Source organism: Pleurodeles waltl, chromosome 4_2 (assembly GCF_031143425.1).
Source record: "Pleurodeles waltl isolate 20211129_DDA chromosome 4_2, aPleWal1.hap1.20221129, whole genome shotgun sequence".
Taxonomy (NCBI): Eukaryota; Metazoa; Chordata; class Amphibia; order Caudata; family Salamandridae; genus Pleurodeles; species Pleurodeles waltl.
Genome location: NC_090443.1, coordinates 872,673,877 through 872,745,965, shown reverse-complemented (window position 1 = coordinate 872,745,965; position 72,089 = coordinate 872,673,877).

Sequence of the window (72,089 nt, the reverse complement as noted above, 5' to 3'; positions counted from 1 at the left end):
AAGCCTTGACTTAGAGTTTTGCGGAGGGGGTTTCTCCATCACTAACACAACAGATATCAAGTCCGCCATATTGCAATTCTATTATATCCAATGGAGTTTGTAATACAGTGTACAGGATATGCATTGTGTTTGTTGTTAGAAATGGGGTCTTTGGTTGGCAGTCAGGTTACCCCCTGTCCAAGCAAGGACCCTCACTCTAGTCAGGGTAAGTCACACACAATCCAAATTATCCTGTGTCCACCCTCTGGTAGCTTGGCACTGAGGAGTCAGGCTTAACTTAGAAGGCAATGTGCAAAGTATTTGTGCAATAAATCATGCAATAACACAGAGCAAACACCACACAAATACACCACACTGGTTTAGAAAAATCTAGAATATTTATCTGAGTAGATTAAGGTCAAAACAATCAAGATTTTATAATACAAGTTGGAATATCACTTTTTGTAATGATAAGATGAGGTTTAAGTTCTTAAAAGCAACAATGGTCTCTTGCAAACACAAAGTACCTGGTTTGCATCTACATTATCCACACGGGACCGCAGAGGAGGAGATGCAGAGAAAACGGGGAGATGTGCATCAGTTTCTCCGGAAGCACACAAATGATGTGTCAATGTTTTTCCATGCAGCAAGGTCTTTGTGTCGATTTCTGGCACACAGGCTTGGATCCTCTTCGGGTTGCGAGGTATGTGGGTGCCTCAGGGTTGATGCAGAGAAATCCTGGGCATGCAGGATGAAGTCAAAGGAGCTGCGTCGATCCGGTGGACGATGCAGGGAACTTTCTGTTGCACGGCAGGCACTGCGTCGATTCCTCTTGCAGGAAGTCTGGCTTTGTCGTTCCAGCCAAACGATGCATCGATCCGGTGGGCCGTGCGTCGACGTTCTGGTCGCAATGCTGGCGCTGCATCAATCTCCACTCAGGGAGCCAGGCTACGTCGTTATGGTTCGGCGATGTAGTGATTTTCTCACCGCAGGGCAGGCTGGGCGTCATTTCTGTCAGGCTGTGCGTCGATTTTCATCGCACCAGGAGTTCTTTGTAGAGATGAAGTCTTTTTGGCCCTGAGACTTCAGGAAACAGGAGGCGAGCTCAATCAAAGCCCTTGGAGAGCACTTCTCAGCAGAGCAAGAGGGCAGCAAGGCAGCAGGGCAACAGCAAGGTGGCAGTCCTTTACAGAAAAGCAGTGAGGTGAGTCCTTTGGGCAGCCAGGCAGCTTCTCTTAGCAGGTTACAGGCTCTAATTCAGAGTTTCTTTCCCAGGAGATATTTTGTCAAGAAGTGTCTGGGTTGGTAGGGTCAGGGACCCAGTTTATATACCCAAGTGTGCCTTTGAAGTGGGGGGGACTTCAAAGAGTGGCTTAGAAGTTCACAAGGTCCCCTTTCAGTTCCATCCTGTCTGCCAGGGTCCCAGTAGGGGGTTTGGCAGTCCATTGTGTGAGAGCAGGCCACTGCCCTTTGACATTTAAGTGTCAGGCCCTCCACCCTCCCAGCTCAGGAAGACCCATTCAGTATGCAGATGTGTGCAGGTGTGACTGAGCATCCTGTGTTTGGGGTTGTCTGAGTGAAATCCACAAGGGAGCTGTCAACTAACCCAGCCAGGCGTGGATTGTAAGGTACCAAAGGATTTAAGTGCAGAGAAATGCTCACTTTCTAAAAGTGGCATTTGTAAAATAGTAATATCAAATCCAACTTCACCAGTCAGCAGGATTTTGTATTGCCATTCTGGCCATACTAAATATGACCTTGTTACTCCTTTCAGATCAGAGTCTACCACTCAAACAATATATGAGGGTAGCCATAATGCTAGCCTATGAAAGGAGCAGGCCTCACAGCACTGTAAAATGAATTTAGGAGTTTTACACTACCAGGACATATAATCTACACAGGTTCATGTCCTGCCTTTTACCTACATAGCACCCTGCCCTATGGGTTACCTAGGGCCTACCTTTAGGGGTGACCTATATGTAAAAAATGGGAGTTTAAGACTTGGCAAGAACTTTTAAATGCCAAGTCGAATTGGCAGTACAACTGCACACACAGGCCTTGCAATGGCAGGCCTGAGACATGGTTAAGGGGCTACTTATATGGGTGGCACAATCAGTGCTGCAGGCCCACTAGTAGTATTTAATCTACAGGCCTGGGCATATGTAGTGCACTTTACTGGAGACTTACAAGCTAATTAAATAAGCCAATTGGGTATGAGCCAATGTCACCATGTTTTAAGGGAGAGAGCATATGCACTTTAGCATTGGTTAGCAGTAGTAAAGCGCGCAGAGTCCTGAAACCAGCAAACAGTGTCAAAAAGTGGAGGGAGGCAGGCAAAAAGTTGAGGGTAACCACCCTAAGGCTGTCAGGTCTAACATTTGTGATGAACTAAACCATCCACCAAACTCTAAATCAGGCCCATAGTCTTAACATTCTTTTGAGAAATTGGGTTGTTGGTTGACTGTGGTGTGGTCCCTGGTCAAACAACAGCCACAGTCCCTTGCAGGGTGAACCACAAAAAGTTACGCATTTAACTCATGCTTAACCCTTGCGTGGCAGTTTGAGGGTCAAGACTGATTTGCATATGGCCGGGTCCACACTAGGGTGGCGTGGTGGGCAAAAAAACAATGGATTAAACCCAGATCTTTGTGACTGGGGTGAATGTTTGCACTGTTCAGCATTCCATCCATCATCTGTTCAGTTTGCTTTTGCCGCCCTAAGTGTGAAGGTTAGGCCCAGACGTGTGTCCCTGGCTCACTATACCACTGGATTCAAGCTAGCCTGGCTGTTGAAGGGTGATACCCTGAAACTGGTCCTTGGATGCTTGTTTCTGGTCCAGGGAAGACCTGGCCTGGCAGTTCGGGCTGGACTGTTTCCGTGGAGAACATGGCAAGACTGATATGCATAAGGCTGGATCCAAACTGGGGTGGCGTGATGGGCAAAAAAACAATTGATTAAACCCAGATCTTTGTGACTGGGGGGTGAATGTTTGCATTGTTCAGCATTCCGTCCATCATCTGTTCATTTTGCTTTTGTCACCCTAAGTGGGAAGGGTATGCCCAGATGTGGGTCCCATGCTCACTATGCCACTGGATTCAAGCTAGCCTTGTTGATGAGGGCTGATATCCCGAAACCGGTCCCAGGATTCTTGTTTCCGGTCCAGAGAGAACCTGGCCTGGCAGTTTGGGCTGGACTGTTCCCATGGAGAACAAGATAAAGACTGATTTGCATATGGCTGGGTCCAAACTGGGGTGTCGTGGTGAGCAAAATAATTAATGGACTAAACCCAGTTCTCTGACTGGAGTTGATTGTATGTTTGGGTCCACATTCCATCTCTCATTTGTGTTTGTTTACTTTCTAAAAGTGCCATTACTAATATAGAAATGTTAAATCCAACTTTAACAGTAAGCAGGATTTTTCACTCCCATTCCAACCATACCAAACACGACTTGCCACTCCTTTCAGATCAGAATTTACCACTTTAAAGGATATAAGGGAATTTCCAATGCCGGTTTCACAATAGTGAAAAACGACTTTGGGAGTTTATTACTACCAGAACATGTAAACATCGCAAGTACATGTCTTGCCTTTTACTTTTATAGCCCCCTGTCCTATTGGCTACCTAGGGAATTACCTTGAAGGTTACGTATATGTAATAAAAGGGGAGTTTAAGGCTTGGCAAGTAGTTTTAAATGCCAAGTCGAAGTGGCAGTGAGACTGCACACACAGGCCTTGAATGGCAGGCCTGAGACATGGTTAAGGGGCTACTTATGTGAGTGGCACAATCAGTTCTGCAGGACCACAAGTAACATTTAATATACAGTCCTTGGGAACATTTAGTGTCATTTATTGGGACGTAAAGGTAAATTAAATATGCCAGTTGGGTAGTGTAGGAAGTTGGCTCTGTATATACTATCTCAAAGTGAGAGATAGTGCGCACAGAGTCCAAGGGTTCCCCTTAGAGGTTGATAGTGGCAAAATTAGATAATACTAATGCTCTATTTTGTGGTAGTGTGGTCGAGCAGTAGGCTTAACAGAGGTTAGTGTTAAGCATTTGTTGTACACACACAGGCAATAAATGAGAAACACACCCAAAGACTTAACTCCAGGCCAATAGTTTTTATATAGAAAAACATATTTTCTTAATTTATTTTAGGACCACAAGATTCAAGATTTGAGTAAGTCCATAAAATGTAAGGTACTTCACACAGGTAAGTATAGAGCTTTGATTTAAAACAGTAGTACGCACAGGTTAGGTTAAAATGGCAATAAGCTATTTTAAAAGTGGACACTGCAAAAATCAACAGTTCCTGGGGGAGGTAAGTTTGGTTAGCTTAGGTAAGTAAAGCACTTACACAGTCAGTCTTGTGGCATAGGCAGCCCACCGTTAGGGGTTCAAGGCAACCCCAAGTCACCTCACCAGCCTCACAGGGCCGGTCAGGTGCAGAGGTCAAAGGAGGGCCCAAAACACATAGGCGCCTATGAAGAACAGGGGTGCTCCGGTTCCAGTCTGCTAGCAGGTAAGTACCTGCGTCCTCGGGGAGCAGACCAGGGGGGTTTGTAGAGCACTCAGGGGGGACACAAACAAGCACACAAAACACACGCTCAGCGGCACAGGGGCGGCCTGGTGCAGTGTGCAAAGTAGGCATCGGATTTTCTATTGAAAGCAACGTAGGGACCCAGGGGTCACTTAGGCAATGCAGGCAGGGCATAGGGGGGCTTCTTGGGCCAGCCACTGACTGTGCTAGGAAGAGGGCTGCCTGCTGGTCACTCCTGTACTGGAAGGTGGTTCCTCTCGGTCCTGGGGACTGCAGGTGCAGTGCTTAGTCCGTCCGTCGGGTTCCTTGTTACCAGGCAGTTGCGGTCAAGGGGAGCCTCTGGATCCTCTCTGCAGGCGTCGCTATGGGGGTGAAGAGGGGTCACCTCAGGTTACCCACATCGTTGTAGTCGCCTGGGAGTCCTCTCTGCTGTGTTAGTTCTCTGGAGCTCGAGTCGGGAGCGTTGGGGGCAGTGTGTGAAATGTCAAGCTTCCGGCGGGAAGAGAGAGTTCTTTGAAAGTTTCTTTAAAGTTGTAAAGTTGTAAAGTTTTTGAACAGTGCCAATGTTCTCAGGAGTTTCTTGGTCCTTCGGATTCAGGGCAGTCCTCTGAGTCCTCAGAGGTCGCTGGTCCCTGTCAGATGCGTCACTGTGCAGGTTCTTTGAGTCTGGAGACAGGCCGGTAGGCCTGGGGCCAAGTCAGTTGTCATCTCCGTCGTATCTGCAGGGCTTTCAGGTCAGCAGTCCTTCTTGTTGTTGTAGGTTTCAGGAATCTGATTTCCTGGGTTCAGGGTCGCCCCTAAATACTAACTTTAGGGGTGTGTTTAGGTCTGGGGGGCAGTAGCCAATGGCCACTGTCCTGGAGTGTGGCTACACCCTCTTTGTGCCTCCTCTCTGAGAGGAGGGGGCACATCCCTATTCCTATTGGGGGAATCATCCAAACTCAAGATGGAGGATTTCTAAAGGCAGGGGTCACCTTAGCTTAGGGCACCTTAGGGGATGTCCTGACTGGTGGGTGACTCCTCCTTGTTTTTCTCATTATCTCCTCCAGCCTTACCGCCAAAGGTGGGTTCAGTGGCCAGAGGGGCGGGAATCTCCACTAGCTGGGATGCCCTGGGGTGCTGTAACAAAAGGCATGAGCCTTTGAGGCTCACCGCCAGGTGTTACATTTCCTGCAGGGGGAGGTGAGAAGCACCTCCACCCAGTACAGGCTTTGTTCCTGGCCACAGAGTGACAAAGGCACTCACCCCATGTGGCCAGAAACTCGTCTGGTTGTGGCAGGCTGGCAGAAAATGGTCAGCCTAGCACTAGGAGTCAGACTGGTATTCAAGGGGCATCTCTAAGATGCCCTCTGGGTCTATTTTACAATAACATCCACACTGGCATCAGTGTGCATTTATTGTGCTGAGAAGTTTGATACCAAACTTCCCAGATTTCAGTGTAGCCACTATGGAACTGTGGAGTTCGTAATTGACAGACCCCCAGACCATATACTCTTTATGGCTACCCTGCCCTTACAATGTCTAAGGTTTTGCTCAGACGCTGTAGGGGCATAGTGCTCATGCACTTATGCCCTCACCTGTGGTATAGTGCCCCCTGTCTTAGGGCTGTAAGGCCTGCTAGAGGGGTGACTTACCTATACCACAGGCAGTGAGAGGTGGGCATGGCACACTGAGGGGAGTGCCATGTCGACTTAGTCATTTTCTCCCCACCAGCACACACAAGCTGTGAGGCAGTGTGCATGTGCTGTGTGAGGGGTCCCCAGGGTGGCATAAGACATTCTGCAGCCCTTAGAGACCTTCCCTGGCAACAGGGCCCTTGGTACCAGTGGTACCATTTACCAGGGACTTATCTGTGTGCCAGGGCTGTGCCAATTGTGGGAACAAAGGTACAGTTTAAGGAAAGAACACTGGTGCTGGGGCCTGGTTAGCAGGGTCCCAGCACACTTTCAATCATAACTGGCATCAACAAAAGGCAAAAAGTCATTGGGTAACCATGCCAAGGAAAGCATTTCCTTACAGGTAGAAGCCAATGTTAACATGTTTAGGGAAGCGTCCACAAGCACTATAGCATTTGTCAGCAGTAGTAAAGTACACAGAGTCCTAAAACCAGAAACAATGAGATCAGAAAAATGGAGGGAGGCAGGCAAAAAGTTGAGTGAAGACCACCCCAAGGCTGTCAGGTAACAATTAACACCTACTACAACACCCGGAGGACCAGAACCATCTATCCATACTATATACCCGGTGGAATATCTGTTTTTGTTAGCATGGCTTATCAATAAAAGTCAAAATATGTAAATCAGAAAAGTCTCCTAAGCCATATTTCTGCCCATCCCTCCTACAGTTTCATTTTGCATTACGACCTAGAAGAAATTTCAGCATTTTTCTTTGAGAAAATGAGAACGTCCTGTCCTTTAGTGGACATTCAATTTTTGTTTTTACTTTCTGACTTCCAGACTTTCACAAGAACCAATCCACTTTGTGTATCTGACCCGGGATCCATAGTGGTTGGCTTGAAATTGTAACTTGGTCCTAGCCTACCACTTCCTTGGACTATCATTGGAGCTTAATGCTTTTTGATGCTATTTTTACTCAAAATTTTAAAAGCTCATATCTCCATTTCCCATAATTATATTTTTGACGTTTTGTTGTCATTTTGTTTATTAGATTTTCCTCAATTTTTCAAAATCAGTTTGGGATTTTTATTGCTTGGTGTTTTGACTTTATCACTATTTTGGTAATGCATAAATACCTTACACATTGCCCTACAATAAACCGATCTGCTCTGTGCCATTCCTACAAGGAGTTTGATCTCAGGTTAATTTGAGGCTTCATTTTGACAGAAGGATAACTATTACTTGAGCTGGGCAGTCGCCCGCCACAACTAATAATCTACTTTTTTCAAGTCCTTATTTAAAGTGTAATGTGTGGTATCCTTTGCACTCACCCATTTACCACTGCTTTGTGCTCAATGTTCTGAGATGTTTAATTATGAGCTTCTGGCTAGACCTCCACAAACAATAGTCAGCACATGTCTCCATTGTGCCTTAATGCCAATGGGACTCTTGCTGCAAACATCCTTTACACTTGCACCACATAAGGTGCCCTTCAGTTTATCTCCAGAATCAGTCATCCAGTTTGAATGGAAATCTGTTCTTGGCAGGGTCTTAATAATATAAACATTAACAGGTACTAACCCTTAATTATTGTCCACTCACTCAGTGAACCTTTTATGTTGCGCCATCAGTAGTCCTAAAATGCCTTCAGAAGATGTTGAACACAGGGAAAACATGAGTGCACCCATTTCTCTGTCCGTTTACTTCTGAATCCTTTCCTTTTGTCTGTACAATGTCACACTACTATCAGCCTATTTTGGTTAACATGCACATCAAGAACTGAAATTGTGTCAGGACCATAGTGGCATAATCCCTTCATTATGGGCCAGATGTATCAAGCCTTTTTGCATTCGCCATGGTGGTAACCATGTGCAAATTTTAAAAATGCATTAAAAATGAATTTTTAAAATTGACATGTAACGCAAGCATGCCCCTTTGGCATTTGTGCGCCTTACATGTCCCAAAAAACGTTTTGGGGTGCAGCAGAGGGGGCCTTAGGCCCCCAGCACCCTGGGGTTTTGCATTTCCAAAATTGCAAATTCCAGTTAGGAATTCGCTATTTGGGAAATGCAAAACAATCGCAAATATGGGCCTACAAGCCCATAGGTGCGAATATGGGCTGCATCGCTATTTGCAATTCGGTAATAGCATTTGCGATTTTTAAGAAATCACTATTACCGAATCGCAAATATGATACATAGCATTTTGCGAATCAGAAATAGCAATTTCTTAAAATTTGCTATTACCGATTCGCAAAAGGCTTTTTTGTTACATCTGGCCCTATGTTCCTTATCCTTGAAAGAGGTTAAAAATGTCTTTATTTCTGTTCCCTCAGTTTGGTATCTGTCAACTTGTTTTTGCATCAGTACAATGATTTTTAATTCTTCGTCAGAACACAATCATGCCTATCATTCATTATGCTGCTCACTTTCTAGCATCCATATGTTAGAAATGGGATCTTTGGTTGGCAGTCAGGTTGCCCCCTGTCCAAGCAAGGACCCTCACTCTAGTCAGGGTAAAAGAGAATCACCCTCAGCTAACCCCCGCTCACCCCCTTGGTAGCTTGGCACGAGCAGTAGGCTTAACTTCAGAGTGCTAGGTGTAAAGTATTTGTACCAACACACACCGTAACTTAGTGAAAACACTACTGTTAGACTTTTCATCCTTGGTGTGGTCTCCCTTAACTGTATGCCTCTGATTCCCAGGTTGTTGATGTGTGCTGGACTCTGTTTTTGCTGTTTTTGTTACTCTGAGCACTTTACCACTGCTAACCAGTGCTAAAGTGCAAGTGCTCCTTTACAAAATGTGAATGTAATTGGTTCATCCATGATTGGCATATTTTATTTACTAGTAAGCCCCTAGTAGAGTGCACTAGAGGTGCCTAGGGCCTGTAAACCAAATGCTACTAGTGGGCCTGCAGCACTGGTTGTGCCACCCTCATTATTAGCTCTGCAATCATGTCTCAGAACTGCCATTGCAGTGTCTGTGTGTGCAGTTTTAAACTGTACCCTGACTAGAGTGAGGGTCCTTGCTTGGACAGGGGGTAACCTGACTGCCAACCAAAGACCCCATTTCTAACATTGGTGATCAGCAGATGGGATTGGACTTGTATTTGTACTTGACACACAGTGATTAAGTGTACACTACTGTTTTGAGTTCAGACCACTACGTGACCACATATTATTTGACTTGTGATTTTTGCTTTTCTCTTTGGGACTTCTTTTTGTTCTACTTCTTGCTGATTGACTTTAAAAAAAAAAAAATTGTTTGGGAACTTGTTTTTCTGCCTCACCATGTCTCAATCTTGAGATGCATCAGCTGGAGTTGCCTTTGACATAGAGAAAGTGGAGAGCTACACAGAAGCTCAGTTGAAGCAATTCTGCAAGGACTTTGCCTGTCCCATTAAGAGCTCATCCAAGAAGGAGGAGCTGCAAAAGGCGCTGAGGGCCTGGGGGACAGCCAAACAAGCTGAGTAGCACACAGATGTTGAGCAGAAAGGGGAGGAAGAGGTGCAAGTCACTCACAATGATGTAGTGGGTGGGCCTGGTCTGTCTAGGGAGAAAGTCTCTAAGGCAGGTAGCAGTGTGTCCTCCAAGGGTCTGACACCTGAAGAGTTACAGGACAGGCAGGCAGAAAGAGAGTACTATTTGGAGCTGAAGAAGCTCAGTCTAGAGATGGAAGAGAGAAGGATGGCCATTGAGGAAAGGAAGATACTGCTGGCTCATGAGCTTAGCTTGAAGGAGTTAGATCATAGGAGCCACAGTAGAGTGCAGCCTGAAAGAAGGGTACACATCCCAAAAGACCTGGTGAAGGATTTCAAGAGGGAGGATGACAACTATTTGTGGTTCATGGAGAATGAGTCTGCTCTCCACATTAATCTGGTCCCTGAAGCTCATTGGGGGGGCGGGTCTGTGGAAACACTTTGAGGTAGAGGGGAGGAATGCACTGACAGCCTTAGGAGATGCTCAGAATCTCACCTACACTATCCTGAAGGATGCCCTACTCACAAGGTATGGTCTCACCCCTGAACAGTATAAGGATACGTTTAGGTCCTATAAGAAGAAAGAATCCCAAACATGGTTGGAATGTGTTGATTCTTATTGCAGGTCACTGGATGGTTGGATGAAGGGCAGTAAGGTAAATATGGATGATGGGCTTTACAATCTGTTTGGTTGGGAGCACTTGTACAGTTTATGTTTTCTAGAGCTGTGCCAGCACCTGATTGACAGCAAGCTGACTGATCCCAGGAAGCTTGCGCAGGAAGCGGAGGCTGGGAGAGCACCAGGGTCCAAAAGCGGTATGGGGAGACCACGCCAAGGGTGGGCAGGGTCCCTCTCAGAAGAAAGGGGGGTAAGGGTAAACAGGGGAGTTCTCTAAAGGGCCCCAAACTGATTCCCAGAGTAAGGATTCCCATCCCCCCCAGTGAGAAGAAGCCCTGGGTCTCCAAGGGGAATCCAGTGGCATGTGGACCCCCATGTAAGTGCTATGCATGTGACCAGGTGGGTCATGTGAGGGGGGACCCCAAATGCCCTAAAAGTACACCAACACCCACTGGTGCACCGTCCCAGGGTTTGGCCAGTGTAGCGCTTGGGGAGGAGTTGGTTCCAGGTGGGTGGGAGCCAGCTGATATGACCCCTGTCTCACTAGGGGACAGTGAGATGGTCCAGAGAACCCTCGTGCCTGAGAACACTAAGAAGTACAGGCAGTGAGTGACCATCAATGGACAGAGGGTGGAGGCTCTGAGAGACACAGGAGCCAGTGTGACTACAGTGAGGAGTCAGCTGGTATCTGAAGAGCAGATTGATCCCCGGATACTTCACCAAGTAGTTGCAGTGGACAACTCAGAGCACCTTTGCAGAGTGGCCCAGGTTCCCTATGAATGGGGGGGGGTGGGTCTCAGGTTCCTTGAAGGTAGCTGTGAGTCCAACCATGCCTGTGGATTGTTTGCTAGACAATGACCTGGAGGATTCCCCTTGGAAGGAGGTGGAACACAGTCTCACTTGGATATGTTGGGTCTGCCTGGGTGGGTATGTGTATCCACCCGGTCAATGGCAGCCTGTCAGGTCCCTCGAGCCTGAAACAGTGGCACAGGGTACCGCCAAGAAGAGGAAGAGCAGGGGGCGTGGGAAACTGGCCCAGAAGTTCCCACAGTCTGGGAGGAGCCGGAGCCTGAGGGTGACACCCCAGACCCTACAGGGGAACAGGTGGCTGAACTGGGGGAGGTCCCTGAGCTGTTGCAGTGGCAGCAGGAAGGGGGACCCACCAGGGAGGCATTCTGTGAAGCATAGAAAACCTGCCCTACTCTAGAGGGACTGCGGTGGCAGGCTGCAGCCCAGGAGGCTGGCGAAGAGCCAGGTACTCACCTGATCTATTGGGAGGAGGGCCTCCTGTATAGTGAGCCTAAGGTTCCTGAGCCTGCGTCAGCTCGTATGCTGGTGGTACCCCAGTGCTTCAGGGCCATCCTACTGGAGTTGGCTCATGAAGAACCTTTGGCAGGTTATCTGGGGCAGGACAAGACCTATAGTAGGCTTGTCTCCCACTTCTATTGGCCCCAGATGAGCAAGCATTCTGCTGCACACTGTAGGTCTTGCCCAACTTGCCAGGCAAGAGTGGGGGGAAATGTAAGGCTCCCCTCCAACCTATACCTGTGGTTAGTACTCCCTTTGAGAGGGTAGGTATTGACATTTTGGGGCCTCTGGACCCCAAGAAAGCCTTGGGCAACAGGTTCATCCTGGTCTTGGTGGACCATGCCACCCGGTACCCAGAAGCCATTCCTCTAGGGTCAGTCACTTCCCCTGTGGTGGGTCGTGCACTGATGTTTTTTTTTACCTGCATGGGGTTCCCCAAGGAAGTGGTATCTGATGCAGGTACCAACTTCATATCCACGTATATGAAGTCTCTGGAAGGTGTGTGGGGTAACCTACAAGTTCTCCACACCTTACCACCCCAAAAGTAATGGTCTGGTTGAGAGATTCAACCGCACCTTGAAAGGAATGATTCAGGGCTTGTCAGAGCCCTTGAGGCGGAAGTGGGATGTCCTCTTGCCATGCCTTCTGTTTGCTTACAGGGAAGTGCCTCAAAAGGGACTTGGGTTTAGTCCCTTTGAACTCATCTATGGCCAGCCTTTGAGGGTACCCTTGAGTGTGGTGAAGGAGGCTTTGGAGAAAGCTCCTAGTAAACACCCCCCCAGGATGAATTTAGCTACATGCTGGCTTTGAGAAACCAGACTGCCCGCTTCAGGAGTCTCGCACAGGAGAACCTAGAAGCAAGCCAGGAGGATATGGAACAGTGGAATGACCGGAATGCCACTCGGGTCGAGTTTCAACCTGGTCAGAAAGTGTAGGTGAAGGCACCAGTGGAGAATAGCGTGCTCCATGATAAGTAGACTGAGCCATTTGAGGTGGTGGAGCGCAAGAGTGAAGTCACCTACCTGGTGGACTTGCAGTCTCCAAGGAACGCTTTAAGGGTCCTGCATGTCAACCGCCTCAAGCCGAACTTTGAGCGGACTCAACTGTCCATGCTCCTTGCGACAGATGATGGGGTGGAGGAGGAGAGTGAGCCTCTTCCTGACCTCCTGTCTGCAGGAGAAAAAGATGTGTCTGTGGAGGGAGTAATCCTCTCCCCCTCCCTGACTGAGGAGCAGCAGAGTGACTGTTGCCACGTGTTGGGACAGTTTGCCTCACTGTTTTCCCTGATCCCAGGAGTCACACACTTGTGCACACATGATGTGGACACTGGGGACAGTACACCCATTAAACAAAAAGTTTACCGGGCGACTGACAGGGTCAGGGCTTGCATTAAGGATGAAGTATCCAAAATGTCAACCCTAGGGGTTATTGAGCACTCCAGCAGTCCTTTGGCCAGTCCAGTGGTATTGGTCCCAAAGGCTGCTGCACCTGGGGCCAGTCCAGAACTCAGGTTCTGTGTGGACTACCGGGGACTCAATGCGGTCAGCAAGACTGACGCACACCCCATCCCCCGAGGGGATGAGCTCATTGTCTGGTTTGGAGCTGCCCAGTGCCTCAGTACGTTTGACTGAACATCTGGGTACTGGCAGATTGCCTTAACTGAGGGGTGCAAGGAGAGTTCAGCATTTTCTACCCCAGATGGACACTTTCAATTTAAAGTCATGCCATTCTGGATGAACCAGGTGTTGGCTGGGCTGGTTGAGTTCAGTGCCGCCTACCTGGATGACATTGCTCTGTTTAGTTCCACACGGGAGGAACACCTGCAACACCTCTGGAGGGTGTTAGAGGACCTGCAGAAGGCAGGCCTCACTATTAAGGCAAGCAAGTGCCAAATAGGGCAGGGATCTGTGGTGTACTTGGGACACTAGGTAGGGAGTGGCCAGGTGGCACCCATACAGCCAAATATTGATACCATTCTGGCTTGGGAGCCTCCCAAGACCCAAACTGAAGTGAGAGCCTTCTTAGGTCTCACAGGATACTACGGGAGGTTTGTCAAGGGGTATGGCTGCACCTTTCTCTAGACAGTGACACAAAGGGAGCTGGGGTGTATCCTGCATATCCCGATGAGCCAACTGTGCTAGGAGGGAGGGGAGGGGTGGTCACTCCCACCTGAAAGGGATGTGCCTGCCCTCACACAATGCAGTCTCCAACCCCCTGGTGTGTGTCTGGGGTCTGGCCCTGGCAAGGCAGGATTTCACAAACAAGAGAGACTTTCTTTGAAGTAAGCCTACTTCAAAGGACAAAATGGACATAAGAAGGGCACCCAAAACCACAGACTTTAGAACACTTCTGGAAACCAAGAGGAACTTCTGCCTGGAGAAGAGCTGAAGAGCTGAGGAAGAAGAGCATCCCTACCTGTGACTGTGCTTTGTGGATCTATCCTGCAGTTGCTGCTTCTGCCTGTGCTAGAGGACAAAGACTGGACTTTCTGTTGCCTTCCTTCTTGTGAAGATCTCCAAGGGATTGATTTAGAGCTTACCTCCTGTTATTTGACGTCTCAGGGACAGCAAAGACTTCTTTCTGCCAGCACCTGGAGACTCTAGAGAGACTCCTACCCTGCCAAGTGGGGCCCATCCAGTTCCTGGGACCCTGAAAGGAGAAGCTGGCATCCCAAAAGTGAGAAGTCCACGCACAGAACGCCGTGCGGTGAAAACATTGATGCAACTCCCATCTGCGGCTGAAAAATCGATGCGCCACCAGCTTCGCGGCGATGCTCGCTAGCAACGCGACCCGAAGATCGATGCCTGGGGCTGGAGAAATGACGCACAGCATCACTGATGAAGGATGGTGAGATCTCAACCCGAGCTGCGTGGTTTTCGGATCATCGTGTGACTGGATTTCCGATGCAAACGATGCTGGGCGTGTAAAAACTACGCACGGCCTGCCCGGACCCGAGAGTGCTGACCGGATCGACGCATCGCTCTCCTGCGGAGAGAAGAAACAACACACTCTGACCCGACTAAAGGAGAAACAATGCAAGGTCTCACTCGTGAGTGATATTGACGCATCGCAAGCCCTTTTTGACGCACACTCGCCCGTACGGGGTTATTTTTGACACACCCAAGGTACATTTTCACGCTAACAGTGTTAGTGTATGTTTAAAATTACATGAAGACTCTTTTTGCATTTTTAGTGATAACTTGATGTGTGTATTGTGGATTTTTGTAATTTTGGTCTTGTTTTATTTAGATAAATATTTCCGATTTTTCTAAACCGGTGTTGTGTCATTTTGTAGTGTTTTCCTTAAGTTACTGTGTGTGTTGGTACAAATACTTTACACCTAGCACACTGAAGTTAAGCCTACTGCTCGTGCCAAGCTACCAAGGGGGTAAGCAGGGGTTAGCTGAGGGTGATTCTCTGTTACCCTGACTAGAGAAACGATGCAAGATCTCACTCGTGAGTGAAATCGATGCATTGCAAGCCCTTTTTGACGTACACTCGCCCATGCAGGATTATTTTTGACGCACCCAAGGTACATTTACACGTTTTAGTGTGTGTTTTAGACTACATAAAGACTCTTTTTGCTTTTTAATTGATAACTTGCCTTGTGTATTGTGGATTTCTTTTGTTTTGGTCTTGTTTTATTTAGATAAATATTTCCGATTTTTCTAAACCTGTGTTGTGTCATTTTGTAGTGATTACATTGAATTACTGCGAGTGTTGGTACAAATACTTTACACCTAGCACTCTGAAGTTAAGCCTACTGCTCAGCCAAGCTACCAAGGGGGTAAGCAGGGGTTAGCTGAGGGTGATTCTCTTTTACCCTGACTAGAGTGAGGGTCCTTGCTTGGACATGGGGTAACCTGACAGCCAACCAAAGACCCCATTTCTAACAACTACAAAATAACACAACACAGGTTTAGAAAAATAGAAAATATTTATCTAAACAAAACAAGACCAAAACGACAAAAACCCACAATACACAAGTCAAGTTATCAGTTAAAAACCAAAATGAGTATTCATGTAATTTTAAACACAACGCTAACACCGTCAGCGTGAAAATGTACCTTGGGTGTGTCAAAAATAACCCTGTGCGGGCAAGTGTGTGTCAAAAGGGCTTGCGATGTGTCAATATCACTATTTGCCCACTGTTCAATCCTGGGCAGTGCAAAGCCACAGTCTCCCAAGTCTATACAGTAGGTGGTTTGCCCACCGTTCAATCCTGGGGAGTGCAAAGCCACAGTCTCTCAAGTCTCTACAGTGGGTGGTTCGCCCACCTTTCAATCCTGGGGAGTGCAAAGCCACAGTCTCTCAAGTCTCTACAGTGGGTGGTTTGCCCACTGTTCAATCCTGGGGAGTGCAAAGCCACAGTCTCTCAAGTCTCTACAGTAGGTGGGTTGCCCACTGTTCAATCCTGGGGAGTGCAAAGCCACAGTCTCTCAAGTGGATAACAGTCTCCACTGATTCTGGAGGGGGCTTTGTGCCCAGAGTGCTTCATCCTGCCAAGGACTGAGGTAGTGGATGTAAATCTCCACTGGTTCTGGAGGGAGCTTTCTGCCCAGAGTGCTTCATCCTGCCTAGCACAGAGGTAGTGGATGCCTTTCTCCACTGGTTCTGGAGGGGGCTTTGTGCCCAGAGTGCTTCATCCTGCCAAGGACAGAGGTAGTGGATGCCTTTCTCCACTGGTTCTGGAGGGGGCTTTGTGCCCAGAGTGCATCATCCTGCCAAGGACTGAGGTAGTGGATGTAAATCTCCACTGGTTCTGGAGGGGGTTTTGTGCCAGAGTGCTTCATCCTGCTCGTGGCGGACACAGTAGCGTCAGTGCCCTTGGCGCTCATGGGCCAGTGGTGCTTGTGGCAGCGGTGTCCTTGGCAGCGGTGCTTGTGGTGGCGGTGTCCTGTTCAGCGGTGCTTGTGGCGGCGGTGTCCTGTTCAGCGGTGCTTGTGGCGGTGGTGTCCTGTTCAGCGGTGCTTGTGGTGGTGGTGTCGTGTTCAGCGGTGCTTGTTGCGGCGGGGTCCTTGGCAACGACTCAGCTGCTGGCGGTCCTGTCTGGCCTAGCGGGGCTGGTGCTGGCGGTCCTTTATGCCCCAGCGGGGCAGGTGCTGGTGGTCCTTTCTGGCCCAGCGGGGCTGGCGGTCCTTTCTGGCCCAGCGGGGCTGGTGGTCCTTTCTGACCCAGCGGGGCTGGGGCTGGCGGTCCTTTCTGGCCCAGCAGGGCTGGTGCTGGCGGTCCTTTATGACCAGCGGGGCTGGTGCTGGCGGTCCTGTCTGGCCCAGCGGGGCTGGTGCTGGCGGTCCTGTCTGGCCCAGCGGGGCTGGTGCTGGCGGTTCTTTCTGGCCCAGCGGGGCTGATGGTGGTGGCCTCCTGGACATCGGGGAATATGGCGGTGGCCTCCTGGGCAGCGGGGCTGATGGCCGTGGCCTCCTGGGCAGCGGGGATGATGACGGTGGCCTCCTGGGCAGCGGGGATGATGGCGGTGGCCTCCTGGGCAGCGGGCGGTGGCCTCCTGGGCAGCTGGGATGATGGCGGTTGCCTCCTGGGCAGCGGGGCTGATGGTGGTCTTCTCCGCCGTGCTGCTCTTCCCAGACTTGCTGAGTTTCCTGTGCCCCTTCCCCACCTTGGAAGGTGTCGCAGCTGACTCCACACTCCCACCTGTACCCCTGGGAGCGGCTTTGGTGGCTGAAGTCTTCCCCCTCTCCCGCCAGGCACTGGCCAACTTTTGATGCTTGACAGGTGGGGGGACTGTCCGTGCTGTGGCTCCTTGCCTCACTGGCTGCCCTGCTGCCTGGTGCACTCCAGAATCCGGTGACTACTGGCACCACTGGTCAAGGAGATGTTGTGGCTGAGGTGCTAGGTTGGGACCTGGAGAGTCGGGCCCTGGGAGACTGACGGGGTGGGGGAGGTGAGGGAAAGAGGTCAAGGGTGGACAGGAAAGGTTTCTTGGGAACACTGGGACGGGTAGCTGGAGGAGGTTTGGGAGTGGAGGAAGAGGTTGTGGTTGTAGGAAGTGTACGTTTGGTGACTTTGGGTGAAGGTGCATGCACTGGAGGCTGTTGTGAGGTGGATGGCTGTTGGGTGGGTGTGTGCCTGCGTTTGTGTATCTTGGGAGGTGGTGTCACAGACACACTGGGAGAGGACACAGGGGACATGTGAATGGTAGTGGGGGTGGTGACTGCACGTGAGCGGGGTGTGGTGGTGTGTGTGCTGGTGATGGAAGTAGTGGCTGTAGATGTAGTGCATGCAGGTGTGAGTGGAGACCAGACTGGGAGGGAGGAGGGAGACGAGGAGGAGGGGGACACAGTGGAGGCAGTGGATGTTGGTGTGTCTGCATGTGTGTGATGCTTGCGTGAGTGCCTGTGGGATGTGTGGTGCTTATCTTTGCCAGAGCTTCCCTTGTGTGTTGACGTGTGTGCATGCTGGTCTGATGGTGTGCTTGGGGTAGGCTGAGGTACAGGGGTGTGGGTCTGGGTGGAGGAAGTTGGAGAGGGGAGGCTAGAGACAGGGACAATAGCTGCCATCAGTGCTGAGGCCAGAGTCTGAAAAGCTTGCTGAAGGGCTGCCTGACCAGAATGAATGCCCTCCAGGAAGGCATTTGTTTGTTGCAACTGCCTCTCTTCACCCTGGATGGCATTCAAAATGGTAGACTGCCCAACAGTGAGTGACCTGAGGAGGTCAATGGCCTCCTCACTGAGGGCAGCAGGGGTGACTGGGGCAGGGCCTGAGGTGCCTGGGGCGAAGGTGATGCCCACCCTCCTGGGTGAGCGGGCATGGGGCAAAGGCTGAGGGGCTGCTGGGAGGGCGGTGCTGGTAGGGAGGGTGGCGGCTGTACCTGTAGATGCGGGGGGCACAGATGTGGCTGCCACCACAAGGGAGCTCCAATCAGAGGACGAGTCCATATCACTGGTCTCAGCTCCTGTCCCTGCCGTGGAGCTCCCCTCGCCCTCTGTCCCACTGGTGAATTCCAAGTCCGTAGTCTCGCCCTCCAGGGCCATGTGGGATGCAGCTCCCTCCTGCTCCGGTGCCACTGCTCCTCAGCCTGATGATGCTAATGCACACAAGAACAGGGAGACCACCAAAAGGGGGAGGATGACTGAAGAAAGACATGTTGAGTGCATGCATTACCGCTACCGTTGGCTGACACGACAGACACAGAAGCCCCCTGCACTACGCCGCGCATTTGGGGTCCACTGTTCAATCCCTGGGACATGGCCTACAAGGCTATGGCCAACATCTGCACACATGAATGTCACAGGAGCCTGACTAGGTGTAGCTGGCACTGTATACAGGTGGGGTGGCACAGGGTCTGCCAGAAGAAGGGGACCTAACTAGCACACTCGCCCTGGCCTAGGGAAACCCACAGCCCACCTCCCCCACCCAGACACCTCCACTGCGCGCTGAATCAGCTGAATGAGAATGTACTCACCCCCTTGTGGCTGCTGTGATGCCCTCAAGCGCCCATCCAACTCCGGGTACGCCACCGCCAGGATCCTGAACATCAGGGGGGTCATGGTGTAACGGGCACCCCTCCCACGTTGGGAGGCCATCCCCAGCTGGGCCTCCGCCGTCTTCTTGCTCCAGCGGCGAATGTCCTCCCATCTCTTACGGCAGTGGGTGCTCCATATGTGATAGACCCCCAGGGTCCGGACGTCCTTGGCGATGGCACGCCAAACATCCTTCTTCTGGTGGGCGCTGACCTACAGGATTTGTACAGGGGAAAAAGAAAAGTTATTACCAACTGCACTGTCAAAGACATTGGCCCCCATCCCTACCCTTGCCATGTGGCATATGCACTCACCGTCGTTTCATGCGCTCCTCAATCTCCCCCCCCTATCTTTCATCCACTCCAATCCACACAGGCATAGCCCATACAGCATGCTTCCAGTGTACTTACCTGTTTGTCTGGAGGAGAACCCCATCCACGAGTTTCTCCAACTCCTCCGATGTGAAGGCAGGGGCCCTTTCCCCAGACGCACAAGCCATTGTCTCTTCCAGACTGAGGTCACAGCAGCACTTGCAGTGTAGGTCCTCTCCTGTCGCAGATCAGGTATCGAATGATTGAACAGATAGAAAATGGCGGTCACGTCCGCGGCGGTGCGTACCGTCACCGCCGGCGTACATCGTCATTGGCTCCTGGGACCGATAGGGTCCAATGTTAACCAATGCAGAATTGCGCCACGGTCTTCGACCGCCTACCGCGACGGTGTACAACGCCAGCGCAGTTACCTCACATCCTATTGTCCCACTTTACAGGTCAGACAGCCGCCATTTCAGGGGCCCACGTGGCTTAATTTTTTACTGCGTCACACATACCTAGGCCTTGCTTCAACACTCATACATTCAAATTTCGGATTATGAATCGTGTTCTGTGTAAGCTGTGGGTACGTACTTCTGAGTTGGTTGACTCTGTGCTCGCTGTTGTCCTTCATAGGCACCGTCCGCTGGGACATATGAGGAGATGGCGGCATCCTCCGGTGTACAGACCGCTGGTAGACCTGTCGACAATGGAGGGAAGACATGTGATCATCACCTACAGGCTTGATCGTGCCACAATCCTGGACCTGTGTGCCCAGTTGGAGCCAGACCTGATGTCAACTATCCTCCATCCCACAGAAATCCCCCCTCTAGTGCAGGTGCTGTCAGTACTCCATTTCCTTCCAAGTGGGTCATTTCAAACAACAGTGGATGTCCCAGCCTATGTTTTCCAACGTGTTGTCCAGAGTGTTGTCTGCCCTGCTGAAAAACCTTGTTTTCCCTCAGGTGGGGGATTTTCCTACAGTGAAAGGTGATTTATATGCCCTGGGACATATCCCCAACATCATAGGTGCCATTGATGGGACACATGTGGCTTTGGTACCTCCCAGCAGGAGTGTACAGGTGTACAGAAACCGGAAGAGTTATCATTCGATGAATGTGCAGATGGTGTGTTTAGCCGACCAGTACATCTCCCATGTCAATGCCAAATTCCCTGGCTCAGTGCATGACGCTTACATCCTGTGGAATAGCAGCATCCCTCAGTGATGGGGCAACTCCAAAGGCACCGTGTGTGGCTATTAGGTGAGCACCTGGAAGCAAGTCAGTGGGAATGGTTGTCTGGGTCTGGGGATATCCCTACAGGTTAGTGTGTGTCTAAAAGTTGTCCCTCGCCATTTGCAGGTGACTCTGGTTACCACAACCTGTCATGGCTACTGACCCCAGTGAGGAATCCCAGGACAAGGGCAGAGAAATGCTACAATGAGGCCCATGGGCTATCTCAGAGGATTATAGAGCGGACCTTCGGCCTCCTGAAGGCCAGGTTCCGGTACCTCCATATGACAGGTGGATACCTATTCTACTCACCAAAGAAGGTGTGCCAGGTCATCGTGGCCTGTTGTATGCTTCACAACTTAGCTTTGCGACGACAGGTGCCTTTTCTGCAGGAGGATGGTAAAGATGGAGGTGTTGTGGCAGCTGTGGAGCCTGTGGACAGTGAAGACGAGGAAGCAGAAGAAGAAGACATCGACAACAGGAACTCGGTGATCCTGCAATACTTCCAGTGAGACACAGGTAAGAATACAAACTTGCCTACTACATGTACTTTAACACTACTACCTCTCTACTGTCTGTTGTTTTCACCCAGTGTATGGTCACTGAGTTGTCACTTTCCCTTGCGATTTCACAGATGTGGGTCCCACTGTGTGACATCTGCTTTGTTTCCTCATGGACTAGAGCTGTGTGACATAGGTATGTTGACGTTACAATTGAAAGAGCATTTTGACACTGTAATTGCTAATACACTATTTCGAAATCACAGACAGACTCCAGATTGTTTTTGTGCTTTAAGGGTGTTTATTTAAGTGCTCAATATTGAAGGGTTCTATAAAATGGCGAGGGGTGATGGTGGAGGAATGTCCATGGCAGAGTCCAAGCTATTAGTCTCACAGGTGGATTGCCCAAATGGGCATAGGAAGTGGAGCTGGGGCAGTTTGAGGATGGACAGGGTGACAAGGTGGGACAGAAGGATGACAATCAGGGTGGTCTCATTTCTTGGCGGGGGTCTTGGCATCGTTCTCTGTCTTTGTCCTGGATCTCAGGGACCATTTGCGGGGTGGTTCTCCCTCTGCAGGGGGTGGGGTGCTGGTGTGGTGGTCCTGTGGCGGTGCCTCCTGTCCACCAGCGCCGGCGGAGGTGGTGGGCAGTTCATCGTCCAGGGTAGTGTCAGGGGCCCCTTGTTGTGCCACAGTGTCCCTCCTGGTGTTGAGGACTTCCTTCAGCACCCCTACGATGGTGCCCAGGGTGGAATTGAAGGATCTGAGTTCCTCCCTGAAGCCCAAATACTGTTCCTCCTGCAGCCGCTGGGTCTCCTGAAACTTGGCCAGTACCGTTGCCATCGTCTCCTTGGAATGGTGGTAGGCTCCCATGATGTTGGAGAGGGCCTTGTGGAGAGTGGGTTCCCTGGGCCTGTCCTCCCCCTGTCGCACAGCAGCCCTCCCAGTTCCCCTGTGTTCCTGGACCTCTGTCCCCTGGAGCGTGTGCCCACTGCCCCCAGGTCCCTGTTGTTGTTGGGGTGGTGGGATATCCTGGGTTCCCTGTAGTGGTGGACACACTGCTGATTGACGTGTCCTGGGGACAGAGGTATGGGCCCACTAGGTGGGTGCTGTGCTGGTGTTTCCAGAGGAGGGAAGCTCTGTGGTGGCCTGTGCCAGTGTGAGGGGAACCGACTGTCCCGAGGTCCCAGATGGGCCGGGCTGGTCATCTAGATCCAGTTGGATAGAGCTGCTGTCATCACTGTGGGCCTCTTCTGTTGGTGGTGTGGACATGTGTGGACCCTCCTGTCCGGTGACGTTGGGTAGGGGTCCTGCAGGGGTATAAAAGGATGTTTATTGCATCTGTGTGTGCCATGGTGTGCAATGGGTGGGTGACCGTGTACCCCAGTGCTTGCATTCCTGTGTGGGACCTTGTGTGATGGTGGTTTAAGGGGGTGTATGGGTATGTGCAGTGGCCATGCTTTGGTGATGGGTGTCCATGCTTTGTTGTTGCATGCAAGGCTTGGTGTTGGGATGAGTGGTTTGTGATATTGGGACATTTGTGAGGAGTTGGAGTGATGGGGGTGAGGGCGAGGGTGGGGGTATGTGATGGCATGCAGGTAGGGTGGGGGATATAGTAGTAACGCATTGCCTTACCAGAGTCCATTCCTCCATCTACTCCTGCGAGGCCCTCAAGATGCAGAATCGCAAGACTTACTCCTCCCATGTTGTTAGTTGTGGGGGAGGAGGTGGGGGTCCGCCGCCAGTCCGCTGAACCGCAAGGTGGTGTCTTGAGACCACGGAACGCACCTTCCCCCGTAGGTCGTTCCACCTCTTCCTGATGTCATCCCTATTTCTTGGGTGCTGTCCCACTGTGTTAACCCTGTCCACTATTCTTCGCCATAGCTCCATCTTCCTAGCTATGGAGGTGTGCTGCACCTGTGATCCGAACAGCTGTGGCTCTACCTGGACGATTTCCTCCACCATGACCCTGAGCTCCTCCTCAGAGAACCTGGGGTGTCTTTGCCGTGCCATGGGGTGGTGTGGGTCATGTGTGGGGTGGTGTGTGTAGTGATAAGTGGGGTGATATTTAGTGGTGTGTTGTGTGAGGTGCGTGGAAGTTATGTGGGTGATGGTATTGTGTGCCTGTCAATGCTTGGTAGTAGTTTGTAGTGTCTCTCTCTGGCCTTCTTTCGGTATTTTGGTCGTAGGGGTTTGTGGGTGATGTGGGTGTGAGTTTTATATTGTAATTGGTGTGTGGGAGTGGTGTGTGTATGTGTATCAGGTGTGTGTATTTCGAATTGTCCAATGTGGCAGTGTTTTGTCTATGTGTGTGTATTTTGAGCGCGGCGGTGTGTACCGCCAATGGAATACCGCGGTTGAAAGATCGCCACGTGGATTCGTGGGTCGTGATAGTGTGGGTGTATTTCTGTTGGCGTGACGGTGGAGGTTTTGTTTTCGCCAGTTTATCACTGACCTTTGGTGTGGCGGACTTGTGTGGGTGTCTCAATTTTGGCGGATTCCGAGCAGTGGGTCGTAATAGCTGTGGCAGAATTCCGCGGCCGCGGCGGTGTGTTGGCGGTCTTCTGCACGGCGGTAAGCGGCTTTTACCGCCAATGTTGTAATGAGGGCCTATATGCCTTACCTTAACCATACACTGCACCCTGCCCTTGGGGCTACCTAGGGCCTACCTTAGGGGTGTCTTACATGTAAGAAAAAGGAAAGTTTGGGCCTGGCAAGTGGGTACACTTGCCAAGTCAAATTTACAGTTTAAAACTACACACACCGACACTGCAGTGGCAGGTCTGAGACATGATTAGAGAGCTACTTATGTGGGAGGCACAACCAGTGCTGCAGGCCCACTAGTAGCATTTGATTTACACGCCCTGGGCACCTCTAGTGCACTTTACTAGGGACTTACTAGTAAACCAAATGTGCCAATCATGGATAAACCAATCAAACATACAATTTACACAGAGAGCATATGCACTTTAGCACTGGTTAGCTGTCGTAAAGTGCTCAGAGTTCAAAAGCCAATAGAAACTGGTCAGAAAAAGATAGGAGGCAGGAGGCAAAAAGATCTTGGATGACCCTGCAAAAGGGCAAATTCAAGCACGACCCCCTACCAGCCTAAAGGCAGGGGAGAACAATCAATACCTTGGTGTACTTCCCTGATTGGGACAATAGAACAGGGACCCAGGCCCACAACAGCAGGGGCATGTTCCAGTTCTACGCCTTCCTGACTCCAGTTGGATCCCTCTGTCCATACTCTCAGGGCCCACTAGGCTAACCCATGGGGAACCCTTCTCCACATATGGAGATACCATGTGTGCAGCACCTAACTTTACTTTACGTAAAGATGTATCCCAGGAGGTAGATAGCACCACCAGGGCCAACACAGTGGTGTTGCCCACTCCACTCCCGGGGTGTGATTCTCGCCCTCCTAGTGGCAACTCTGTCCACCAGGACAACAAGCCACTGTGACCCCTGACAACTGTCAGGGATGAGAGCCAGACCTCAGGACTCTCCAACCACTGTGACTGTGGAGAGTGGGGGTCGGTAGCCCCAGGTGCCTGGCACCCTTTGACCACTCTCCCTTCCACCAGGTCAGGGATGACAGCCTGACCCTTGTCCTCCCCTCTGGGGCTTTGTACCCTCCCTCCTGGAGCGGCACCCCTAGAGTAAAAAATTTGTCAGGGTGCTTGTAGAAGAAGTCCTGCACAATTCTTCCACCAGTGCAGGGATGTTAACCTGTAACTGGTCCTCCAACCTGGGGTCTCTACCTTCAGGTTGGACCAGGGCGAGGGGTGAGGCTTCTCTCCCCCTGCCCTCCCTTCTGGGGTCCTGCACCCCAACTAGGAGTGGCCACCCCAGAATACAACATGGTAGGGGCACTGTTAGCAGTAGCCCTTTCCACCAGGTTATGGGGGACACCCTGAACCTGGCCTTCCAATCCAGGGTCTGTACCCTTAGGTTGCACTGGGGCCAGGGGTCAATCTCTCCCTCCCCTGCCCCTACTCCGAGGGTTCTTCACCCCCCTCAGAGAGACTACACCTAGAAATCACACCGGGGGGGGGGGGTGATTAGGCAAACCGCCCCCCCTTCAGGTCGGGGTTCACCCCCCTGCACTTGATCCTCCAGTCCAGGGTCTGTACCCTCAGACTGGACCACTGTCTGGCTACCCAGGACTTCCTGGGGGGGGGCACACCTACCCTCACCAGGTCAGACTGTATCCTCTGAAGCTGGTCATCCAACCCAGAGTCATTACCCTGCAGTTGAACCACTGCCTGGCGCACCAGGACTTCCTTGAGAGCACACTTACCCCCAATCAGGTCAGAGATTACTCCCTGAACCTGATCATTCAACCCAGAGTCACCACCCTGCAGTTGAACCATTGCCTGGCACACGAGGACTTCCAGGGGGGCACAATTACCCCCCTCAAGGGACACACCGCCACCAGGGGCCACACAAGAGTCTGGCTGGCACAGGTCTCCTGACCCCTGCCCATCTGGCAGAGTCTGGATTCTCCCCAACCCAGAAATGGTCTCACCAAGGTCATTCCTGGGGGGCTCTGCTCTCAGAGCCGACCCCTGACCCTCCAGGTTCTCCACTGTGGTCCAAAACCCCCTCTCAACCCTCTGTCTGGACTTCTGCACCCCCTCACTAGGAGTGGTACTGCCAACACCAGACTTGGTGGGACACTGGCTACAGCTGCCCCCCCAAGTTCTCCTGACACTGTGGGGTCTCCCTCAGCATAGGGGCCTACGGTACAGGCTAGGCTCCCCTCCTGGTGTTTCCTCATGGAATCCTCCAGGACCTGGGACTGGATCTCTGGCACCTTGGGCCTCAGCCCATCCCCATTCCCTCTCCTCTGAGACTGGACATGGGGTCCCTCACCCATCCCACTACACTGGGACCTACCTGGGACACTGCGATCCTTCCCTACCTAACCGGGTTGGGAAATACCTAGACCACTCCCCCCAGGAGCACCCCCAAATGCCTCTTCAGACTCTCTGGTACTCACCCAGAGGTCTGCCTCCAGTGTAACTTCCCTGGGGTCAGAGAACTCACACTCCACCTGGTGTTGGCATGGCCCTGGAAAATAAGGACTAGACATATGCTCTCCAGCATTTACATCACTCAGCCCCTCACATGAATTAACCAAACTACCCTTCACCCAACCACCCAGTGACTCAGCCTTGAAAAAGTACCCCACATCACCATCCTGAGACTGTTGAGACAGTACCTGACTGTCCCTGACACTCAAACCACACTCTTCTGGGATGCCTCCACACTCCATAACCAGGGCTTCTACCTGGGGGAAACCCCTCTCCCCGTTACTCCCACCTAGAGTCAGTAGAGTGTCCCTCCCACCAGTAGGAATATGACTCCCCATGCCAGTTCCCCAATCCACCTCAGGGACCCTGTGCATCACTGGAGGTACCTCATACCCCTGGACCTCCTGGTGTGTGTTAACTCCCTCCTTCAAGTAGGGCACCACATTTCTGGGCATGTGCACTTCTTTAGCAGTACTGGATACAAGATTTTTCCTGCCACCATCTGAACTGGACTCAGCCCTCATGGCTTCCAGCTTCAGCTCTTCACAGCTCAGCTATTGAGCTGCCAACCTTTGTTTTTCCAGGGCTAAGACTCTCTTCTCCTCAGCCCTCTCAAGCTCTGCATCTAGCTCTTCCAGGCTACGGATTTGAGCTAGGAGCCATGCATCTCTTTCTGTTCCCTCCTCAGGGCCACTGCCCTCCTCCCCAGAGTAGTCCTCCTCCCCAGACTCATCTAGTGGTGTTGCCTGACAATGTTTCAACTCATACTGAAATAGGGTTGACTCAAGATCCTCCCTTCTGGATTTCTTATTTACAGCCAGTCCCCTTTCCATGCAGAATGCTTTTAGCTGCCACTTTTTGTAGATAAATAGGTGCCAGAAGTTGACTTCCATTCTGCAAAGGCTTCACAACCAAAACCCAGAGTCCCAAGATATCAACAATATATCCAGGAGGATATCATAGAACAAAAAGCAAAATCACAAGACAAGTAGTATGTGGTCACGTAGTGGTCTGAACTCAAAACAGTAGTGTACACTCATTCATTGTATGTCAAGCATAAATACAAGTCCAATCCCACCCACTGATCACCAATGTTAGAAATGGGGTCTTCGGTTGGCAGTCAGGTTACACCCGTCCAAGCAAGGACCCTCACTCTAGTCAGGGTAAAAGAGAATCACCCTCAGCTAACCCCGTTCACCCCCTTGGTGGCTTAGCACGAGCAGTAGGCTTAACTTCAGAGTGCTGGGTGTAAAGTATTTGTACCAACTCACACAGTAACTTAGTGAAAACACTACAAAATGAAACAACACAGGTTTAAAAAAATAGAAAATATTTATCTAAACAAAACAAGACCAAAATGACAAAAACCCACAATACACAAGTCAAGTTATCAATTAAAAACCAAAAAGAGTCTTCATGTGATTTTAAACACAACTCGAATGCTGTTAGCATAGAAAATGTACCTTGGGGGTGTCAAAAATAACCCCGCACGGGTGAGTGTGTATCTAAAATGGCTTGCTATACGTCGATATCACTCACGAGCGAAACCGTGCATCATTTCTTCTTTAGTCGGGTCTGCGTGCATCGTTTCTTCTCGCAGCAGGAGAGCGATGCATCGATCTGGTCAGCACTCTCGTTTGTGCAGGCCCAGCGATGTTTGCGTCAGAAATCCTGCCGCACAATGATCCGAAAATCACGCAGCGCAGGTTGCAATCTCACCGGTCTCCATCAGCGATGCTGCTCGTCGTTTCTCCAGCTGCGGGTGTCGATCTTCCGGTCGCGTTGCAGGCGAGTGTTCATGATCAGCCACGAAGCCGGCGGCGCGTCGATTTTTCAGCCGCAGATCGGAGTCGCATCGATCTTTTCCCCGCACAGCGGTCTGTGCTTGGATTTCTCACTCTTGGGCTGCCAGGTTCTCTTCTCAGGGCCCCAGGAACTGGATGGGCACCACTTGGCAGAGTTGGAGTGTCTCCAGAGGCTTCAGGTGCTGGCAGAGAGAAGACTTTGCTGTCCCTGAGACTTCAAACAACAGGAGGCAAGCTCTAAATCAAACCCTTGGAGATCTTCATAAGAAGGAAGTCAACACAAAGTCCAGTCTTTGTCCTCTAGCACAGGCAGAAGCAGCAACTGCAGGATAGCTCCACAAAGCACAGTCACAGGTAGGGCAGCTCTTCAGCTCTTCTCCATGCAGAGGTTCCTCTTGGTTTCCAGAAGTGTTCTAAAGTCTGTGGTTTTGGGTGCCCTTCTTATACCTATTTTGCCCTTTGAAGTAGGCCTACTTCAAAGCAAAGTCTCTCTTGTTTGTGAAATCCTGCCTTGCCCAGGCCAGGCCCCAGACACACACCAGGGGGTTGGAGACTACATTGTGTGAGGGCAGGCACAGCCCTTTCAGGTGTGAGTGGCCACTCCTCCCCATTCTCCTAGCACAGATGGCTCATCAGGAAATGCAGACTACACCAGCTCCCTTTGTGTCACTGTCTAGATAGAGGTGCAAACGGCCCAACTGTCAAACTGACCCAGACAGGGAATCCACAAACAGGCAGAGTCACAGAAATGGTTTAAGCAAGAAAATGCTCACTTTCTAAAAGTGGTATTTTCAAACACACAATCTTAAAATCAACTTTACTAAAAGATGTATTTTTAAATTGTGAGCTCAGAGATCCCAAACGCCACATGCCTATCCGCTCCCAAATGGAATCTACACTTTAATCATATTTAAAGGTAGCCGCCATATTAACCTATGAGAGGGCTAGGCCTTGCAACAGTGAAAACCGAATTTAGCAGTATTTCACAGCCAGGACATATAAAACACATTACTATATGTCCTACCTTAACCATACACTCCACTCTGCCCTTGGGGCTACCCAGGGCCTACCTTAGGGGTATCTTACATGTAAGAAGAGGGAAGGTTTAGGCCTGACAAGTGGGTACACTTGCCAAGTCAAATTTACAGTTTAAAACTACACACACAGAAACTGCAATGGGAGGTCTGAGGCATAATTACCGAGCTACTAATGTGGGTGGCACAACCAGTGCTGCAGGCCCACTAGTAGCATTTGATTCATAGGCACTGGGCACCTCTAGTGCACTTTACTACGGACTTACGAGTAAATCAAATATGCCAATCATGGATAAACCAATCAACCATACAAATTACAGAGAGAGCATATGCACTTCTGCACTGGTTAGCAGTGGTAAAGTGCTCAGAGTTCAAAAGCCAACAGAAACAGGTCAGAAAACATAGGAGGCAGGAGGCAAAAAGATTGAGGATGACCCTGCAAAAGGGCAAATTGCAACACCATCTTTTTTGTAGATAGATGCCCTGTGTTCCCACTCCATATTTTGAAGGACACTAATAGGTTAGTTACAAAAGAGTAAGTCTAGACCCCAAGCCTAGGATTATAGTTATGTAACTTTGATGCTCAGGGACCCTGGAGGAGATACCAAATCCACTGATAGAGATGCTTGAAATTGAGATTAGCTCACTGGGATATATTTTGCCAGTGTATACATCCCAATTGTTGAAACAAAGACACTGTACCAATGCTCTTCATGTTAAATAGCATGTATTAATATCCTGTCCAAGCCTTTTTGATCCAGATAGTGGGCTAAAGTGGGTTCTAGATTATATTCATCAAGTAGAGGTGTTAGGAATTGCTAGACTTGAATGGCAGTGTCAGATGTCAATCAGCCCCATTCACACAGGCGTAGCACTGCCCCACATGAATAAGCACGGATAGTAGAACCAAATTCTGGGAAGGCAGACTGGAAATGAAAGACAAACGAGACAGATTGAGTGCCACGGTCTCATCTGCTGTATGTTTCTCAAAGTTCAGGGACTTGGGTTTACAGGCTGCTACAAGCATTTACTATAAATGTGAGAAACACAAAACAATTCATGAAGTTCACAGTTAGAAGCCATGCAATAGCAACGTTTGCTTTTGTTGTTATGCTTAGAAGCTTCAGAATGGCAGACTCCAATTAACCTAAGCCAGTTTGATGGAAGCTGATATTGGAAATGGTGTACTCCAGGTTGAAGGCAATCCCGGAAAACAGGTAAGAAAAAGCAAGGGGCAAAACACAGCAACAAACCAAATCATGTTCCAGAACAACTCACAGTTCAGGGAAAATGTCAGTAAATTGGGGGAACCAAAACAAGAAGCAAAACAACAAACATTAAGGAGCCAATACCACATAAAAGGTTGGCAGACACATTCCCAAGGGAAATGAATAGTTAGAAAGCAATGTTGACATTTTTGACCTGGTAGTTTCACCCCCTTGTCCTTACAGGTTAGCAGTAGCAGTCATAGCATCCTAGTTGCCAAAGCCCAGACTGGCACAATCTCACAGGGATTCTAGTGCAGCCTTTGATACTTTTCCCCACAACAAGTCCCCATCCTTGCACACTCTTGATTCCTAACAATACACCCCCTATTAAGCCACTTCCTGCTAGGTGCTTTTCATGAAATAAAGCTACCACTCTAGGGGTATGAACAAATGTGGTAGGTGCCCAAGAGTACTGCCCTTAGGGAAGATCTAACCACACTGCACTTTCTCCTATCAAACATAACACCAAAAAAGGACCCACAAATTGAGGTGAAAACTTGGGCTGGAAATGTTGTGACTATCTCTCACTGGAAGTATTGCTGGATCACGTTGTTTCTGTTGTCTATATCCTCTTCTTCTGCCTCCTCTTCTTCACTGTCCACAGGCTCCACAGCTGCCACAAGACCTCCTTCTGGCCCATCCTCCTGCAGAAAAGGCACCTGGCGTCGCAAAGCAAAGTTGTGCAGGATACAGCAGGCCACGATGATCTGGCACACCTTCTTTGGTGAGTAGTAGAGAGAACCACCTGTCATATGGAGCCACTGGAACCTGGCCTTCAGGAGGCCGAAGGTTCTTTCTATAATCCTCCTAGTTCTCCCATGTGCCTCATTGTAGCATTCCTCTGCCCTTGTCCTGGGATTTCTCACTGGGGTCAGTAGCCATGACAGGTTGGGGTACCCAGAGTCACCTGCAAATGTCGAGGGACAACTTTTAGACACACACTAACCTGTAGGGACAAGCCCAGACCCAGATAACTATTCACACTGTATAGGGTCCTTGTCCTCACCTATTAGCCACACACGGTGCCTCTGGAGTTGCCCCATCACATAAGGGATGCTCCTATTCCTCAGAATGTAAGCGCCATGCACTGAGCTAGGAAACTTGGCGTTCACGTGGGAGATGTACTGGTCGGCCAAACACACCATCTGCACATTCATTGAATGGTAGCTCTTCCGGTTTCTGTACACCTGTTCACTCCTGCGGGGCGTACCAAGGCCACATGTGTCCCATCAATGGCACCTATGATGTTGGGGATATGTCCCAGAGCATAGAAGTCACCTTTCACTGTGGGCAAATCCTCCACCTGAGGGAAAACGATGTAGCTGCGCATGCGTTTCAGCAGGGCAAATAACACTCTGGACAACACGTTTGAGAACATAGGCTGGGACATCCCTGATGCAATGGCCACTGTTGTTTGAAAAGACCCACTTGCCAGGAAATGGAGTACTGACAGGACCTGCACTAGAGGGGGGATTCCTGTGGGATGGCGGATAGCTGACATCAGGTCTGGCTCCAACTGGGCACACAGTTCCTGGATTGTGGCACGATCAAGTCTGTAGGTGACTATTACATGTCTCTCTACCATTGTCGACAGGTCCACCAGCGGTCTGTACACCAGAGGATGCCGCCATCTCCTCACCTGCCCCAGCGGACGTGCCCTATGGACGAGAACAGCGAGCACAGAGTCAGCCAACACTGAGATAGTAAAAAGAAAATGTATTGCACACATTTGTCAGTCCGCTATGTGCCTGTCTCTGTGTGTATGCAAGGCCTAGATATGTGTGACACATTTAAAAATAATGCCATGTGGCCCCCTGAAATGGCTGCTGCCTGACCTGTAATGTGGGACAAGGGGATATGAGGTAACTGCACTGGCGTTGTACACCGTCGCGATAGGTGGTCGAAGACCGCGGCGCAAGCATGCATTGGTTGACATTGGGCTCTATGGGTCCCACGAGCCAATGACGATGTGCGCCGGCGGTGAGGGTAGGCACCGCCGCAGACGTGACCGTCATTTTCTGTCTGTTCACTCACTTGATACCTGACCTTCGACAGGAGAGGACCTACACTGCAAGTGCTGCTGTGACCTGTGTCTGGAAACGACAATGGTTTCATGTGCCTGGGGAAAGGGCCCCTGCCTTCACTTCGGAGGAGTTGGAGAAGTTAGTGGATGGGGTCCTCCCCCAGTACACGCTACTCTACGGTACTCCAGACAAACAGGTGAGTATACTGTGAGCATGCTGTATGGGCAATGCCTGTTTGGAGTGGTGTGGATGGAAGATACGGGGGGGACTGAGGCCTGTATGAGCGGACGGTGAGTGTATGTGCGTCAGGGCAAGGGTGGAAACGTGGGACAATGACTGTGACGGTCCGGATGGTTAAAGTTTTTCCTTTTCCCCTGTACTATTCCTCTAGGTCAGTGCCCACCAGAAGAAGGATATTAGGTGTGCCATCGCCAAGGATGTCTGGACCCTGGGGGTCCACCACAGACGGAGCACCCACTGCCGTAAAAGATGGGAGGACATTCGCCGCTGGAGCAAGAAGACGGCAGAGGCCCAGCTGGGGATGGCCTCCCAACGTGGGAGGGGTGTCTGTCGCACCATGACCCCCCTGATGTTCCGGATCCTGGCGGTGGCGTATCCAGAGTTGGATGGGCACTTGAGGGCATCCCAGCAGCCACAAGGGGGTGAGTACCATCACATCCATCTGACTCTGCGTGCATTAGGAGGTGTCTGGTTTGGGGAAGTGGGCAGTGGGTTACCCTAGGCCAGGGCGTGCTTTGCAGGCAAGGACCCTTTGTGAGGCAGGCTATGTGGCACCCCAACCCCACCAGTGGTAAGAGCCATCTACACCTAGTCAGGCTCCCATGACTTCCATGTGTGCAGCAATCGGGCATAGGCCTTGTACCCCATGTCCCTGTGATTAATTAGGGAACTCTAAGTGCATGGCGTAGTGCAGAGGGCTGCTGTGTCTGTAGTGTCCACCAACAGTAGCGGTATTGCATGCACTGAACATGTCTTTCTTCTTTCTTCCCCCCCCTTTTTATGGTCTCCCTGTTCTTGTGTGCATTAGCATCATCAGGTGGAGGAGCAGTGGCACCGGAGCAGGAGGGAGCTGCATCCCACATGGGCCTGGAGGGTGAGACAACAGAGTCTGAAGTCACCAGTGGGACGGAGGGCGAGGGGAGCTCCACTGCGGGGACAGGAGCAGAGACCAGCGACACCGACTCCTCCTCTGATGGGAGCTCCCTTGCGGTGGCGGGCCCCTCTGTGCCGACCGCATCTACAGGTACAGCCGCCACCCCCCCTACCAGCACCGCCCTCCCAGCAGCCCCTCAGCGTGTGTCTCGTGGCCGCTCACCCAGGAGGGTGGGCATCTCCTTCACCCCAGGCACCTCAGGCCCTGCCCCAGTCAGCCCTGCTGCCCTCAGTGAGGAGGCCATTGACCTCCTGAGATCCCTCACTGTTGGGCAGTCTACCATTCTGAATGCCATCCAGGGTGCAGAGAAGCAGTTGCAACAAACAAATGCATACCTGGAGGGCATTCATTCTGGCCAGGCAGCCCAACAGAGAGCATTTCAGGCTCTGGCCTCAGCACTGATGGCAGCCATTGTCCCTGTGTCCAGCCTCCCCCCTCCAACTTCCTCCACCCAGACCCAATCCCCTGTACCTCAGCCTAGCCCAAGCACACCATCAGACCAGCATGCACACACATGAACACACAAGGGTGGGTCAGGCAAACATAAGCACCACACATCCCACAGGCACTCACACAAGCATCATACCCATGCACACATACCAACACCCACTGCCTCCACTGTGTCCCCCTCCTCCACGTCTCCCTCTTCCCTCCCTGTCACATCTCCACTCACACCTGCATGCACTACATCCTCAGCCACTACCTCCATCACCAGCATGCCCATCATCACCACACACCGCTCACGTGCACTTACCACCCCCACTACCATTCACACATCCCCTGTGTCCTCTCCCAGTGTGTCTGTGAGCCCACCTCCCAAAGTACACAAATGCAGTCACACCCCCACCCAACAGCCATCCACCTCACAACAGCCTCCAGCCCATGCACCTTCACCCAAAGTCAGCAAACGTACACCTCCTATATCCACTACCTCTTCCTCCACTCCCAAACCCCCTCCATCTACCCGTCCAGTGTGTCTAAAAAGCTTTACCTATCAAATGTTGATCTCTTCCCTACACCTCCCCCACCCGTCCATCCCCTAGGGCCCGCCTTTCCAGGTCCCAACCCAGCACCTCAGCCACCACATGACCGGGCACAGTGGTGCCAGCAATAGCGGGATTCTGGAGTGTGCCAAGCAACAGGGCTGCCAGTGTCCCAAGGAGCGAGGGCAAGGACATTTCCCCACCTCCAAAACAGAAAAAGTTGCCCACATCCCGGAGGAAGAAGGTGAAAACACCTGCCACCAAGGGCTCAGGCAAAACAAAAGTTGAAAGTGGCAAAACAGCTGCGCCACCATCCAAGGTGGGGAAGGGCCTGAAAATCAAAGGCAGGTCCACGTCGGCGCCAACCTACACGGCGGACAAGACCGCCACCTGCACCGCCGCCACCGACACCGCTGCCAGCACCCCAGACACTGAGCCCTTCACCAGCACCGCAGACACTGTGCCCTTCACCAGCAACGCAGTCAGTGAGCCCGCCGCAAGCACCGCCGCTACTGACACCACCGCCAGCACCGCTGTCAGTGAGCCCGCCGTAAGCACCACTGCTACTGACACATCCGCCAGCACCGCAGTCAGTGAGACCACTACCAGCACCGCAGTCAGTGAGGCGGCCACCAGCACCGCCGCCACAAAGACCGCCGCCAGCAACGATGCCACAGAGCCCGCCGCAAGCACCGCCGCTATTGACCCCACCGCCAGCACTGCCAGTGGCCCCGCAACATCCTGAGCCAGTGGCACCACCGCAGACATGGCTGCCATCCCCAGTGTTCACTCGTGCAAGGCTGGTGGTCAGTTCCAGGAGCCTGGGCAGCTTGCATGTTGCACCACCGTCAGTGGAGTGTCACATCCACTACCTCAGTCCTTGGCAGGATGAAGCACTCTGGGCACAAAGCCCCCTCCAGAACCAGTGGAGTATCACATCCACTACCTCAGTCCTTGGCAGGATGAAGCACTCTGGGCACAAAGCCCCCTCCAGAACCAGTGGAGACTGTTATCCACTTAAGAGACTGTGGCTTTGCACTCTCCAGGATAAAGCAGTGGGCAACCCACCCACTGGAGAGGCTTGAGAGACTGTGGCTTTGCACTCCCCAGGATAAAGCAGTGGGCAACCCACCCACTGGAGAGACTTGAGAGACTGTGGCTTTGCACTCCCCAGGATAAAGCAGTGGGAAACCCATCCAGTTGAGAGACTTGAGAGACTGTGGCTTTGCACTCCCAAGGATGCAGCAGTGGGCAACCCACCCACTTGTGAGACTTGAGAGACTGTGGCTTTGAACTCCCCAGGATAAAGCAGTGGGCAACCCACCCACTGGAGAGACTTGAGAGACTGTGGCTTTGCACTCCCCAGGATAAAGCAGTGGGCAACCCACCCACTGGAGAGACTTGAGAGACTGTGGCTTTGCACTCCCCAGGATACATCAATGGGCATGGAGCCCCCTCGTGGCGTCGTGCACTCATCCGGCTGAGGTGCCCCCCTTCCCTTACCCCTGAGGTGCCTGTTTCAATTCAATCTGATGCCCCAGCAGTGTTCTCTCCATTTCGAGTCTGGTATCGAGTGTGGGCCTCGCCCATGCATTTTGGGCCCAGTGTTCCACGGACTATGAATGGTGCACTACCCGGACTTGAATAGTTGGTGTTCATCATTGTTTATACTGTATTTAAAGTTTTGACAAATGGATTTTTATTGATTACAATCGTTACGTTAATTTCCTTTTGTCCTTGCATTCTTCCAGGGGAGTTTGGGGGGTGTAAATGTAATGTTGCAGCATGTATTTGTGTGTATGTTGTTGTGGGTGAGGGTGGGGGTGTTGCGTGTGTGTGTCACTCTCTTTTCCCTCCCCCTTCCCCTGTGTTGTAGGTGCAGTACTCACCGTGGTCGTCGCCGCCATCTTCCGTGCTCCTGGTAGAAGAGCAGGAATACTATCGCAGGGAGTATTTGGAGTTCTGGCTCCATGGCGTCCTGGTTTCTCGTGGGTTGTGTAGAGGTGAGTGTTTCCCCTTCCAAATCCTGTTTCCGCCGTGTTTTTGTTCGCATTGAATCCACCCCAGAAAAGGTGGTGGATTGGCCTCTCATAATAGTGTGGGCGGTACATTGTCTTCCGCTTGTCTGTTGGCGGTGACCACCGCTGTGTTTGTTTCTACAGCCGTGGCGGTCGGAGTGTTAAAGTGGCTGTCTATGTTGGCAGTTTCCGCCATGGTCGTGAATCCATTTGTTTTACCGCCGGCCTGTTGGCGGTCTTACCACCGCTTTAACACCGACCGCCAAGGTTGTAATGAGGGCCTTAGTAACTTTGCACCTAACCTTCACTAGGTGAGGGTTGGACATATAGGTGACTTATAAGTTACTTAAGTGCAGTGTAAAATGGCTGTGAAATAACGTGGACGTTATTTCACTCAGGCTGCAGCGGCAGTCCTGTGTAACAATTGTCTGAGCTCCCTATGGGTGGCAAAAGAATTGCTGGAGCCCATAGGGATCTCCTGGAACCCCAATACCCTGGGTACCTAGGTATCGAATACTAGGGAATTATAAGGGTGTTCCAGTGTGCCAATCAGAATTGGTGAAAATGGTTACTAGCCTGCAGTGACAATTTAAAAGACAGAGAGAGCATAAGCACTGAGGTTCTGTTTAGCAGAGCCTCAGTGACACAGTTAGGCACCACACAGGGAACACATTTAGGCCACAAACTATGAGCACTGGGGTCCTGGCTAGCAGGATCCCAGTGAGACAGGCAAAAACAAACTGAAACACAAGTAAAAATGGGGGTAACATGCCAGGCAAGATTGTACTTTCCTACACCCGCACCATTACTTCCAGTAGATTGGGTTCGGAACTCATGCCAAAAAGTATTACAGCCTGGCAGACTGTCAGTGTAAGACATGGCCCTCTCTGTGGGGACATCCCCAAACGTGTTGCCGCAACCCTACAGTTTTTTAACCCTTTTGTGATGACTTTTAGTTTAGGTTTTGGCACACTTTGCCACTGCTAACCAGTACTAATGTGCTTCTATTCTCTCCTGTAATATGATAAAAGTGGCATACACCCAATTGGCACAATTCATTTACTTATAGGTCTCTAGCCAAGTGCTACTACATGTACCCAGGACCTGTAAATGAAATGCTCCTAGTGAGTTTGCAGCAATCATTGTGCCACCCTAAGTAGCACTTTAAACATGTCTCAGGCCTGCCAGTACTGCCTGTATGAGGTGTTAAATGTCCATTAGAACTAGTGAAACAAACTTTTTGGCAGGCCTTAACCTTCTTTTTAAATACATATGTCACCCCTAGGGTAGGCCCTAAAAGCTGACAGGGCAACATGTAGTGTATTTTAAAAAAATGGGACTTGTACGTTTAACTTTTATTTGTCCTGGTAATGAAAAACTCATTATTTTGGGTTTCACTACTGCAAGCCCTGCCTCACCTGTAGGATAAAATTGGGTTACCTTATTAGATTTAATAGGAGATAACGTTTGATTGGGAGTGGGTAGGAGTGTTGACTTTGGTCTCTAAAGAATTGAAATTTTAAACCTTCTTTAAAGAAAAATTCAGATTTTAAGTCACAATTCTGGAAATACTACTTCCAGAAAGTTGACATTTTATTGTCTTAGCCATTTGGTACCTGTAGCATGTCCCCTGGGTCACATGCTAAGGTATAGTTAACAGTTGGCCTTTGCATATTCCTCCCAGACAGTCTCACTCACAAAAGGGGGACTGGGTGTTGGCAGGATGGGTCATCTTCAGTAGATGGGAGGAGCATAGCTGTCTCCTACCACGCTTGCACTTTCAAGGCACTGTCCCAGCACACTCACAAAGAACTTCATACTAGTTTATTGTTACCCCAGGAATGCATTGCTGCATCTGGGATGCCAGCCCCAGGATGGCATTCACAATGGTTGGCTGCTCTACAGAGATGGATCGCAGGAGGTCAATAGCCTCCTCACTCAGGGCAGCAGGGCTCACAGAGGCAGGGCTCAGGCCTCAGGGTCCCTGGGGCGAAGGAGATACCCACCCTCCTGGGTGAGCGGGCACGGGCAACTTGCTGAGGGGCTACTGGGAGGGCGGTGCTGGTATGGGGGTGGCCGCTGTACCTGCAATTGAGGTGGTCACAGAGGTGTCTGCCACCACCAGGAAGCTTCCATCTGAGGAGGTATCTGTCTGTGTTGGCTCTGCCGTGGTACTCCCCTCACCCTCCTTCCCACTGGTTCTCTCGGCGTCAGTGGACTCTGCCTCCGAGGTCCTGTGGGATGCAGCTCCCTCTGTCGCCGGTGCCCCTGCTCCTCTGCCAGACAATGCTAATGCACACATGGACAGGATGACAGAAGAAAAAAGGGGAGAGAGAGAAAGGGAACACTGTGTCAATTACAAACCGACACCACATTTGGCATACACAGCACCGTCACACACAGGGATCAGGATTGAGCACTATGCATTGCACTGCCAGTGATTTGGCTAGATGCCACGGCAAGATGAGGGCCACACACCACCAACGTCACCCCTCCTGGGACCCACAAAGCCCTGACTGACATGGAATGCTAACAAGCAAGGTTACCTGCATTTGCCATACACCCATTACCCTTGAGCTGGATCACGCTGCAATGTCTGACCTGGCATAAAGGGGCACCCACTAACTCACACCCACCTCCTGGATTCCATGCCACCTACCAATTATTGTAGTAATGCCCACCGTACTCACCCCCTTGTGGCTGCTGTGATGCCCTCAAGCCCCAATCCAGCTCTGGGTAGGCCACCGCCAGTATGAGGGCCATCAGGGCGGACAGGTTCCAACGGGCACCCCTTCCTTGTTCGGAGGCCATCCACAGCTGGGCCTCCGCAGTCTTCCGTGCCCAGCGTCTCAGGTACTCCCACCATTTCCGACAGTGGCTGCTCCACCTGCCATAGACCCCCAGGGTCCGCAAGTCCTTGGCGATGGCACGCCATAATCCCTTCTTTTGATGGGTGCTGACCTGCAGAGGTAATACAGACTGGAGGAGACCATTACATTTACAATCCAGCCTGTTACACATATGGCCCACCAGTCCCGTTTCCATCACCATTGGCATACACATTGCCCAGCACACACCATGTACACCACCACAAGACATCCCCCGATGACATGATTCTTGCGCACACATCCCCATGTATCCTTCACGCATGCATCGTGTCCAAGGTGTATTCACCTGTTGGTCTGGAGGCCCATACAGCAGTCCGTACTGAGGTAGGACCGCATCCACCAATCACTCCAACTCCAACAGTAAGGATCCAACACCTCCTGCCATGAAAGAGAGGAAGCCCTCGACTCCAGCGGAGGCTGTCAGGGTGGCACCACCACCAGTGGTCACAGGGCCCTCACCATCAGCTGAGAAGGTGCAGCCTACTCCTCCTGCAGAGGGTGCCCAGGAGGCACCTTCACCTGCTGACACAGTGCAGCCCTCACATCCAGATGACAGAGTGCAGCCCTCACCACCAGTGAAAGTCATGTAGGCCACCCTCCAGGGACTGCTGTACAAGGGGCTCCCTCCAGAAGCAGTGGGCATGTTCCCCACTCCAGAGACTGTGGCCTTGTACTTCCCAGCAGAGGAAAATAGGCATGGAGCCCCCTCCGGCACCAGTGGGAAAGTCACCCACTCCAGAGACTGTGGCCTTGCACTCTCCAACAGAGAGGAATGGGCATGGAGCCCCCTCCAGAACCAGTGGGCTTGTTCCCGTATTCGGCTGAGGTGCCCCCCTCCCCTCACCCTTTGATGTGCCTGCCCACTTGCAAACTAATGCCCTTGCAGAGTTCTATCTGGATAAAGTCAGGATTCGAGTTGAGCCTTGGACTGTGCCCTGTGGCCATGTGGGCCCTTAGTACTTTGGACTGGGCATTAGCCCTTTGTGTACATTTGTACATATCTGTTTTTCATACAATTGGTTCTTTTGGTTGCTGTTCACAATCAATACATTCTCATTACTGCATTCTTGTTGTCCTTGCATTATTATGCTGTGTGTCGTGTGCCATTGTTTTTCGTCTGCAGCTGTTTGTGTGTATGGTGTGTGTGTCGGGTGTGTGTTGTGTGTGTGTGTGTCACTCTCGTTTTTCTCCCTCCCTCCCTTGTGTGCTAGGCAGCTGTACTCACGTCGTCGTCTTAGTCGGCGTTGGTGTTCCAGGTGGAGCATGGCATAGATGAGCATCAGGTAGACTTGCAATTCTGCTGCAATGGCGGCGTTGTTCTTCCCTGTGTCTCTGATGGTGAGTCTTTGGTCTTCTGTGTTCTGTTTCTGCCAGGCTTTTGATGGCATTGGTACTGCCCCGGAAATCGTGGCGGTTTCCTGGGTCATGATATGGTGGGCGGTACTTTGTCTTCTGCCTGGCTGTTGACAGCTACCTCCATGGTCAGTGGTGTTAACGCCCTGGCGGTTGGTATGGTACATTGGCTAGCTATGAGAGTTATCACTGCCATGGTCATAATTTGGTGGTAATTACTGCCAGCCTGTTGGCTGTATTATTGCCACTTTTTCACTCACCGCCAATGGCAGAATGAGGGCCATAGTGTTTGATACAAATCAGAGAAGCATTTTAAGATTTCATCGCCTTTAAAAGCGAGTAATACCATTGTCATCAGTAATTTTAACTATTTTGGACTTTGTGCATTAACTGTGAAGTAATTGGCAAGCAATTTGCCAGCATTGTTGTGCCGTCCATAAAATGTTGAATTAATTTTTAATAATACTTCAGAAGCCTCTTCTGTTTATTTATTTTGAAGTCTAACTTGGCATTATTGAAACACACCAGTGTAGTATTATCATTGGATGTTTAATATTCATGCTCAGGTAGTTTATAAGAAGTAAGAAGAAGTGAGGAGTCTTTGAGGACTTTTTTTCTTTTTGGTTGCAACATTGTCAATTATGTATCCTCTCCCTATCACTTTAGAAGCATCCCAGATGACATGAAAATGAAGACTAGAAGTAATATTAGCAGTAAAATAGTCCTTAAGAAAGAGTTCAAACTTTTCCACAAAGACATTATCTTTCAATAAAGTATTATTGAAGCTCCATTTACTAGATCTTGAATATTCAGACAGAGGTCTAGGGGCGTGATCTGAAATTAATATGGAACTAATTTGAGCATTGTTAGAGTGGAGAGTAAATAAGGTGTGAAAGAAATGTAATCTATTCTGGATTGGGATTGATGGATAGGAGAGTAAATGGTATATTCCAGAGTGTGTGGGTTGTAAACTCTCCAGGAATCTACCAGCCCTCTGGATTGAATAGACTCTTTGAATGTTTTTGCATTTTATTAGGGACAAATTTAACTAGGGGTTTCCTATTGAGAAAGGGATCCATAATTTGATTGCAATCTCCACATGTTCCCTTGCACAATACAATGGCCACATCCTTGATTGTATGTTGGCACTGTACTACCATGTCTTCCTAGTAGTCACCACACCTGTAGCACTGACCATATCGTCACAGCTGCAATACTTAAACATCATACACTAAACTTTCAGAGGCAAGAACACAGGTTCTGTCAGAACTTACCTCCTTGTTGCTGCTATGCTGTCCTCAAACGTCCAGCCACCTCAGGGTAGGCCACTGCCAAAATGTGGGCCTTTAGGGGGTCAAGGTCCAACGGGCACCCCTCCCTCATTGAGAGGAAATCCCCAGCTGGGCCTCTGCGGTCTTCCGGGCTCAGCATCTCAGGTCCTCCCACCACTTCCTACAGTGGGTGCTCTGCATGCTGTGGACCTCCAGGGTCCCCACTTGCTGGCTAGATCACAGACACAACACCTGACACACCTGCAGACACCACACAAACATTCACAGATCCACCCACTACACCTATCATACCAACAGACACCATAACAGCAGACTCTTAGACATCTACCCCAGTCACCACATCTCCAGACACCACGACCACAGACACGCCTACATGCAGCACATCCACCATACCTGCAGTCACCACCCCAACTGTCACCCACCCACCTCGGCATCTCCCAGCACCTCTACCCCCTCCAAAGACACATAAATTCCCACCCACAACCCACAAACATACCACACACAAACATGCACTCAAGACATCCGCACCAACACCTCTTACAACCACTCTCTCTCCCTCCACACCCACACCCTTTTGCTATGACCGTCCCATATGTCAAAGAACACTTTCCTTTCGGAGTTTGCCCTTTTCCTTGCTCCTCTCCCACCCCGTGATACCCCTAAACGTTCAGTGTCTCTCCCCACATCTGACCCTTCCACCTTCAAGCCCTCCCCTGCCCCCTCTGAAAGTCCCTATGCCCCTCCCCCTGCCAAGAAGTCTGCCCCTTCACCTAAAAGTCAGCCTTCCCCTAAACTAAGTCCAGGCCCTAACCATCCCTCCTAAGTGTGATCCCAAAAGTCCCCCTCCAAAACCCAAACCTCCCCTCTCTGCCTCTTCCCTAGATAATCCCTCAGGTGCTTGCCTACCCCATTGATGCCCCTTCCAGTGGAGGTCACAAGGCAGTCAGGGGTCAAGTTTGTGGCACACATCTGTGCACTGTGTGCATGCAGCATGTCTACATTGTGGACTGGCCTATGGCCTTTGTTATGAATATACTGTTGTTTTAAAAATAATTACTTGAACAAACTAGTGGTTGGTTTCATTGGTTCCATCCTTGCCCTGCATTTCTTTCTCTAGTATGGAGTTGTTACTGGCTGACACTAGTTGTGTGTCTGTATGTGTGTGTTTGTTTGTTCTGCTTGGGCTACATTTGTTGTTTGTGCAGTATGTGTGGTTGTGCCCAGTGTTTGTGTCTGAGAGTGTTTGGGTATATGTTGTGTCATGGAAATTTGTGTGTTGAAGGGATTAGTTGTGTTGGTATTGTGTTTTTTTGGTGTGCTGATGTGTTTTTTGGTGTGTTGTGTGGCGTTGTGTGCATTGAATGTGTGTGCATTATGTGCATGAAATGTTGGACACAGAGTTTTTTGTAGGTGTATTGGTAAGTAGTTTGTGCGTTTATGTGAGTTTTGCATGTTGGTGTTATGTTGCGAAGTCTGTGTGACGTGTCCCTGGGTGGTGTCCCCTGTGTGTCCCTGCCAAGTGATTGTAGTTGTTGAGGATGTGCTGTTTTTGTGAAGTGTTGTGGTGTTGTGTGGTAGTGTGTGAGTGTGGGCATGTGAGGTATTTCCATGCGTACCTGTGTGTTTGTGACGTGTGTGTGTGTTTGGTGGCTGTGGCGTGTTTGTTGTGTATATGCAAGTGTGTGTGTGGCTGTCTGTGAGTGTGGATGCTGTTGTGCTGTTACGTGTGAGTGTTACCCTCTCATCCCCTTCCCAAATATATGTTGTGTGTGTGTGCGTAAATTGTCGATATACAACTATAATAGGTAGGAGTGTGTACTTACGGTTGCTGTTGTCGTCGCAGATTCCATAGTCGTTGGGCGAGCAGGATCAGTGAGAAGACGTGTAGTTCTGTTTCCATGGCGGCTCCGGATGAATATGGCTTCCTGAAGGTGAGTGTCTCCTTTTATACAGTTGGTTTCTTCCTGGGTTTCCATGGTGGTGCGACCGCGGCAGAAACCTTGGTAGAGTGCAACCTCGTAATCTGTTCAGCAGAAACATGGTCTCCGCCGGCCTGCAGGTGACTGCTGTCGTCTGTGTCAGCTGGACCCCACTGTTGGTTCCGGCGGTGCTTTGGCTGTATTCTGTTGGGAACACCGCCATGGTCATAATATGGCGGTCTTCTCCGCCAGCCTGTTGGTGGTGCAACTGCCAACATGGCAGTCCTAGGCTCACCAAACTTGTAAGGAGGGCAAAAGAATGGTGTGAATGTTTTAGCCTAGATCATAAGAGAAGCCTCACTTACCAGCAAAAAGTGTACACAAAGTACACATAAAAGTAATCTTTTTAGAACTCCCACAAATCATAAAACCGTTTAAAAAAATTATTTTCTAAGGGGACGACTGTTTTTGCTAATATATGACATGAAGCAACCCTAAATCAGAAGAGAAGCATCCATGGAAGCTTTGTAGCATTAGCCAACCAACCATTTGCCCTATGAAGACCAATGGCCAGTCCAATCCCCCTCTTCCCATCCCGCGTAGTAGATTTTTGGCCACTTGTGTGCTATGAGCAGAAAAAGATGTAATTCTTGGGAAAGCATTTTAAAACGTTTTTCATTTTTATGAAGAAATACACCCATGACAACAGTGGTTTATAAAAACAGATGTAGTGCTTGGCCAGACAAATGGGATGTCATACAAAGCTGCAATATAAATACATTTTCTTTGTCCATTACAATTAGTTCTCATCGTTTTACCAAGCTTTGCAGGATTAAAGAAACAGGTGACCTTCCCAGGATTTGAACCTGAGACCTTCAGATGCCAAAGCAGCAGACTGGCGCCTGTAACGGCTGCGTGAGCCGAGGTGCTGGTGCACAGTCTGATTATAATAAACACATTACGTCTCTTGTCATTATACAAATTGATAGCTTCAGTCCATTTTATGATGAACTCGCACTGCTCAGCAAAATTGAACGGACGCCTACGGGTCGGCGTACCTGTTCAGAGTGACTCAGAGAATCTAAAATATGCGACTGGCAGGCGCTGTCTCGCTGAGCATGTTTGTTTTTAAAGTAGAGAAATTGGTAAATGTTTTCATCTGCAAATTTAGGGGTATATTTAAGAAAAATGGGGCTACACAAAGTGCAGCGCCACTTTTCCTGCGCCCCTTAGTGCCCCACTAACACCACCATGTGTGCGCCGTATTTAAAATACAGCGCACCAGGGTAGTAGTTACAGGACTAGCGTCAGAATCTTTTATGCTAATCCGGCTCTTTTGCTGATGTTGACACTATTCCTGCAAAGCACCCAGAGGCCCATTGTAACCAATGGAAGCCTCCTTTAACACCTGCTGTGAGCAGACAGTAAAAGTGCCCCAAAAAATGGCACTAGAAGTCTAAGAGATTTCTTTGCACCATTTTTTTGGCCCCTCTAATGGGGGAACGCCCCCTTTGCATACATTATGCCTGGCGCAAGCATAATGTAGGGCAAAGAGTTACAAGGTGGCGCAATGCATGCATTGCGCCACTGCAAATCTGGTGCTGCATTTTTGGCCTTCTAACATCACATGAGCGTCAAAACAATTATGCTAAGGTGGCATTAGAATGGCGCTAGACGCTCTTAAATGTGCCCTTTAATTCACCTGATCTTGTTCTCTGGGTATTTCATATCCTTGGAGAGGGGCCTTAGGCCTTGAGACCCTTATGGGTGAGTAGTTGTGCTTTATGAATCCTGATTTGATTTGATTTATGGAGAGTGAGGATGAATTGTTGTTCCCATCTAGTATTCTTTGGGTGTTAATTATACCCATATTCAATTCCAGTTCCAAGGATTGGATTTGGGGTGTTGAAAATTGTGACTCCGCTGGCAAATTTTTTCAAAGTTGACAAACTACACAATCTTGCAAAGTTTGCTGGCTTTCCATAACTTCACCTGCAGGTGAAATATTTAGCAGCAGTTTTTCCTATGAAAAAATCCTGTTGCAAAATTTAGGGTTGCATGGTTTTTTTCAATCAAAACCTACATTTTACCAGACTTTTCACCTATTACATATTTAAAAAAAAAAAAAACGACAAATAAATGTAATAAAATTCACGAAGTCGGCAAAAGCCTCTTCTCTTCTTGTGTTTCTGACTGTACACTGTGGGCCTGAATCACAGAAGTAAACTTACACCTTTGTTTAAGTTTACTATTTTTTGGTATTCACAAACTATGAGTTTAATTTTAGTAATAGTAACTTTCAGACTGGGGACACTCCCCACTTGAGGAGGAGTCTCTGCACATAAAAGGATAGGCCTGCCCTATCTTTTTATGTGCGTATTTCTCTGCCCTGACTGCAGAGACTTCCCAGTTGAAAAATTACTATTAGTAAGATTAAACTCGTAGTTTGTGAATAGCAACATGTGTAGGCTTACCTTAGCAAACCAGGCCCACAGAATTTGTCTATGGCTTTTGCAACCATCAAGGTGCACTCCATTCACTATATTCTTTGATGTACACTTGCAACCACTGACAGCTCTCGTCCACTCTTCATCTATTTAGATGATACTCAAATTATTCTGCATTCTTAGCAACCTTTTGCTGCACTAAACACGTTTGTATTGTGATCAAAAATACGTCAGTGGCGTGAGAGAGCTTTAAAAAACAAATTACACAACAAAGAATAACAATGATTCGAATTCAATAGGTCATGTCCCTTGCCTGCTGCAGTGACTCTCTGGAACTAATTGCTGCTCAAAAAGATTACAATTTGCATCGATCTTGTCTGAAAGATGCCTTAATTTGACTACTGTTTGTGCCGGAAGTTGGATTAAGCATGACCGACACTGGTTTACCCTCAATGCAACTATGTGCTGGATAAACATGGCTAAAGAATGCTGGCATATAAATTTACAACATTGTCCAATGACGTGGGCAGTGATGTGAAGCAATAGCAGAAAACAACAGCTTTAAAACAGACACATAATTCTCACTTTAGCACCATAATACTGACTAATTCTGTGCTGGCAGAATGATCAATTGGGAGAGGTAGTTCATAAATAAATCCAGCTAACCTTGAATAAATTAATTATAATGTGTCAAACTGTTTATGTTAATTCCCATTGTATATTATCCATGCAGAAACACTCTATTAGTCAGGAAATTCATTTGGCTTTTGAGCGTTAAGAAATATGTTTCCGAGTGCCGATAAAGTTTCCAATGTTTTCCGAGTCAAGTATCTGATTCTGTATGGGGAAGTACTCATGATCCCGCTTTGAGGCTGGAGGGCCACGCTGCATTTAAAACTCTTTGACTTAGTGAGTGATCTTGTGTAACACTTTAGTGGATGTTTTAGTTGGAAAACTCCTAGGCATCACCTGAAATAATATTTTTTTCAGCCAAATGTGGTTAAATATGAAGACAGTGAAAGCTGCCGGCTTTGGATCTGGGGACCTAGCTATGATTCTGAGCAAATCACTTAATCTACTGGTGCCTACCAAAAACTAAATGTTTGCTGATAGAGCATGGGGGTCGTTTCAATAATACTGGGGTCTGATTAATCTTTTCTTCTCAGTTCCAAGGGGTGAAGAGTAACTAATTTCAATTTCACCAAACAGTTATTTATAACCCAAGTGTCAAATGATAACATTCAGAGTCAATTCATAGGGTTAAATGGGTTTGTTACAGACTCAAAGTCAACATTACATAAATGAGTCTCAAAACCATAGTATAAACATATAATATCACTAAAGGAGAATAAAAGTGTTGCACAATGTTAAACCTAGTTAGCATATAGAAGACTAAGGGGGTCATTCCTACCCTGGCGGTCTATGACCGCCAGGGTAGGTGACGGAGGAAGCACCGCCAACAGGCTGGCGGTGCTTCCGGGGGCATTCTGACCGCAGCGGTAAAGCCGCGGTCAGAAACGGGAAACCGGCGGTGTCCCGCCGGTTTCCCGCTGCCCCAGGAAATCCTCCACGGCGGCGCTGCTTGCAGCGCCGCCATGGGGATTCCGACCCCCTTACCGCCATCCTGTTCCTGGCGGTTTTCACCGCCAGGAACAGGATGGCGGGAACGGGTGTCGTGGGGCCCCTGGGGGCCCCTGCACTGCCCATGCCACTGGCATGGGCAGTGCAGGGGCCCCCTAACAGGGCCCCATTAAGATTTTCAGTGTCTGCTATGCAGACACTGAAAATCGCGACGGGTGCCACTGCACCCGTCGCACTCCTTCCACTCCGCCGGCTCCATTCGGAGCCGGCATCCTCGTGAAAGTGGGTTTCCCGCTGGGCGGGCGGCCTTCTGGCGGTCGCCCGCCAGCCCAGCGGGAAACTCAGAATGACCGCCGGGGTCTTTTGACCGCGGTACGGTCTTCTGGCGGTTCCCGCTTGGCGGGCGGCGACCGCCGCCCGCCAATCTAGGAATGACCCCCTAAGACTTCTATTGCAATGATACAAAAGATCAGGAAAAGCACATCATTCTTGGTCACAAGAACCAAACTCTCTTGCCTAACCATTAAAACTAAATTCTAACCATCCTAATACTAAAATATTTGAGAAAGGTCTGCAAACAGAAATTCAGTACAATATTCTGTTAAGAGAGGTGTGATAACATGAATCCACGCAAAGTATGAGGTCTATACCTCAGAAGTGTCCTTTTAGCTCTAAAAATAAAAAAGGGTCTGCATCATCACTAACTAAACCCTCCTTAAATCACAATTTCCCAGGAAGATTACATCACAGTTGAAGCTTCTCAAATGAAACCCTAATTGAAATTAATTGGAAGCTACAATTTCCAACCCCTGACACATCCCATCTTGATACCCTTTGGTCTCAGCAAATACAAAAGAGTTAAGACTGCCAGGCTTCCAGAACACTCATCCATTCATCCTTGCATAGTTTGTCCCAGGTTTTCTCATCTTTCACGCAAAATGAGCTTCTTGTTGACTCCGTCTCCATTCATAACACCTGCATCTCGAAAGAAACGTTTAAGAAAAAACAACTCAACAATGAATGTTAAACGGAAAAATAAAATTATATGTGTAGGACTGAGCTCCAGCCAAGTAAAACACAAATATATTTTCAAATTATATAAATTCTAACACTACATATAAGGACATACAAGATGGGTATGCAAATTAATACTGTTAAAAAGGTAGTCTTGAAAAGATAATCATAAAATATTGATTATATGCCGTAAACAAAGATGTACTCCACTCACATGCTTTGCAGTGCAAGAATTAAATGAATGGTATTAAATGCTTCACAAAATGTGGCCACCATCTTGTGACCACCAGCAAATGATCACCCCTTCACATTATTTTTCCCAGAGACATAGTGGCACAGCCAAGCTACAGTGTTTCAGTCCTTCTATAATGTAACTGATGCTCATGTAAAGCACTCAAATACCTTTGGGTTGAGTCTGACCTTACAAAAAAATATATATTGGAGGCCATCAACACTTTGGCTGGTGGCCTTTCAGCCCAGTCGTGAAGCAAAAGCCCTCTGTTTTGTGGACCTAGGCAAGGACTGCCCATGATAGAGGGCTTCATTTGTAAAACAGTGAGTGCTGTGCCCAAAACTGCTAAATATCTGTGCACCGAATGCCAATGATGTGTAATCTTCAATCCACTCAGGCCTCTTTAATCCACAACCAGAACCTCCCCTCACTTTATCTCATTCTTGCAGGCTATTCCTTTTTTCCTTTTGTGATGGTTTTCTACCTTTCTCCTCCTCCAGCTTTCCCCTTTGTGTGTTTTTCTCTCTTTTGTTCTCGTGAAATGCCCGATTATGAAAAATGAGTGCAAACATCAGCACAAACAGAGCACTACAGTGATAGATATTTTTACTCTCTAGCGAGGGATATTCAGCAAAAGTGCTTCCACGAACATGATGAGAGCACTTCTATCAAAATTGTAATGCGGAGCTGTCATTATGTTAGCTGTCATTCTATTATGGTGGACTGCTCAGAGGTTGTTTTCTAATTGTATCTGCAGAATAAAAATTCAATATCCCTGATGCACAAGGAATTTTCTATAAAAATTATAAGATTTGTTTTCAAATCTACCTTTGCTAAGTAGCTTGCAGTTTGATTGTTATGCTTTGTTCTGGTATATATGTAGTGGTTCTTCCTGCATTGTGTCCATCACTAAGTTTTGCACTGCTTTATTTGAGCTATCATGTTATTCCACTTGTGCAATATGGCCAATGCACTTAAAATATCTTTTGTTCCACCTGCGCTTTTTTTATATTAGGATGTGGCACTCAACTGGTGATTTCTCATTTCCAGCATGTATTTTCTTAGAAAGAGATGCATTAGACACATTCATTTTTCATGTAACACATAGTTTTCTGCATCTCTTTTTTCCAGTAAGAAAAGTAATTCCTAAAAAGCAAAATCAGAGTCTGACTAACTGAGACTAGATTAACTATGACTACATTTTCCCATCTTACAGCATCTTGTCCCAGGTCCACTGAAGGAAGTCTGATTTTTTCAAAAAAGAATTAGGGGAGACTCAAAGGATCATGATAACTTTTAATCACTTTCAATCTATCTAACAACCACAATATCAAGCAGGTCATCCCAACATTCAAAGTTTACTGAAATATCACTTTCTCACCAGCTCTGAAAGTTGATTCCAAGCCAAAGGTGTGACTACGACCAACCATTAGGTGCACGAAACTCACAGACATGAGCCAGCAAGACCTGTTGCTTTTTTAATAGTGGCAGCATAAAAGGTTGACCTTCAACTAACGTGTCCTACTGTGGGAGCCTAACCCCAATATTTTCCTGCACACCAATATTTTGATCAACCCAAAATTTCCTCGTGCAGCGTGCTCTAGCACCCTTGATTTTGTGATAAGAGTCACCACCCTCCTTGACATCAAGCCCAACAAATTAGAAGAGTAAACAAAAAGGGGCTGGTACTACTCAATAACTGTGTTCCAGATCAATGAAAAGTTAAAGGGTTTATTAGAAAATCTCAAAAAAAAGAAAAAGAGAAAATGCAGAATGCGTATGCCATGAAGGCTCTGATACAGAGTAAATGGTCAGAAATCAGAATTATTCTAGGTTCCAATAATCAGCAAAAGTCATAGAGACATCATCTCTATTGAAAAAGGAAGTCTCTCAATAAATGGACATAGCCCTTAGTAAAACATGTAGTCTCTGGCTCACCCCAAAACCAAATATTTGTATGCACATTTTATGAATAGGTGAGCATGGAATGACTAGTGACAACACATACTGAGCAAATCAGAAGAAAAGCAATCGTTAGCAAACATATAACTGTTAGGCCAGGCATCCTTGGTGTGGTTTCCCCCTGACTTTTTGCCTTCTGACCTCCCATTTTGCTGACTTAGTTTTTGCTGGCTTTAGGATTCTGGGCACTTTACCACCACTGGCCAGTGCCAACATGCATGTGCTCTTTCCCTAAAACATGGTAACATTAGCCTATCTACATTTGCCATTTTGTATTTACTTGTAAAACCCTAGTAAAGTGCACTACCTGTCCCCAGAGCCTGTAAATCAAATGCTACTAGTGGACCTGCAGCACTGATTGTGCCACCCACTTTAGTAGCCCTTACAACATGTCTCAGGCCTGCCTTTGCAGAGCCTGCGCATGCAGTTATACACTGCCATGTCAACCTGGCAAATTAACTAACTTGCCAGGCCCAAACCTTCCTTTTTAATACATAGAAGTCAATCCTAAGGTAGGCCCTGAACAACCCGAAGGGCAGACTGCAGCATATTTAAAAGGTTGGTCATGTACTTTTAAGTTTTACATGTCCAGGTAGTGAAAAACCTAAACTCATTTTTCACTATTGCAATGTCTACCTCTCTTATAGGTCAACATTGGGATTACCTTATTACATTTTATAAGTATAAATTCCTATTAGGACCAAATATATTTTTCGAGTTTGTTGTCTCTGGACTAACAATTTAAAATCACAATTTATGGCAAAGTTGGACTTTAAGCAGAAATTCTGAAAATGCCACTTTTGGAAAGTTAGCATTTTCTTACTTTAACCATTTTGTGCCTCTGCCTGTCCCTGAGGACATGTCTGGGTGGGTGACATCTGGGCTCTTGTGTAGTCCCTCTAGACAACCACACACAAAGAGAGCTTAGGTGTGCCTGACAGGCCATCCACATCCTGACGGGCCATTAACATTTTGATGGGTCATCCAGGGCAGCATGGGAGGGAGGAGTTGACACTCACACCTGGATTACCTGTAGTGTGTCTGGAACTAGGGTAGGAATGACAAGGACTTTGTGCACTTCAAAGACCACTCTTTGAAGTCTCACCCACTTCAAAGGCACAACTGGGTATAAGTATTTAACCTCAGACACCATCAAATCTTTATACTTCTTGACCTGAGGACATTCTGCCAGGAAGAAGGAAGGCTGTGTTGAAGGGACTGTCACACTGTTGGAACTCTGCTGGACTTTGCTGGACTCCTGCTTTGCTGTGCCTTCCCACTGCCTGCTGCCCTCCTTGCCTCGGAGTTAGAAGGTATTGGACCTGCATCTCTACATCCCCAGAACCAAAGTGACTCCAAGGGCTTGCTTCCTTGCCTCCTGTTCTGAAGTCTCAGGGACATCAAAGACTTCACTTACCTCTAATATAGCTGCTGGACTCGCCAACTGTGAGCCCTGCCCTGCTAAGTGGTGCCAATCCAGTCCTAGGTCCTTTGAAGTGGGTTTCTATATGCTGATCCAGCAGAATCCATGGATCACTGTCACTGTGCTCATCAGAAACTGTGACATCTCATCTTGATGCTAACGCATCACTTCTGCCACTGAGGACGAGGACTTCGCAACATTGATTGCGTGGCTCAGGATTGATGTATCACCATCAGCCCTGAATCATCACGCTCTCATTGCAACTGTGCGGCTCGATGACGATGCATCACTTTCTTTGCAAAGGATTCGCCACTGCACCACTGTTCGAGGACATCATATTGATGACTGAATGGCTCGATGATGACACATGCCAGACTGCACAGGTCAGAACAGGTGCATCGCCTTCGCATCTTCCCATCTGCTCCTCGCATTGTGTCTTCAACATTGACGCAACCCTTCATACGAGGTACTCTTTCAGCGGGACAAGGTTGGTCTTTGTAGCTGGCTAATGCTCCATCGCAGTCAGCCTGAACTCTTGACTTTACCTCAGTCAAACGCAACCAGATAGCCCCATAGGTGCTTCAAGCTTCTAAGCATTACAATTGCAGATATTCGTTAAAAAGACAGATCTTGACTTCTACTTATTGGGTTTATGTAATTTTGGTGTGGTTTTACTCATAAAAATATGATTTATTTTTCTAACTTGGTGTGAAGTCTTTTTATGGTGTTTTCACTGTATTACTGTGTTGCACAAACACTTTACACATTGTCTCCTAAATTAAGCCTGCTTGCTCTGTGTCAAGGGTGAGCTCAGGTTAATTTATGGTGTGTAATTAATTTACACTGACTAGTATTGTGGTTCCTGCTTGGACAGGTTGCATACCTCTGTATGCACCAGAAACCCAATTTCTAATAATTACACTAACTAATTTCTAAGGCAAAGGAAAACTCGATCAGCTTCTTCAGCAAAAGCACAGTCTGGAAATGTGCAACACAATATAAAACATTTGCAAACAAAGACTCCATGCTAGGAGGCCTACATTGGACCTCCCATCGAAAGTGTCCTCCAGTTTGATACATTCATTACACAAAGAAAGTTTAATTCACAATACATGTTCTCTAAGGAAAATAACAAATTGTGTCACAGTGTCCTGTGCTCCGCGAAGACTGGGTAGAGAGAAGACACGCAGGGGATCACTTTGATTGGGAGGGGTAGTGAGCAGAAGAAAGATTAACAGAACATCAATACAGCATCCTTATTAATAAAATGCAGTCTGTAGAAATTTGGCACAACTAAACTACATTATAAAACACACTTCCCTAAACCTAATAAAATGTTTTAAATACGACATTAAACATTCATCAGTTGCAACTATATTCATCAAAAAAATTATTAGCATTCCCAAAAACATTTCACTCAAAATTGCACATCTAGAAAAAGCTTTCACATTAGTTAGCTTACAACGCTTTAAAATCTGCGAAGGGTTTTAAATATATTGAAATTGCCTACCATCAGGATTTCATCCAAGCAGGTCCTCTCAGATAGTTCTAAGTCCAAAGGATCTGAGAGTCTGAAGACCTCTGAGTCACTGGTGCTTTATAAATAAGCTTGTAAAAAAAGAGATGGAACAGTTGGAATAACCACAACACACCAGGGGACAGTGTTGTGACCCCTGGCTTTCCCCTTGCAACCCCTGGCACTGCCTTTGAGACCCCTGGCCTCAGAGGTGGCACACAGGGGCCGCTCAACCCTAAGGTTAGAAAAAATGGAGTACATACACTTACAAAATGACCTTTTCTGGCAGCAGAGGTGAGTAAAAATGCTTTACAATGTGTGTTGTGCACATGCTTGTGGGTGAGAGTGTGTTTATCTGTGAGAGAGTGTATATTAGTGAATGGTGCATATGTGTAGGCAGAGTGTGTGTGTGTAGGTATGTATGTGTGAATGTGTGCATTACATGTAAGCATGTGTGTGTGAGTGAAAGTGGAGGTCAAATGACATGTAATGTCACTTCCGCTGCCCCTTGCATTTTGGTGAATTGACATGCATGACTGTCTATAAACTTCAGACAGTTTCTATTCTTCATCTTGAATCTCACCCTAATGATATAGCATGGCATTGTGTTATGGCAGCTACTTGATCCGGGGGTTAACATGGACATGGTATGTTCCAATTTAGTTAATCATTCTCATTTAATGCAGACTCTAGCCGTGAAAATGCTTTTGCCATACGTTTAAACTAGAGTGATGTGGCGCATTCTATAATCCAGTGTCTGTAATCCTTCAGCTATATTTAATCCAAAAACCTTCAAATGTCACTATATCAAGCAAACTGTTTTCAATCTTTCAGAATTTGGTATGCCTTGCCTGATTGCTGCATAATAGTTCCTGATCTTCCAGTCCCCCTTGGTACATTTATTAATTACTAGAGATTCTTCAGATTCAAAAGGGGATATCTGACTATTTGAACAATTGTCATATAAATACAAGCATGCAAATCTATCCAGAACCAGCCCTAAATTGCCTTTGTGTGAGCAATGTATGGAGTCGTGGTTCGCTTCGCTCTGAAAGGGGGGGCGGATGCGGTATGTGGGGGGGAGACATTTAATTTAAAAAAAATTAAAACGTGCCTGCTCCGTTGTCACGCTGCTGCTCCTCTTTCCCTTGTTGCTCCAGGCACAGGCACCTGCAGGCAATCCTGACACTGCTCAAAGCAGCGTTAGGATTGGCTGGGAGCGCCCAGCCAGGCGCTCACAGGCAGACTAGGAGCCTCTGCATGCTCTCTCCAGCCCGGCAACACAGTGCAGGGCTGGAGAGAGCCCACTGCGCATGTGTGTTTGGCTGGCCCGAGACGGCCGGTCAAACATACATGCGCACTGAAGGGAGTGCACAGTGCACTCCCCTCATCCCCAGTGTCCCACCCCTTTCAACACAAAACGATAATAAACATAGTTTATTATTGTTTCATTGTAAAAGGTTTGCAGCGGCTGCCACTGGCGGGGGTGGGGGGTAGGGTGACACTCCTCTGCCCAAGAGGAGGAGCCACCCCTGAAAGTATTTTTCTTTTGCAGCCAATTCCCTTCACTTCAGGGTGGAATTTTGGACCATTTGCCATTGAATGCCACTTGCTATTTATCCAGGTCCAGTCAATGATTGTATTTTCTAACCACTGCAGGTACTTTGCAGGGAGTAGACAGATAATGTCAACCATTGTTTTCCCTTGGCACCCTTTACTCGTATGGTCTTCACCTACAAGAATCAATTCTGATGTTTGGTGGGCCGGAACTGGCAACAATCAAGTTTTTCTGCATGGTCCATATCCCCTAGTCCAAAAGCCCAAACAAGGCAATGGAAATGAAGAAGTTCGAGAAATAAAAGCACATCTAAAAATTGTTTGCTCTAGAATGTTTTGACCTATCTTTAGCCATTTCAGTGAAAACCCCAATGAAACCTCACTGTGAGCACATCTTATGCCTACATCATTACCTGCTAATCCTGCTTGCCTCCCTCCTGCCCTATTCCAGTAGCTTTCCCCTTCTCATGAGCCACTGTTACAATACAGTCCGTGTAGCCAAAAGGGTCTCTGGCTGTTACGCCAGTTAGGATGTTCGGATCAGTTCAAAAACTTTATTCGGTTGCAAGGCAGCCATGAAAGTGCAAGTAGGCAAAGAAAACATACATTTCAATCCAGTTTCGCCAGGACATTTTCAAAGGACAAGCAAAACTGAAAAAATAGTGACACACAATCAATATATAGACACATATAAAATAAAAAATAAAATGTAGCTCTTAAAAATCACTAATCACGATGCATTGTGTCCTGTGATCGTACCAGGCACGTACAAAAAGAGCTAACATGGTCTCATCATCGTGTAACTGCTGTAGGAAATGATAAACCTGGATACAATGTCTCAGGTTTGCGGACTTCATAAAACATTTTGGTAATTGTTTTATAAAAGCACGGAAAACGATACAATTTAACAATGATTGCTCTGGAAGCCGAGCAGAAAACAAAGCAAATATTTCATTGTGACTGCTCTGAGACGAAACAATAAGAAGCATTCCCCCAATCCACTAGAGCTAAATAAATAGCTATTGTGATGAGTTTAGGAGCCCAACTGAAAGTAAGCTGCAACAGTGGGTTTTAATGTCTCTACACTTAACCTTTTCTCTTGTGCTTGGGCTAGTAATCGGGCTTGAAGTGCTTCCTTCCTAGATTGACATTCGGCGCTGCGTTAACAAAGGCTTCAGCTAGGCTGATCTCTTCAATGGATTGCTTTAAAAAGGTTATCTATCGACTGGAGAGGACTTCTTCCCAGGCTTAGCAATCACTAATTATACCTCTTGTTAGGGAGGCCTCTTCGGTTTTGAAAATGGATAGCCACGCAGTGGAAAGCGAGTTCAAATGTTGTCACTCAAGTAACTATTTAGGAAGATGAGGTCTCAATGAGCGCCCTATTACCTACAATTATATGTTGATTTGTCTCAATGTTCCCTTGGTGTTTGGGGTTATGTGCCCATCTGTGATCCGATTTTCTAATCTTGTTTCATGCTGCAATTTTCTCCATTAGATTTAGAAGATGTTCGTTTAGACTTACTCACAGCTGTGTTCCTGTTACGAGGTCCAAAATGCAGCCTGAACCTGAGTCACATTTTACTCATCAACATTCTGCATTCCCGTGATGATAGCAGTTTACTCCTGTCTAAGGATCTGTAAACATAGCTTAAGTCAAGCTTTCCCTTTGAAGGGAAAAAAAGTTTTTATTGGCTTGAGTTGTCACTATTTACTGGTTCACCACTGGCCTCCCAGGACCTCAGACAGACCAATTGAAAAACCAAGTTACTTTCATTACACGCTCGATCCTCAAAGAGTAGCTAGTGTCAACCTTTAGTGTTCACTGCAGCATGCAACAGTACTTTTGGAACAATACCAAACTGCAATAAATGAAATGGCCATTCAGAACTCTACCACTGAAAATGAATAACACTTTAGGGCAGTACTGTGGGGCAGTTAAAATAAGTAACACCACAAAAAACTAGAGGCTTTTAGCACATTTTTATGGCCATGATAGAATGTGATCATGCTCATGCCCTACTGTTCAGAACTCACAGGCTTTTAGGTTATCCTTTGGGGCAAGATTCTGAGTTCTTGGCTGCCGTCAGAAAGATTAGCATCCCATTCCTTTAACTACTGGTTTGTTTATAGTTCTCAGTCGTTGGACTACAGTACAGAAAACTATAAGATGTCACATATGCAACGTTTTCCTCTGATTTCCTATTTTGTCAACAGCACTAGGTCTGAGGATAGAGAAATGAGTTGGTTTGAACCCAGCCCGGGAAGAATGAATCTTTCCTAGAGTCAAAGTTTCATTATCCAAATAATGCAGTTATGAGGCTTCAGTGTTCAGTATGAGGAGGGCAAAGAACATTGTTCTACAGAAGACAGGATGTTGATATATTTGGTCAGCAAAGTCAAAGACATAAAAAACAGGCACAACTGGTTCTAGAAATTTTCTGTAACACCAGGTAGACACTAGGGGGCATATTTATATAAAAATTCAGTTTTGCGGCAAAAAAGTATAGCACCGGATTGCGTCATTCCAAAGTGCCTGCCGGTAGCTAAATGTATGGAATCCCACAAGGCGGCACTCAGGGTGGGCTAGCGTCAGAAAAAATGACTGTAGCCAGATGGGGGTGGCAGTACGGGGGAAGGGGTGTTTACCTCAAAAAATGACCATAGGCTGGTTAGTTGCAAAACAAATGCCTCAAACTAGCCTAGTGCTATTTCCTGATGCAAAACCCTCCATACCACATGACTCCTGTCTTAGAAAAGAGTCCTCTGGGCATGGCAATTGCACCCAGTGCCATGCAGGGGAGCCCATGTCAGGGCCCTCAATGGCATTTTAAAAATGTTTTAAATACTTACCTATACTTACCCTACTTACCTGGGATGGGGTCCCCTATCCTCTGGTGTCCCTCTGGTGTGGGTGTTCCTGGGGCTCGAGGAGGGGTGGTTTCACCATGGAAATGGTCCACAGGTCCCACAGCGCCTGGTCTGACCAGGCATTAAATAATGGTGCAAATCAAGCTTTGCACCAATATTGAGCCCCTCCTCCCACCCGTGCTTCATTTTAGCACAGAGGGATCAATATGGGGCTCTGGAGTTAGCACAATTTTTTAGATAGGAACACCTACCTTGCATCTCATTGACACAAGGTAGGTGCACGCAAACAAAAAGTGGTGTTAACTCCAATATTTTGACGCTAGACGTGTCTAGCATCGAAATGTAAATGTGGAGTTAAGTTTGAGCCAAATTTGCGTTGAAAAAAAACCTGATGCAAATTCGGCGCAAACATAGTATAAATATGCCCCTAGGTACCTCCCATCCTCAAGACGACCTTCATTTAAGCATCAGATAGCTAGAGAATGATTCATGTCCCCATGATCAGGAGTCAGATCTTCTACACATACTTGGCAGTACAACTTGATCTTCTTTTAGAACAGGACACAGAAGATTGGCTTCTTCTAAAATAGTGATCCTGTTCCTAGCTTTGAGGAAAAAAACAACTTTCAACGTTCAGATTTTAGTCAGACTCATTGCCACATTTCTGCAGCATGGCTTCTCTTGAAGCGCAAAAGTGTGTAATTTCCTGGTTGAAGATAGCAGTATTTATCAAAAACTGGGGACAGTTGTGGGAAGCAAAGGCCAATTACATTAGGTGTCAGATTCACAAACCATATCCCAGCCTGCCAAAAGTGATCTTCACAGGCTTTCTGAACAAAAGGGAAGTGAAACTGGAATAAACTCATGTGATATGTGTACATCGGAGGAAGCAGATCAAACTGATTACCGGTCAGTCTTTGGAAAGGCTCAACTAGGCCACAACTGACCACAGGTTGTCAATTTGGTCCTGCACAAATCATACACTCTGAACCAGGATCACCTTGTCTTCGGATAGTCAAGCAAGCAGAATTGCCAAGCAAAAGGACAACCTTTAGTCAGTCTTTAGTGTTCAGATTGGGTCCAGGGCTGTAATTACTTTGCCAGGCCAGAGTGAAATTGCTATGGAGTCTGTGAGATGCACACCTAAAGTCGCTCCCCTGGTTGCTTCAGAGGAAGAGCAGCTGAAATAGGCTTTCCCTAGTGGACCTAACGGGTGAGACCAGCCATACCACTTGTGAGAATATAACATGACACAGAGTCAACAAGATGTAGGCAGAATTGAAAAACCTTAGTTATGATTGACTGAGTGGCTTTTACCAGAGTGGAAGCTGGTAGACCTTCACTCTAACATGGATACAATGAAAAAAGTCTACTGGCCTCATTACAATCTTGGCAGATGGGATACTCCTATGGAACTTTTAATACGGTGGGCAGGATATCCATCACGTTTGTGTCAGAGTATCCCATCCTCCAAGATTGTAATCAGGACGTATGCCTGTGAACTATTGATTCAGCTGCCACCAAAGTAGTTTTTAACAACATACTCACCTTCTTTTGTGGATGTTGGCCACTTTGGTCATATCCTCTCAGTATCAAAGCCTTTGTTTTTCAAGATATTCCATGTATAATTCCAGATAGTCCTGAGTTTCACTAAGATATAATATCAACTCAGCTACTACACATGGGGCAAAACGAACCTGTCAGATCCTTTTACATATTCTTCCTTGTCCCCTCACATTTTGAAGTTTATTTTTTAATGCACAAGTGATTTTAATGGGCTCCTCTTCCTAAGAATTGAGTTCACTTTGATATATATATATATATATATATATATATATATATATATATATATATATATATATAAAGGCCTGATGTCAATAACAATCAACATCAACGAAGTTAAACTGAAGTAGAGATACTGAAACACATTCTACTTGTTGGTACGCTTGTTAATGTGCGTTTGTCTGTTTCAGCTCCTCAAATATCTTCCTGACTGGAAGAAATAGCTTATTAAAAATAATGGATTGTACAATGGCTGCTTTAGAAAGATGCACTGGAACACATAGACGAATAGGGGATTCTTCAAAATTGAGCAGGCCCACAGAAGTGAAGGTAGCACAATTTTCATGCAAGGGTGAAATGATATACAAAGTAGACAAGGTAATTGGGTGAGAAGCAGTGCTAAAAAGTCCAACCCCTCCGCTAAAGGAACATCCACAAAAGAATGGACCATGTAATCTCAGAAAGAAAGCAAAATGCAGCTATGGCTGGTGGTAGTTATGTGACACAAAATATGTATATACTTATGTATGTGGCATTTTTATAGTGTGAACCAAGTAAAAAAGGCAGTAGAGAAACACTGTACAGGTCACAGGCAAGCAAACAGTCAAGTAATGATAGCAGAGGTAGCTGGCTGGATAAATAACATAATATTGATGCATACAGAATCAAAACATATAGGAAATAAATATTGTTAACAAAAATATCAACTTCCTATACTTAACTAATAAAACCACAAATATTGAGAAGATAAATGTTGTTAGAAACATCTATTTTTACTATTATCGAAAATACAAATATTGAAAACAAAAATATTGTCACCTTTAAATAAACATATATTATGTCAAAAATATTGATGCACACAATATCAACTTAAATGATATTGCCAAAATAATTACATTATCCTGAATAAATATAAAGGAAAAAATTGTTACATAAAACTATACACATCTATAAATTGAAAATAAATATAATATATCACCAAAATATGTACCATTGACCCAATAAACTATAGAACAACATTCGTACAATATAACACAAAAATACAATAAATATTTAAAACAACTTAAATACATGTGTATATATATATATATATATATATACATATATATATATATATATATATATATGTTATTGTTTAGTTTGCCACTCACTTCAGCTGCTGTCTTGAAAATTTCTGGTTGATTTTTTAAGTGGGGACTGAGAAAAAGGATGGTCCTAAAATGAGTTTTTCCCATGCAATATCCCATGGGGTTTCTAAACACGTCTACAGCCCAAACCACTAGAAGGAATAACACCAAATTTGGCAGAAAGCTAGTTCTTGTTTCGGAAAGAGCCCTTTTTGTGATTTGGTGTAAATCTGTTTCAGTAGTTCTATGCAAAATATTATACGTAGGGACGTGGATCATCCGTTGATCCAGCAGATCTCATGCTGAGTTCTTATTGGCTGCCAACACTTCAACCAGGAAGTGTTTGCAGCCATTTTAGGACTCGGACTGAGTCAGAGTCACAAACAAAAGTTAAAAAAGAGAGAAGAGGGAAAGGTAGGAATGCCCTTAAATCCTAGGCCTGGTTTTGGGGTCCCCCAGGGAAACCCCCAGGGCAAAAAGCATTTTCTTTCAATTTTCCTTGCGAAAAAAAGAAAAAAAAACAGGGCGGTCCCCCACCCTTTTTTAAAGTTTAACTCCAGAGTTGGCCAAGTCCCAGGGGTATATACGATTATGTATTTTGAGGAGGGGGCAATCTTGGCCCCAGGAATCACCACCTTCCCAGGGCCATCCAAATGTACATTTTATTGGACGGGGCCGGGCTGCCTCCCTCCCAAGGCCCTTAACAGGCCCCGGGACCACCACTTCCCTGAGCCATGATTATCAAGTAAAGCAGGAGGGGGGCTGCGTGGCCCCCTTCCAGGGCTATATTCGGCCCCAAGGACCATTTCCCCAGGGATGCCCATTATTGGCCCTGGGCCCGCCATCCCCCACTCCCCAGGGCCCCTCCCTATGTCCTGAAGTGCACACCATAGTTGGCTGTCACTTGACAGGAGCTATTACAGCTCCCACAAAGTGAGAGCAAAGAGATGGGGCCTCATTACGATTAGACCGCCAGACTCTTGGTCTGCTGTGGTGGTCTGACTACCACATTACGACCCTGGTGGTCAGACTGCCAGGGTACCGCTGTCTCCACCGGGATGAGTGATCCCGATAGGCTGACGGTGGCGGAGGTTGGAATCAGCCAGGGCAGTGCTGAAGTCAGCACCGCCCTGCTGATTACGACCTGATCCTCTGCCAGCCTTTTCATGGCAGTCTGACCGCCTTCAAAAGGCTGGCGGACAAGTGCAGAGGTCACGGGGGGCCATGCACTGCCCATGCACCCTTTCCCACTGTGCTGACCGGCAGAAACCTTAGTTTCCACCCATCAGCCCAGCGGGAAAGCCATAATAGGTCCAGCGGGGAGGTCAACAGTAAGGTGGCAAACTCCCCATCAGAGGTTCGGAGGACGGGTCATCCCGTCTGCTGAACTTGAAACAAGGCCCTAAGTCCACTCCGAGTGGGTGGGAGCAGGAAAACTGTTCCTCCTCACTGGGACTTTTCAAAAGATGAAACAATTGCTCCTGCATGCAGGGAACAGCACTTCTGCAGAGGTTTTGAGGCCCACATGGTTCATAAAAGTGTACACTCTGGGCCCTGGGTGGCCAGGAACAAGTGGCTGGGCTCCGAAGGATGGGGTCCCTGTGGCCAAAACTGGCCAAGGAAGTGGGGGGCAACGAGGCCCCTGTGCGCCCCCTCCCTTTCCAATTGTTGGCCGGATGCCAACGATGGGGTCCCAGGGACCAAAATCAGCCCGGGGAAGGGGCCATGTGGCCCTTCCTCTTTCTATTTCAAATCAGCCAGACCTCAGTGTCCCTGGTACAAAAATTGGCCCAGAAGGGAGGTGATGTGTACCCCCTTCCCAACCAATAATTGGCTGAGCCCTAGGGATGGGGTCCATGGGACCAAAATTGCCTCAGGGAGGGGGACCACAAGGCATCCGTGGCCTTCCTCCCCTTCCAATTGTTTGGCTGGTCCTGGGGATGGGGTCCCGGGGGCCAAAATTGGCCTGGGACAGGGGCCATGAGGCCCCATCCTCTTTCTTTTCCAATTGGCCATACCCTGGCAGATGTGGACCCCGGAACCAGATTTGGCCCTGGGTGGGGGTGCCTCACAGCATAAGTTAATATAAGGTAATTTAATATTATTTAACATTAAAAAACCCTAGAAATTCACACAAAAACACAAAGGTTACAGGGACGTTATAGTTATGAAATTTAATTTATAACACCTTAGAAATTCACTTAAAAAACAAAGGTTAGAGAGAGGTTGAAGTTAGGCCCAGATTTTACATGCACATAACCATAGAAATTCAACAGGTTTAGTTATATTTATCTCAAGACACTATAACTCGTGCTTTAATGTAACTATAACCCGCTCCCTCACCATGCACTGCTGCTTACTCCACATATTACATCAGTAATGATATCTTTTATGACATAATTTATAATATAATTCCAACATCTGCAATAAACTTATTGATGAGAAACTTGTGCAGGGGCATGAGTTATAGTTACATTAGCGCACAAGTTAGGGTGTCTTGAGATAAGTATAATTATAACTGTTGAATTTCTATGGTTTCTATGGTTTTCCCCTGTGTAAAATCTGAACCTAACTTTAACGTCCCTCTAACCTTTTTGTTGTGTGTGTATATATATATCTGTAAATATGTATATCTATTTATATATATTTATATATATATATATATATATATATATAAATATATATGTATATAATCACACAAAGCAGTCTAATTGCAGTGCGCTTTTTCGAGCTGGTGCTTGCGTTACGGATGGACCTTCCCTCATTTTATTTCCAAAGAAAGATTGCTCCTAAGCTGCACTCCAGGAAAGTCCATTCAATTTTGTTTAAAAATTAGTTCATCATCTATACCACGACCGATGTGTTTCGACAACCAAATCTTGCTCACTGTTCGTGTGTTGTCCTATTTTTATTGTCTCACTTGTGCACGTAATGAGGCATTGTGGGATCTGTAGTGCTATTCGATATAAAAATAATTTACATCTGAGATTCGATTTGCATGTTGCATGCATCATGGGTATATACATCACTTCAATCTCATTATTGATCACATCTACAAGTCTTTTATAATTTACATAGTGACACTCTTTGACGTATATTTGTCCCATTGTTGTTCAGCATTTGTATTACATTTTTCAATTACTATGCTTGTTAATATGGGTCCATAACACATCTGTGAACAATATATATGTGTATGTATAGATTGGATACAAACTTTTCTGAAATGTTTCTAATTTACAAGCCTTGTGCTCTCATTAGGCGACAATATCAGATTAATGTTGTCTCGCTCTGTACCATTTTACTTGTTCTCGGGCTCAGTGCCCTATTCAATATCATGAAACCAGAATTCTTTTCTTCCGTATACTCATCTGCTTTGTATGTTAATTATCTTCTACCTTTCTTTCTTTCTTTCCCTTGAGAGAGAGATCTCTCTTCTATTGCTTCATTGCACCCTTACTACATCATTGCTGTCAAATTGTACATTCATAGATGACTGTACAGTTCTTCGTCCCCATTCAATCCATTAGCTGTCTAGGTCCTTAGTTTTATAATTAATCGTGATGCCAGACACCTGAGGTTCAACTCTCGATCGCCCCCTCTCTCATTCTTATTAAAACTTGCAATTCCAAGGTATCTCATATTTGTCCAGTCTTTTTCAGGGTGTGTCAGTAGGTGTTTTGTCATAGCATAGTTCACATCCTTATTTTGTACTACTCTTATATGTTCCAAAATTCATTTCTGCAATGGGCATATGGTGCTTCCTACATATCTAAGCCCACAATAACATTCAATTACATATACCTCATATGTGGTGCCACATGTGTTCATTTTATTGATGGGTATTCAGTTGCCTTTCAAGTCCTGGAACTCCCTTATATGAACACCCATACGACATTATTTGCATTTTCTACCGCACACAAAGCCTTTTCGTTGATTGCTTAGCCAGTTTGAGGATTTTTTCATTTGGAAATGACTTCTCATCAACAGGTCCTTTAGTGATGGTACATTTCTACATGTAACAGTGGGTCTTTCTCACAGTGAATTCCCAATGTCTGGATCTTTTTTTATAACTTCGCAATACTTATTCAAAAGTTTTAGAATTAAATGGTTTTCTTTACTATATGTCATCACCATTCTTATGCTGGTTTGTTAGTTCTTTTCTATGCCTCTTTTATTCAGTTTGTTGATTATTGTTTGAGTTCTTGTTAGGGATATTGCTTTTTTTCTCACCTCGTTCATTATCTCTATATCTGTGTCCCCTATGAATGAATTTATGTTTAGTTTCAGCAAATTTCATCTCCATTTCCTGTTCAGTTGAGCAATTTTGTTTCATCCTAGCAAACTCCCCATAAGAGATGCCTAATTTTAATGAATTAGGGTGAAAACTAGATCCATGTAGGATGCTATTAGTTGACGTTGATTTGCAATGTAATGAGGCATAGAAATTAAATAACACAAACTATTTCTACTATTCAAATATAATTTAATCCAAGGATTGCACACAAGCGTTCTAAAATTAATTAATCATACTTCATCATAAACCATTTTAAAAAAAGTGTTGGACACTAAAGACATAACAGTTACTATTTCCACTCCAATCTAAAATAATTTGGGGACGATGTCAGACACTGAAAGGGTGCCATTTACTATTCCCACTCCAATACCTCCTAATTTGGGAAAAGTGTTAGACACTAAAGGGGTAACATTTACTATTCCTACTCCAACCTAGACCCGTTTGAGGAAGGTGGTGCGGTCTAAAGGGGTAACATTTGCTATTTCCACTACAATCTATGCAAACCTCAGGAAGAAGTTGGATACCAAAGGGGTAACATTTACTATTCCCACTCCAATCCATACCAATTTGGGGAAAGTGTTGGACACTAAAGAGGTGACATTTATCATTCCCACTCAAATCTATACCAATTTGGGAAAAGCGTTAAACACTAAAGGGTAGACATTTAGCATTCCCACTCCAATGTATACCCATTTGAGGAAAGTGCTGGACAAAAAAATTGGGACATTTACTATTCCCACTCCAATTTCAATGGGAAGTTGTTGGACACTGAAGGGGTAACATTTACTATTCCCATTCCAATCTGTACCAACTTGGGGAAGATGCTGAACACAAAACGGGGTGAAAATTATTATTTCCAATACAATCTAAAATGTATACAAGGTATTATAGGCCATACATTTTATATACACAATCTTTACTCCATATTCACACATAATTATTATCTAAGAAATAAACAAAAGATTTTCATAAAAAATACACAAACAGAAACTACAAATATATGTATTCATATGTAAACATAAACATATGAATGCATATTTTATCATCTTTAATAATTAATATATTTTTAAAATATTTACTACCATTTCTAAACATTGAACCGTAAAATAATATTTAAAATAAAATCATAATCCAAAATTAACAGTAATGAAAGAAAAAAGTAAAACCAATTTTTAAAATAGAATTAAATAATATATCTTCAATGACATTGTAATTTTCTACATAAAAAAACTTAAAATATCTTTACAACATTTATTTTTTCAAGTATTTCAAAACAATTTACTTTGATATATTAAATTTTTTATATATTTTAGTTTTTTTGTAAATATATTTTTAAATATCTACAATACTATAATCATTTTAATTTATTATCATATATATATATATATATATATATATATATAAACATATTATTTAATTATACATTATTTTTCATAAATATTCCTATTGTAACAAATTAAATGTAAACAATGTACAATATTAATCTGCATATCATTACAATAATTAACACAAAATATTAATTACAATATCTGGTTTTTAAAAATCTCCCTACCCACCTACCCTTATCCCCTGAAAACCTATTTATATGCTGCCAAAAAATTACAGAACCATTTATTTTTATACATTAATACAACTAAAACCACAAATTTCAACAAAGCCATAACTGATAGGTTATCTTGCCAAAAACACAAATGAAAAAGTATTAACCATAGAAATCAAAGTGCAACAAATTACATACAAAACATCACAAATGAGATTACATACAGCAATATTTCTAAATCAGTATTTTCACAACAATAATAAAAGCAACACTTAAAATGTAATTTTTGCCTTCGATGTTCCTGTAGACAATACTTTTGACATCCGGATTTTCTTGACACAACATTTTTTTGTCACAATATATTTTCCTGTTATTTTGTCCAAATACCAGTTTGGTATTGGATTGATGCTGCATTGTGATGTAGTGTTATAGTTTATATAAATTGGGGCAGAATTCAGGTGCTGATGGATACAGGGATGTTGTTCCACATCCTTGGTGCATATGTAGGAAAGGCTTGCTGCTTTTTTTTTTTTACAGTTCTTAGTCTCCACAGTGATGGGGGCCTGGCTATGGGTGTGCTGAGAGTTATCATACATGATGAGTTTTCCGCGAGATAAGTGGAGGATACTGGCCTGGATAGCTCTGTAAATTACACACAAATTGAAGCTAAGAACTCCATTGAAGAGGTAATGGTAAATGTGCACACATGCATCAAAAAGTTGAAAAGTATTGAGGCAGAGTAGGAGTGTGTCACTTTACTATATCTGCAAAAGTAAACAAAGTTCGTATATTGCCCTATTCTGCACATGAAAACATGTATATTTGAGGTACTGAAAGAAGAAAGGAGCTAACATACAATTGTCCAACCTTCATGTAGAATACGTAACTCAAAATGACAAACCAGTTGACTCCGGGGAGGTTGAACTAGCTATTAACACATTAAAACAGAGTAAAATGCCTGAATCCAGATGTTTATATATCATTTGAAAGCTTATTAGGAGGACCACCCACAACTCTATTTAACATGCCAAAGGAGCATGCCCGTCTGGGCCCGTCCGCTTGCCCAGCCACTGCCAGCTGCCAGGAACTCTTTCCCTTCCTTTATAGAGGTAAGAGAGATAACTAGAATTAAATATTCCAACAAGATACTTAAGGAGATCAAAGATAATGCCATTCAACAGAGGATGGCCAGGTGACTCTGCCACACATCCCCTCACCAGAGCATGAAACTCATACTGAGTGCAAAATCTTCTATTTTACATATACTCTATGTCTCCCATAGATGGCTTCCAGCAGTGCGAAGAATACTACCTCTAGTGATGACTCAACGAGTACTCACTGTTCACCTCTAGGTATACACCTTCAAATTAACAAATATGATATTCAACCCTTGATTAAAGGCCTATATTGTAATGTACGTTCTTTTCCTAAACGCGCTACTGAAATATGGTACCTTATCATTACATATCAACCAGACATTTGATTCTTCGCTGAAACCTGGCTGAATCCTCTAGCTTGACCCAGTATCCCCATAGCTATTCCTGCAGATTATAATCTGCTAAAACTACACACAGAGACTAAAAAAGGGGACAGAGTTGTTATTGCCTTCCGCGACCCGGTTAAAGTCACTTCCCTAGACACATTTCGTGAGGAATGGGTAGAGCTCTGTATTTTTTATTTAGCCACTACACCCGGGGAATCATGGAAGGGCACCCTCATTTGTCACCCAATCAGATCGAAAAAAGACTTCAACCACAAATTAACAGAATTTATTGCACCCATGTACTTGCTTCCAACAAATTCCTTTTAGTGGGAGATTTCAACTTCCACACAGAACTATTTTCAGATCCACAAACATAACTACTACTCACTGATCTGGAGATGCTAGGGCTTAATCAGAAAATTGTTGTCCCCACAGATATTGCTGGGTACACCTTACACCTTATATTTGCTATTGCCTCGGATCTTCAGGTGGATTCACGGTGTCCCCTAAGTTGGTCAGACCATTTCTCTATAGGCCTCCAGATCCCTATCATTGGATAAACAGCTTGATAAAAAGAAGGAATTCCTCACAAAGATAAGGTCCTGGAATAAAATTCTTCATTCTCCTCCATCTTTCCAGCCCGAGATGTCACTAACCTCTCTGACATACTTCCAAGAATCAATTTCCCAGACTCTAGACAAGGTTGCCCCCTTAAGATAAACGGCTCCAACACGAAAAAGCCTCATTCCCCCGTTTCTTGGAAAAACGAAAACAGGAGAAAATAGCCTGTAGGAAATTGCAGAGAAGTTGGTGTACTGCCAAATCTCTATCTGAAAAAATCACTTATAAAACAGCATTAAACAGCTACCATAAAAAGGTCAAAGCAGCTCAAAAGTCTTCAATTATTAAAAGAATTGGCAGTGCAGGGAACTCAGTGAAAGAACTATTTAAAGTTTTAAATGAGTTCATGAAACCCACTGCCTGTACATCCCCCATCCCAGCCTCCCAGGAACTATGCAATGTTCTGGCAGACCATTTTGGAAAGAAATTTGTGAATATCTCTAAGAATCTCTCTTACCGTCTCTCACTAATGGAAACCATATCTACTACTCCCCTACTCACCAACTTCTCCATCTCCCTGAAGCAGTTCAAACCCATAACTTAAGTACAAGTTCTGGAAACAATGAAAAAAATCAAATGAGGTTCCCCCTCTGACCTTTCCCCTCCCCACATTATGGTTACACTTGCCATCACCCTGCTTCCAGCCATCACTGAACTGTTTAATCTTTCTCTGAGCACTGAGACTTTACCTCTAGCTTGGAAAACTGTACAAGTTATGCCCACTCTAAAAAAGACTAACGGGACCCTATGAAACCATCAAACTATATGTCCATACCGGTTCTCCCCCATTTAAGCAGAAATGTGGAAAGCCTAGTTGTAAAGAAATGGCTCCCTGTTGCAGTTACCCCCCACTTTTTGCCTGATACTGATGCTGACTTGACTGAGAAGAGTGCTGGGACCCTGCTAACCAGGCCCCAGCACCAGTGTTCCTTCACCTAAAATGTACCATTGTATCCACAATTGGCACACCCTGGCATTCAGATAAGTCCCTGGTAACTGGTACTTCTAGTACCAAGGGCCCTGATGCCAAGGAAGGTCTCTAAGGGCTGCAGCATGTCTTATGCCACCCTAGAGACCCCTCACTCAGCACAGACACACTGCTTACAAGCCTGTGTGTGCTGGTGAGAACAAAATGAGTAAGTCGACATGGCACTCCCCTCAGGGTGCCATGCCAGCCTCTCACTGCCTATGCAGTATAGGTAAGACACCCCTCTAGCAGGCCTTACAGCCCTAAGGCAGGGTGCACTATACCATAGGTGAGGGTACCAGTGCATGAGCACTGTGCCCCTACAGTGTCTAAGCAAAACCTTAGACATTGTAAGTGCAGGGTAGCCATAAGAGTATATGGTCTGGGAGTCTGTTTTACACGAACTCCACAGCACCATAATGGCTACACTGAAAACTGGGAAGTTTGGTATCAAACTTCTCAGCACAATAAATGCACACTGATGCCAGTGTACATTTTATTGTAAAATACACCCCAGAGGGCACCTTAGAGGTGCCCCCTGAAACTTAACCGACTATCTGTGTAGGCTGACTAGTTTTAGCAGCCTGCCACAAACCGAGACATGTTGCTGGCCCCATGGGGAGAGTGCCTTTGTCACTCTGAGGCCAGTAACAAAGCCTGCACTGGGTGGAGATGCTAACACCTCTCCCAGGCAGGAATTGTCACACCTGGCGGTGAGCCTCAAAGGCTCACCTCCTTTGTGCCAACCCAGCAGGACACTCCAGCTAGTGGAGTTGCCCGCCCCCTCCGGCCAGGCCCCACTTTTGGCGGCAAGGCCGGAGAAAATAATGAGAAAAACAAGGAGGAGTCACTGGCCAGTCAGGACAGCCCCTAAGGTGTCCTGAGCTGAAGTGACTCTAACTTTTAGAAATCCTCCATCTTGCAGATGGAGGATTCCCCCAATAGGGTTAGGATTGTGACCCCCTCCCCTTGGGAGGAGGCACAAAGAGGGTGTACCCACCCTCAGGGCTAGTAGCCATTGGCTACTAACCCCCCAGACCTAAACACGCCCTTAAATTTAGTATTTAAGGGCTACCCTGAACCCTAGAAAATTAGATTCCTGCAACTACAAGAAGAAGGACTGCCTAGCTGAAACCCCTGCAGCGGAAGACCAGAAGACGACAACTGCCTTGGCTCCAGAAACTCACCGGCCTGTCTCCTGCCTTCCAAAGATCCTGCTCCAGCGACGCCTTCCAAAGGGACCAGCGACCTCGACATCCTCTGAGGACTGCCCCTGCTTCGAAAAGACAAGAAACTCCCGAGGACAGCGGACCTGCTCCAAGAAAAGCTGCAACTTTGTTTCCAGCAGCTCCAAAGAACCCTGCAAGCTCCCCGCAAGAAGCGTGAGACTTGCAACACTGCACCCGGCGACCCCGACTCGGCTGGTGGCGATCCAACCCCTCAGGAGGGACCCCAGGACTACTCTGATACCGTGAGTACCAAAACCTGTCCCCCCTGAGCCCCCACAGCGCCGCCTGCAGAGGGAATCCCGAGGCTTCCCCTGACCGCGACTCTTTGAATCTAAAGTCCCGACGCCTGGGAGAGACCCTGCACCCGCAGCCCCCAGGACCTGAAGGACCGGACTTTCACTGGAGAAGCGACCCCCAGGAGTCCCTCTCCCTTGCCCAAGTGGAGGTTTCCCCGAGGAACCCCCCCCTTGCCTGCCTGCAGCGCTGAAGAGATCCCGAGATCTCTCATAGACTAACATTGCGAACCCGACGCTTGTTTCTACACTGCACCCGGCCGCCCCCGCGCCGCTGAGGGTGAAATTTCT